Consider the following 72,089-nt stretch of genomic DNA (forward strand, 5'->3'; position numbering starts at 1 on the left):
GAGTTTATCAAATTGTTCGAAATGTAAGAAAATATTTAGATAAAATTTTAAAATTAAAGAGAGTAAAACTAATAGTAGTAAAAAAAGAAAGGTGAAGTTGTGGTAAAAATGGTGACATTGAAAGTGAGAAGCTTCAATGGAGATGACAATGAATTTTTGAAGAAGAAAGAAGAAAGAAAGAGAAAAAATAAAAAGGAAAAAAGTTAAAATAATAAGAAAAATAAGAAAATATATTTTATAATAAAATACTTGTAAAAATAAAATTATATTAGTAATTTTAGGTTGCTCACTCTCTTTGAGAGAGTGCATACTCTCTATGTCAGGTGGACAAAAAATGATGTAATAATATTAGTTCAAAATTGTTTAGTGGGGTAATAGGATGCCCGCATAGTTAATGTGTCTTTTTGAAAATTCGGGACAAATTCAGGTGTCACTTTATGTCTTTTCTCTAAAAAGAGTTAAAAATTAAAGACATATAAAAAATTAAATTGATTCCACATAAATTGAGACAAGGGGAGTAACATATATTATTTAAAAATTACTTACAAAAGTACTATAAATTACAATAATTAACAACTTAAAATATCTAAAATCATATTAAAATTTAATTGACTCTCTAAATTCTAGCTATGTCACATAATTGAGACAAAAAATAACATATATTGAATCAGTGCTAGCACAGAAACTTGTGTTTAGTATAAATATATAAGTTTTTGTTTTTCTTTAAGGAGTAAATGTTGAAGAAGCCTAAATTAATTTCTATTTTTATTTTTTTCTAATATTTTTTTTTCTTACATAGAAGGGAATCGAGGAGCTTATGGGTAGTTCAATTGATCGATTTGTCTTTCTATTTTAATTTCTATAATTATGTTTAGTATTTTCTTTGTTTGCGTCTTACTTTCCTTTTTAATATGTTATGTACTTAAAATAAAAATTACAAAAAAGTAGTATATCAATTTCCTCTATTTATATTTAGTACTTTTTCTGTCTCAATTTGTTTGTCTTACTTTTTTTTAGTATGTTATGTATTTAAAAATTATAAATCACAATAATTAGCAACTGAAGAAATATGAGTAACTCGAGTCATTTGGTGAATTGACCAATTTGTCCTTCTACTTTAACTTCCTCTATTTATATTTAGTACTTTTTTCCATTTCAATTTATTTGTCTTACTTTGCTTTTTAGTATGTGAAATTACAAAAAAATAATACTATAAATTACAATAATTAACAAGTTAAAATATTTAAAAAACATATTAAAAATTTGATTAATTCTTGAAATTTCACCTATACTACGTACATTAAAACAAAGAAAATAAAAAATAGACAAAAATTATACAAAATTATTATATATTATAAATTACAATAATAATAACTTAAAATATTCTAATTTTAAAATCATAATTTTTTTTTATTTTTATAACATATATTGGGCACTTCTTGTATCTACTAGTAGAGTCTATAGACTTTGAAAACTGAAGGACAATATCGGTAATTTGTTTAGCTTGGAGGGTTTATTGAGGGTTTTAGCTGTGAGTCGCAGAAAACGGCTTCCTCCGCTAAGCTCGTCAATGGCGGTTCTCAGTCCCTACTTGAACTAGCATGCGAATAGTCAACGCCCATTTTCCCATCAACATCCTCAATTCATTCTAGTTTTTCCCATTATTGGCACCCATGTTGAAGGTTTTGACATCCTCATGTCTGCAAAATCGTTTCCACGCCGTCACAACGTCGTTTACCCCTCAAGTTCGGCGTGGAACTGAGTCGAATACGCCATTGCTTCAGGTTTTAGGTTCCCTAAGAAGTTCAAACAGTAGAGGCCCCTATTTGTATCGGCGATTCTTTTGTTCAGATTCTACTGATGGGTCCGAACCGAATTCCGAAGCTAAACAGGTCGAGGACGAAATTGAAGTTGGAGATGCTGATTCAAAGGCTTCCGCAGCAATTGTTCCTACTGTATTTAGGCCTGAAGATTGCCTAACGGTTAGTTTACATTTCCAGCCGATAAAAATACTATACTTACTTTGCACTAGCTCTTGGCTCCGAACCAATTAGATTTACATGTGTCTTTGCACTACTTACTTCAATTTACACTTCTAACATGTTTGGTGCAAATACCAGTGTGTTAAGTATTTTCCTGGTTCATCATTTGCAAATTCACAATATTCTAATATTTGGTGGCTGGTAATTTGACCCCCTAAACAAAAGACACCGTCACCATGTCAGCTTGTGCCCAAAAGAAGATGTAAAATGACTGTTGGTTTTATGTTTGCGTTGGGTAGTTGTGGTGTGATTTTAGTCATTTTTATGACCACAAATGATGAAATTTCAATTCTTTGTGGTTGGCATTGACGAAAAATTGGAATAAATTTCATATAAAATAATTTTGACTTTGGTTGCAACACTATGTCAAGATTAGGGCAATAGCAAGGGATGGTTGGTTAATAAGTTAGCTTTTAAAATAAAAAAGGTGGATCACAAAGATCATATTTTCTAGTTTACTCGAATACTCATTATTTTTTAGTAAAGGGCCTTCCCTACCTTGAACTGTCCTCATACAATGTTGTGAAGGTCTTCAACATTTTTGTTTTCAGGAACAACTCTTGATGCTCTTTCCATCTCAAAAGAATGTTTTTATTATTAGATGCTTTGATCCTCATACTTCGAACCCTGCCATTCCGTTTGGGGCAAAAAGAATAGTATTGTTGACTTTTTTTAATCATGCTGTAGTATTAAGGAACCTTCATTTTTCTCTTAGGATCTTCAAACTATATCACATCGATTGAGCAACTCTTTTGATGCTATTGGAGCTTCAATTAGCATTATCATTTTAGTGAAATGAGAATTGAAGATTTTTTTTAATGCAAGCCTTCGTTGTAAAGAATCTCGATTTGAATTTTCTTAGGACATCAGAAAACCTCACATGAGCAACCTTTTTAATGCTATTGTAGCTTCAATTAGGATTACCCTTTTAGTTAAACTCAGATTGGGTCAACTTACTTCTAAGCTCACAACATTGGATCGAGGGGTCTCTCATTTTATTAAGCCTAATTCAAGGTCTATTAAGGAGTCAGAAGTGAGCCACAAAATCCACACCACAAATAGGTTTGCAGCCTTAGATAATGATCCATTGATGGAGAAAAAATGCACTACACAAGGACCCAAGAGAGTTCTTATTATCCTCTTCTTTTTGAAAGAATTCCCATTGTCAACACCAATTTTGAAATTTAGGAGACTTCTCTACATGGTGGAGGTGTCCTCGATATGGTTGATGATACAATGACAACTTCAGTGGGGAGTATTATTCCTTTCCCTCGCTTCAGATGCCCTTTAGCTGACAGAGATCAAAGTTCATGAGAATTGGTTTGCTGATGAAGCTGAACCTTTGGATACCCAACTCCTTGACCCAGAGATGGATGCATTATATGTGTCCATTAGAATATTTTTTAATGATGAATAAGGCCAATGGGGTCTCTCACTTATTATGAAAATAGACAGAAGAAGAAAGAAAAGAAAATGGAGATTGCTTTAAAGTCGGTTACTACACCAAAACAAAAGGGAGTCTGGAGGTGCAGAATTTAGTATTCGACATGATTTTTCTAGAAATTGATACCAAGAGAGGGGGAAATCAATTAATCATTGTTATGAAATAAAGGTTGACCCCATTCACAACTCCAGGTTGAGGATCGGCCTATGCCCTAGTTTGAGCCTAATCTGATGAGCCACAACTTTACTATCACAAGGGGTAGTACCATGTCCAACAGCACGTCCCGCGGATGCATTAGTTCGACCAACAGCGGAAGAAGCATGTTTTTTAGCCATTTGCGAAATAACATTTCAAGGTTAGACTTGATTCAACTCAACACACGAACAAGGGATGAAAAAGGGAAAACATCCTTGATATTCAGTAGCCTTAAGGTCATAAATATGGACACATACATATAAAACTCTACTAAATACTACTCTAGGGATTTAAGGCCTAAGCTCTGATACCAACTTTGTCACATCCCAGAATATCCCCTAGACGCGACTGACACTTGCTAACACCACTTGTTGGGTGAACCAATTTTCCATACATTTAACCATTTCTATAAGCACTCGAATAAAATATGTGCTACTCCAAACACATTAACAGTCATTAAAAGCGAATTAGTTATCCAACCAAAATTATATATCAATTATGAAACAAACAAATAATACATCTCTAGCCCAAATATTTTGACATCTTTTGGGCCACATTTTTTTTTCGATACAGGAAAGTAAATTTTATCGAAAGAGTACCAAGGCGGTGCTATAAAATTCAATAAAAAAAAGTCTACAGGATAGCTATTACATCTTAGACTTCCATTAAGTTTCTGCCGCTGTTCTAATTATGTTCTATTTTTTTTTTTGATAAGGTAACTTTATATTCACATCAAAACTCATCAGCAAAGCCTGATGAGGTGGGATTTACAGCCCCCAGGGGGTAATTTCAAAAGCCAAAAACTGGGCAAAACTTTACAATTGAGCTTTAAAATCCACTAAGCTATCTACCTCCCCCACCAAATCCTGTTTACACCAAAAATACAGCAGGCCCAAGCTATTCATCTTGATTTTCTGAGTGCTGTTAAGTTTCCCATCATGTGATCTTTCATTTCTTTCCTTCCACAATGTCCACCAGATGCAGGCTGGGATGCATTTCCACCAGTCCTCTTTGGATCTTCTTCTTCTGCCCACTCCTTCCCACTGTCTCAACAACTCTAAAGTAGTTTTGGGCATTACCCAGTTAATTCCAAGTATACATAAGAACATGTCCCACAGATTTGCAGCTGTTCTGCAGTGTAAGAATAAGTGACTATTAACTTCTGCCTCTTCCCCACACATGAAACACCTTGAGCAAATCTGTATACCTCTTCTTTGTAACACTTCATGAGTTAGACATGCTTTCCTAATTGCCAACCAAATAAAACCTGAGACCTTGTGAGGAACCTTGATTTTCCAGATTAGTTTCCAAGGCCATTCCATTTCCATAGCCTGGTTAGAGTTTATACTCCAGTAACAAGACTTCACAGAAAAAATCCCTTTCTTGTGCATTTTCCAGATTGGAGTATCAGGACTTTCAGTGACACCTGGAAAAGCATTTAGTGTGTGTAATAATCCTGCTACTCTATCAACCTCCCAGTCATTTAAAGCCCTCCTAAAGATCAAATCCCAACCTTGAGGGCTCCACACTTGTGCCACAGTGTCCATCTGTTGTAGGCTCAATACATAAAGATCTGGGAACATGATCTTCAAATTCTCTTCCCCTAGCCAAAGTTCATTCCAGAAACTGGTTTTCACCCCATTCCCAATCCTAAAGGATAGATTGAGGATAAAGGATGGCCACAGTCTTCTGATTGTCTTCCAGACAGAGCAACCAACGGTACCATTTGCTTCTTCAGTGATCCAATTGTTTTGGAGACCATATTTTTGTGATATGAATCTCCTCCACAAAGCCATATCTTCACTACAGAACCTCCATAGCCATTTTTTCAACAAGCTGATATTTTGCATATTCAACTTCTTTATACCCAAACCACCCTGCATTTTGTTGAGTGTCACTACATCCCATTTAACCAGATTATACCCAAGCTTCTCTTTATTTCCTTGCCACAGGAAGACTCTTCTTGATTTGTTGATTTTCTTCTCTATACTTCTTGGTATTGGGAATAGGCTCATCATATAAGTAGGAAGTGCATCCATCACAGATTTGATAAGAGTTATTCTGCCTCCCAAGGATAGATATTGGCTTTTCCACCTTGACAGCTTCTTCTCACATCTTTCCAGTACTTCATTCCAAACTTCCACCTCTTTGTTCTTAGCACCAAGGGGCATTCCAAGGTACTTTGTTGGGAGGGAGGCCACCTGACATCCTAGGTTCTCAGCTAGCACCTGCATATTAGCAACCTGATTAACTGGGTATAAACAACTTTTATGCCAATTGACATGGAGTCCTGATATTCCCTCAAAGATGGTTAAGATGGCCCTCAAGTGTCTTATATGATTTACTTCAGCTCCACAGAAGACCAAGGAGTCATCTGCATAAAGCAGGTGTGAGATCTCCATAGCATCTCCCCTATTTGCATTTGCGCTGAAACCTTGCAACCACCCATTTTCAACTGCTTTCCTGATCATGGAGTTGAGACCCTCCATAGCTAAGATAAATAGGAATGGTGACATGGGGTCACCTTGTCTCAAACCTCTTTGTGACTGAAAAAACCCTTCAGGATTGCCATTAATGATAAGGGAGAACTTCACAGTAGATATACAGACCTTAATCCAGTTGATCCATTTGTTTCCGAAGCCCATATCTCTCAGAATCTTCAAAAGGAAGGACCAATTTACATGGTCGTAGGCCTTCTCAATGTCCAGTTTGCATAAGACTCCTGGTAGATTCTGCTTCACCCTACTGTCCACTAGTTCATTTGCTAGCAATGATGCATCCATTATCTGCCTTCCTTTAAGAAAAGCCATTTGGTGCTCATCAACCAAAACTCCCATGACCTTCTTCATTCTTTCTGTGAGAAGCTTGGCTATGATTTTGTATACTCCACCAATCAAACTTATTGGTCTGAAATCCTTCAACTCTTCTGCTCCATGCTTTTTAGGAATTAAAGCTACAAATGTGGCATTGAATGATTTCTCAAAAGTTTCCTTCTGGTGGAAATTGTGAATTGTCTGCATCAAGTCCTCCTTCAAAGTCTCCCAACACACTTTGAAGAAACTCATGGTGAATCCATCAGGTCCAGGTGCCTTGTCACCATCACATTGTTTGATTATATTTAACACTTCATCTTCGCTGAAAGGCCTTTGTAACCAGTCTTGTTCCTCTTGGGAGATTCTAGGGCAGTTTACATACTCGAAAGAGGGCCTCCATAACTCTGTTTCAGTATAGTGTTTTTTATAAAACTCAATCATATTTACCTTAATGACTTCTGGCTCTTTAACCTCCTCTCCTCTGATTATCAGTCTGTCTATATTATTATATCTTTTGTGAGCAGTAGCCATCCTCTGGAAAAATCTAGTATTGTTGTCTCCCTGTTTCAGCCATAAAATCCTGGATTTCTGTCTCCACCTAGACTCCTCAATTTTTGCCAGTTCTTCCAATTCTACCAAAATTGTAGCCCTCACCATTAGCTCATCCTCTGTCAGCTGTCTTGAGTCTTGTGCCTGATCAATATCAGTTAATTCAGATAACAACTTGTTTTTCTTAGTGACTAGGTCCCCACCCACTTGCTTACTCCATTCTCTGAGTTTAAGTTTCAGCAACTTCAGTTTCATACTGAGCTTGTAATCAGGGCAACCTTCCACTACAAACTCACTCCACCAACTATGCACCATCCCCTCAAACCCATCCAGTTTGAGCCACCAATTCTCGAACTTGAAATAGGACTTATTCTAACCCCAGTCCCCACAGTATAGCATAATAGGGCTATGATCAGATGTCACTCTAGGCATTATCGTCTGCCTTATATTTTTGAAGGTCTCTTCCCATTCCATTGAATATAAGAATCTATCTAACCTAGCTGCACTGTCATGGTTTGCCCCTCTGAACCATGTAAAGTTCCCACCAATTAGTTGAGGATCATGTAATTCCATATCCTCGATCCATTTGGCAAAATCTTTCATCACATTTGTGATCCTATTGCATCCTCTTCTTTCTGCCATGACTCTAACCGTGTTAAAGTCTCCACATGTGACCCATGGACCTTCACACAATTCTTTGATTGCTGCCACCTCTTCCCAACACTCCAACTTCTCATTCCTACTCTAAGGGGCATATACACCAGTGAGATACCAACTAAAAGTAGTTTGGACTGCATCAAATCTATAGGTGATTGAGAATTGCCCCGTCTCTACTAAGCTTCCTTTCCATTCTACAATCCCACATGATTAGGATTCCCCCTTTACTACCATCAGCTTCTAAGTAACCACACCTCACCCATCTGCTAGCCCATAATTGTTTTGCAATACTCTCTACCTCCCTACTTATCTTTGTTTCTTGAAAGCAATAAACATCTGCTTTCCACTTCAGCAAAGCACTCTTAACAATATTCCTAGTAGAACTATTGTTAATCCACCTTACATTCCATGAAAGTAATTTTATGATCATTTAAAGGCTAAGCTAAGGACTCTCCCTTTGGTTGTGGAACCCTCCACCTGCTGGTTTAAACTGGACTGCAAGTTTTTCAATTCATATTTTCCAATTCCTCGAGGTCTGGGTGTTGCAGTTGTACTTCCTACCTTCTTGATTTCCATAACAGTTTTTCTCTCATCCAACCTCTTCAGTAATGCAAAGGTTTCTTCTCTAAAGCCTTCAAAAGCCACTCCATAAGCGGCACTTAGTTCCAGGATATGCTGGTTAACCCAGTTGGATGCCCTTATCTCCTCTTCATTGTAGTTCCCAGGCATATTCGATGTTACTGGCTCAACATCAAGAATTTGTTGTATTTGCATGTTGTGTTCATCACTGTTACTTTCCCATCCCTTTGAACTCTCTCCTTTTTCCTGTGATTGCTTACCCTCGCTTTCATCTGACCTGACTTGCTCAGATTCTTTTAGATGCATATCTGCGACTTCTACCTGAGTGTTCTTTGCGTTGGGTTCACTGCTTTTTTCCATCGAAGAAATTTCCCAGGCATCGTAGGCTTTTAAAAATTGCATAGCCAATGTTTTAAGTCCACTTAGCCCTTTATTAATCCCCACATGCTCTTCATGTGCCACTTCTTTTTTCTTTGCTGAATTAATTGGGCTAGAAAGGCCATTCATTAAAAGACCCACATTAGGTTTTGGGCCTAGGTCTGTATTGCACAATACTTTCAAGCCCAAATTCGGATCTGGGATATTGGCAGCTACCCCACGTGTCTCAGCCCTAGCACGTGGCTGGGCAGCTTTATCTGTCCCCTCTATTACTAAAACAAAGTTCTCTACCAAATCCTCTGGTCCGCGACTGGTTGACTGCTGGGTAAAAACCATCTGAGGCTGAATTTGAATTCCATCTTCTCCGGGAACCACTCTCACTGGAGCTTCAGTCCATAATTGCATCGTGTACTGGAAAGAGCTGTCGTCAATCGTCACTTCCTTCGGCACGCAAGAGCCATCACCATTAATTTTGATTCTCGCCCATTTGAGATGGTTTCGGAGGTGAGTCTCCTCTTCCATTTCGACCCATCCTCCACAAAAATCACCGATGGCTTTGAATGTTTTTTGTGCCCAGAGATGCAACGGCAGGCCTACCACTCTAACCCAAGTGGATTTGGGACGGCCATAATCTGCCGATGTACCTATTGTCGGACTCCACCACTGCATTTTGACTGGAGAATTCTTCCACACCCAGTCACCTTCTACCACTTGTTCTGCAGTGGTTTTGGATGCAAATTCGAATAGGAAAATTCCCTCCCCCATTTCGTAAATATTGAGACCATGAATCTGCTTCCAGAGATTATTTGCCCATTTCCTGACCTCTGTAAGATTTGGAGTCTCACCTTTACTAACCATAAATTTTCCCACCAAACTCTTCTTTAATACATCACTCTGGGAATTTAAGTCCTCATAAATGCAGATTTTGTCCCCCCTTTTAACCATGTTCACTGTTTGCGTGTTTTTCCTCCCCTCATTCCCCCATTTAGTGCTCCTTAGCATATTCGCATAGGAAATGTTGTTGTCAACCAGTCTATGCTTCTCTAAGTTCCCCCCACGTTTGTGACTACTAATGAATCTCCCAACTTTCTCTGCAATTCCTGTCCAACCTGAGTTAAAATTTAGCTCCGGTATAATGATGACTGCCCTTCTTCTACCTCTGACGTTTATCAAGCTTATATATCTGCCAAACTTGTTAAAATTCTTGGCGCAATAGATTTCTGAAAATGCATCTTTTTTCTTCCATCTTCTAACTGAGTTCCCCTTCGATTTGGAAGCTTCTCGCAAGGTCCAAGAAATCCATTCCATATCTTTGCCATTGAATGTTGTTCTCGCCACGGACTTCCTGTTTCTTTCTGTCCAGTCATACCAATCTCCTGTTGAACCTAAGGTTCTTGCAATATCGTATGATTTGAATCCCACCGCGAAATAAATGATGTCATCCATCTAATGCTTGGCTGAGGATGAAAGAGAAGGGAAAGAAAGAGAGAGAAAGAGAAAGAGAAAGAGAAAAGAGAGAGAGAGAAGAAACGAGAAGGTGTTCCAATGATCGGAAGGGATCACCAGATATAGAGGAAGGAGAAGGTTAGGAAGGCAGTTCTCAGGTGACCTACCGGAAAGAGGGTTCTCTCTCTCCTAGGAAGTAGGAGAGAGAGTTTTTTGGACACTTCTGATTGCTATTGGCTCACTATTTAGCCACCAATTTGAGCCACATTAGCTGCCACCTTATGCCACACCAAGGATGGTCTTGAGATTTCTATTGTCGCCTTCTCTCTGATGATTGGGAATATTTTCCCTTAATCTGTGCTGCATGTCAGTGCTTTCTTCACCTCTGCAATTTTAGTGTTTCGACGAAAAAATCCATTATGATGTTCCACTGACAATTCACATTTTGACTTATTCTATTTATAGATACCCTTTACTATTACAACTACTGTCCCCTGGTATGTGGTTTTCGATAAAGTAAATTCAAGGTGTTCATCTTACCTTGAATTCAAGGATACATAATACGATGGCAATGTTAGTTAGTGGAATATTAGTGTTTAGTTAGTCTGACAAAAAAAATATCTTTGTGCTTTTCACACCTGAAAACTAGGTTTCATGTATTCAGTAATAATTTTTCAACTACTTACCTTTTCATCTACTTCCTTCTTTTATTGTCCGACAATTTTCAGATGTAAAGGAAGTTTCTATTTACTAGAGAATCCTACAAGCAAGAAGAATGTTGTGACTTGGGAATGTTCTCAGTTAAACCATCTGCATAATAGTTGAGGAACTTTCTTTGAAATCTCCTATTAATAGAAACCCATCAATCCCTGAGTACTCCCTGCCTTGTCTCCCTTTGGACCATTTGCAACTTTCCATGTTGCCTCTGTCAGCTCTATGTCAAGGCTGAAATTTCAGAAAGTTCCTACATGGATTATTCGATGATAGAGCTATTTGTCCTTTCTTGGATTCACACCAACTAAAGTCAACTCTCATTCGACTAGGCATATCCAACATGCCTTTACTGCATCTAACTCTATGTCGTTTCTAGATTTGATCGGCATATGTACCTGGAAGATACTCTAGTAATTAGCTTGAATAAGTTGAACAAGAGGATCTGAGTGCCTCCCCGTGAAATTGTCACATCTCAATTTTCTCTTCTCCCACATGACTATGATCCCATTTTATTTTTGTGTAGCATGCGTCGATGCCCATTCATCTATCTATTTCTTTACGTTTCTTTAGTTCCATCAACATCACCAAAACTATGTGTTGCATCCCATGAAACCCAGCATCTATTTCCCCACATTTCATTCATTCTCATCTAGGTCACAATAGCTAACTTGGTTTCTCGAAACACAGGACATTGGCCTTCCGGTGCCTCACATCATTTTTTCAAAATTTCTCTTTTGTTAATTTATTTGAACCCCTCGTATTCCAGCGAATGATTTTGATTTTCATTGATTAATAAGTCCAACATCCTTCTTGTTCAATTCTGAATGAAAATTTGAACAGGAAATACAGTCTGTAAGAGCAGTTATTGAGACTTGGGAAATGGGCCTGCTCTCTAAACTCTCTCTTTCGGTCCTTTCTCCGACGTATTTTCTGTTACCTCTTTAGCAATGGTGAAAAAAACACTCTTTATTTTGGTTGAATTTCCTTTTCGAGTTATTAGACATTAGTGATGATAGGTGGTTCTCATTAATAGAGCTCAATAGGAGACTTTCTAGCACTATCAAAGACGCTGTAGAAATTTAGCGGTGTGTGTGTGAAACTATAAAACAGGATCACAAGCGAGGGGAAACATATGCATGAGATGGGGGAGGAAAATTCAAGTGTGTACTTATAGTCCTCCAAAATTACAATAACATACATAAGGATTGAGGCATGGCTGGGGGAGAGGAAACCTGCCATGATTATTCCAGAGAAGAACTCCAATTGGAGATGGGGGGAAATAATATCAAAGCTTCTCTGGTTCTTGGGGAATAATACCAACTCCAAATTTTAATCTATATATCCAAGATATCAAACCTTTCATTGATGCTCAAAGTTTCCACTGTGTCAAAACATGGTGCCACAAGGAATGTAGTTGGGTACGAACAAAGCTAAGATTAGCAATGAGATGGGCAACAGTCAATTTCTATCCAAATGCTTGATAAGATGTTCCAACGTCTCATTCAACCTTGTCCCAATACTGAAACGATTGATAAATGGTTTGTCCAACAGGTGGCCAATCATTGCAGGTCTCAAAATTACAGCTTTAAAACATAACATGTTCCTTTTTTTTATCTCCCTTCTAGACAAGCAGCAGTAAGAGTTGAAGCAGGGGACTGGTTCTGGAATGGAAGAAGACTGTCACTATAATGGTGGTCGAGATAGAAGGTTCAAAGTTAGGTTTAAGCCGTTGGTATTCCACTGCATTTCTGGGCAGCAAAGACATATGGGATCGTAGGAGATTTATGTGAGGGATTTGTTGAAATTGATGAAGATACAAGGAACAAACTCTACCTTCAATGGACAAGGATTTGTGTGAAAATTCCGATATAGTGTCATTGTTGATCTTGATATTTGTGCCTGGTGCGACAAATCTAAACCAATCAGAAAAGTAGTTCATCTTGGCATGAAGGTTAGTGAGCTGCTGGTCAAGTCTATCCCTCGAACCAAGCAATTCACCCAAACACCCCATCTCTTGTAGACACTTGCCTAGCCACGTGGGGACTCAGGCCAATGTTTGGACAACAACTGTTACACCATTCCAAAGGCCCAAAGAGGAAGGTCCAAGGCAAGAGAAATAAAAAGAAGAATTAAGTGAAGAAAATTTAATGGAGAGTTGTTGGGCCGATTAGTGAAAATCGATTTTAAGGCCCTCAATATGATATCCACTACAGACCATCATGGGAAAGAACTAGAAACTATAGACAGTAGACACAACTTTGATTCACTCAACTGAGCAGTATTCTTCAGTTGTTCGGAATCAGATGATGAAGCAGAGCCATCATGGAATCTCAACATTCTTCTTTCATATCATATTCCGACCCCAGAGTCAAAGCATGCTCAGCAGGTTTGGTACTGAATTTTCATCAAACTGTCATCTCCCCCTTCCAAGGTAGGGTGAAGGTGCAAGCTCGCATGTGGTGCACAGTTCCACTGTTATAGAAACATCAAGGAAGTTAGTAATGGGGAAGGTATGCAAAGCTTTTGGATTAATCTGCTGGATTCCAACAATTCTTCCAACATGAATTGCTTGACACAATTCTGCAAATTGGAACATAAGAGGCAAATTCAGTTAAAACAACATAAGACAACATGCAAGATGAATAAGAAAAACAAAGATAAACAGAAAGTTGAATTGGATAAATTGTTTTGGTGTATCAGTTATGATGGTTAGAACATCTGAAACATGGCAAAGTTCCACAAATCCTTTTATGTATGAGGATTAAAATACTATCAGAAGCAGTGGTGGTCAATAGCACCAACTTGTATCTGGTGGACCATTTGGAAAGAGAGGAACAATAGATTTTTTTTTGGGCAATGGTAACAGTAGAGGAACATTAGCTTTTTCGAGAATAGAAGTAAATCTGTACAGATTATCAAGCTAAATTGTTTTTTTTTTTGGTCATTTCAATTCTGGTATAAAGAGAATTATGTAGTAGATACTACAGAATCACTTGTAGAATTTTTTGATTCCCTGTAAGATCCTAGGCCTTTGTAACTAGCCCAATTCAGTATCAGCTTGGTACTGGTGAATACATAGTTACATTTCTAAAAAAAAAAACTATCTTGGAATGTTAAGGGCCTGAACGACCGTAATAAAAGAGACACTATTAATCACTAGTGCAGATGCATTTTTGGAGAGTCCAAGTTACATGGCTCCAGGGGGGCTCAGGCACCTGATTCTGAGGAGAACATGATATTCAAGCCTCGAGAGTTGATATATTCCTCATCTTTCCTGAGTGGAACTAATGCTTTAATAAATGAAGCAGCTAACACTTTCTAAAGTCATTTCTGATCATAAGCCAATTCTTCTTGAAAGATTGGGAAGTTAATTCTTCCTATTTCAAGATTGAAAACATGTGGCTGAAATTAGAAGGCTTCCTAGATTGAGTCAAGGAATGATGACAGGGATACCTATTCAATGGGAGTCCAGATTTTGTCCTAATGCAAGAACTAAAAGTCTTAAGAAGGACATCACAACTTGGAACCAGGAAGTATTTGGGAAAGTGGAGGAGAGGAAATCCAGAGCACTGGATGAGCTGTTCACTCTTGAGCAAGCCAATGAGAATAGACAGTTGTCACAAGTTGAAAGGATGCGAATGTTCAACTTAAACATGGCGTTGCAACATATTGCCAAAGCTGAGGAAATCTCATGGAGACAAAAACTATAGACATCTTTGGCTCAAATAGGGGGACAGAAATACAAAGAATACAAAGTACTTCTGGAGAAAAACTGACACTCACACAAGGAATAACACATTGATTAGCTTAAGGGGGGTGCGGGGGGTGGGGGTGCAAATATAGTGATAAAGAAGGGATCAAAGGTGAAAATTTGGATTTTTACCAGAAAGAGGAAAGAGCTGGGTGAGAGAATATTTTTGAAAAAGAGAAGGTGCTATCTACCATCCAGTCTTTTGGTTCATTTCTGTATTCCAAATTTTGCTAGTTGAGATAATGCAAGATTCGTGTAAAGGTGGTACTTAACAACCTTCCCTAAAAAAGAGAAATACTAATGCAACGAAAACACCGTTTCTTGTAGGCTTCTTATTTGCTCATCATTCTATCTGTTTGAAGATTTAGCGGGTGCATGCCCTTTTCTTGCCTTCTTGTTTGGTTACCTTTGGATAAGATATATCAGTGAGACTTGCAGGGCTTTATAATTTATCATGCTAAAAATACATGAAGTGCGTACCTGCATTTTTTAATTCTTTTTAATGATGCATATTGTTTTCTTGTTGCAGGTTCTAGCGCTGCCACTTCCTCACAGACCATTATTTCCAGGGGTTTATATGCCTATTTATGTAAAGGTATGCTACCTTGTCTAGAACGGGTTAAACTATATCTTACTTTGTCTTTTAGATGTTCAAATAAAATACTTCAAGCATTCAGAGCATAATTTAATTACTGATTGTAGCAATTGTGTTACTCTATTACATCTTATCATGTCATATTGCCTTTGTATTGTGGTTACTTAAAGATTAATTCGCCTGACGGGTTGGGTTTGGTGCCATAATGGCTTAGTGAGATTTTTATTTAAGAGTAGAAGGATCTTAATGATTTCATCTACGAAGTTTCATCACCGTTGTGTGATTATTATTTTTGAATAAATTGGTTTCTTATCCAGAAAAAAAGCTTATACTAAATTATAGAGGTAATACCGGAAGGATCATTGTGATGTATCATCCTTTGGCCCATAGTTTTGATAGTTGTACTGTTTCAACTAGTGTTTGGGAGACTATTTTCCTCCTCTGACGTCTGTAAAACCAGTATTCAACTTTAAGAATGCTGCTTTGCTGATGAAAAATTCCTGTCTGAAGTTGTAAGATTGAAAAGCTAAAATCCTTCAGATTGGAGCAGTGAGCATCGTTTGCTCAGTTGTAATATTCTTTTGCATTTGTTAGTTTCCCGAAAAAGATAAACGATACTGTAATGACATGCAACAAATTGATCTGAGACTCCATATAATGTGTAAGTTTAAACTGCAGGATCCTAAGGTATTAGCAGCCTTGGTGGAAAGTCGAAAAAGGCAAGCACCTTATGCTGGTGCTTTCCTTATAAAAGATGAGCAAGGGACTGATCCTAATGTTGTGTCTGCATCAGATACAGAAAAAAACATCTATGAGCTCAAAGGAAAAGACTTATTTAGCCGTCTTCATGAAGTTGGTACACTTGCTCAGGTATATCTTGTTGTTCCTTATGTATGCTGGTGCTTTGTTTTTAGTGATTGAAGAAGTTTCTGATCAAGGTTGATGCAACTTATGATGAGCTAGATAACAAGTATTCAAGGAGACCAGGTTATTCTTATTGGTCACAGGCGGATACGTATGACAGAAGTGGTAAGTATGCTTTATGTTTTGCTGTTTTAAAGTACCTCCATATGTTTCTTTTTTGTCCTCTATGCTTCTGTTTTTAACCATATTTTCCTTCATCTCCTGATTGTGACGACTGTAGATTTAACATTTTGGGTTCATTTACTTGTATACTTTTCTCTCTTTCCTACCTTCTGTGTTTGAATGCACAGTCCTTTTCCTTTGGCTTCATAAAACTGAGAAGCTATGGAATAGAGGGTTCTTCTATTTTGCGGCTAAATGAGTTGTTTTTCTGCTGTTGTGTATAATGTCTTTCCAATAGAATGGGAAACTTATTTATTCTTGGTTGCTTTTTGCTAGAGAAAGTAGCACTGATATTGTATTTATTTTTGGACAGCTGGTTTCCTGTAAAGTCATATGAATGTATTTCTTATCCAATTTCGGGTTTGTAGAAGAGAAAGGCAATTGAGTTAATTCTTTGATGTCTTTGACTGTCGATGCATTTGATCTGAATGCAATCCTAGACTTTTCCAATATCAATATTTTTAAATGAAATCCCCGAGGGCAAGTGGTGTGCAGTGGGGATAATGGGCCCGCCCTTCTTTCCTTCTCCACCTAAATGCCAAGCTTTTATCTGCAGCAAGGCTCGAATCCGTGACGTATGCCTAATCCACATATCATGCTGCGCTCTTACCACTAGACCAAAGCCCTTCCTTAAGGCCATAGCAGTTGGCTCTGGAGTCTGCAAATCTGAATTGTGACAGCAAGAGATGCAATTGAATAGTTGGTCCCGCTGGGCGTACCAGAAATTCGTTCTTGACAGATTTGAATGTACAAAATAAATAACTGCAATAGACACTTAAGATATAGTAAAACACACAGAAGTTTGAACAGAATCCTAAATGTTTGCTCTCTAATATGGTCAGAGTCGTCTTCTTGGTTGTAGGTGTAAAGGTCTCCTAATTTTTCCTTATATTTTGTGGTTGAGGACCTCTTTCCCTCTTTTATTTGACTTAAGTCTCAATCCCTCAGGTCTCTCAATAATAATTCTCCTATTATATTAGACATACTGTTTTATGTTTGCAGTCAGATTTCCTTCTGCAGTTATTTCTTTTCTTTCAGTAAATAATATCTTCAGTGTACTAGTGAAACAATTTGTGGACTATGCAGTTAGATTTGACACACTGTTGAATGTTCACTGTCAGCATATTGTTGTTTCTTTCTTCTCAATAAACCATACTGTGAAATGTACAAGAGAATCACTTTGAGGACTGAAACAGTTACATTCATTTGCAGGTCAGCGAGGAACCCCTTACAGTGAAAGTTGATCATCTCAAGGTATGCGTCAATTGTTTGGCTTTCTTTCTACTCAACAATGATGAACTCATACAGCTTGATGTTTATTTTTTATTTTTTCAAATTTTGCTTCCTTAATTATGTTGCAGGAGAAGCCATACAACAAAGACGACGATGTTATTAAGGCAACATCTTTTGAAGTTCTATCAACCCTACGAGATGTTTTGAAGACAAGTTCTCTTTGGAAAGATCATGTTCAAACTTATATCCAGGTGTGAGTCATTTCTTCCTAAACGTTAAGCCCTAATTGTTTTATTTGGTGAGAACTCTGATATTTTTTATTTATTTCCTAATCTAATTTACTTTCTTACCCTCTCTAAATGCCTTGCCTTTTGATATTCTGAGCGACACTATTGTGAAGCTCCAAAATGATGGTGGATTCTGCTTAACTTCACCCCCTATGTTTGGCATTTCATGTTGTTCTTCTTGGAAGACGTTGTTTGTCTTGGTGTTACTCAAAGCCATGACTAGATTTTCTGCCTTATTTTGGTGCCCTACTGAAAGAGGAGACTAAGGCTTCATTTTTTTGCAAGTCATGAAGGTTTGAATTTGAATGGTTCAGATCTCAATTCATTAAGGGGTCGTTTGGTACAAAGATTAATAACGCAGGGATTAGCGATTGCTAGTAGTGCAGGGATTAGTAGTGCAAGGATTAGTAATGCAGGATTTATTTTTATCAAGTGTTTGGTTCATTGGTATCAAATTGTTGAGCCATACTATGAAGATTTGGGAGAGAGTGGTGGAGATGAGGGTGAGAAGAGGGGTGTCCATCTCGGAGAACCAGTTTGGATTCATGCCGGGACGTTCGACTATCGAAGCCATCCATCTTATGCGTAGACTGGTAGAAAAATATAGAGAAAGGAAGAGAGACCTACATATGGTGTTCATTGACCTTGAAAAGGCCTATGACAAAGTACCGAGGAATGTCCTCTGGAGGTGCTTGGAGTCTAAAGGGGTCCCGATGATTTATATTAGGGCGATAAAGGACATGTACGGTGGAGCCAAGACTTGGGTTAGAACAGTTGGAGGAGACTCAGAACACTTCCCAGTTGAGATGGGGCTGCACCAGGGATCAGTCCTAAGCCCTTTCCTTTTTGCTTTGGTGATGGATGAGCTGACGCGGTCTATTCAGGAGAAGGTCCCATGGTGTATGTTATTTGCGGATGACATAGTACTGATTGATGAAACGCGGGATAGAGTTAATGCGCGGTTGGAGGTGTGGAGACAAACGCTGGAGTCCAAAGGTTTCAGGTTGAGTAGGACCAAAACAGAATATTTGGGGTGCAAATTCAGTGATGTGTTGGATGAGACAGATGTGGAAGTGAGACTTGACGCACAGATCATTCCTAAGAAGGGAAGTTTTAAGTATCTTGGGGCTGTAATCCAAGGGAGTGGTGACATCGACGATGATGTCACACATTGCATTGGGGTTGCGTGGATGAAATGGAGGCTTGCCTCTGGAGTACTGTGTGATAAGAAAATTCCACCAAAACTTAAAGGTAAGTTCTATAGAGTGTTAGTTAGACCGGCATTGTTGTATGGAGCGGAGTGTTGGCCAGTCAAGAACGCACATGTCCAAAAAATGCATGTTGCGGAGATGAGGATGTTGAGATGGATGTGTGGGCACACTAGGAGCGACAAGATTAGGAATGAGGTTATCCGGGAGAAGGTGGGAGTGGCCTCTGTGGTGGACAAGCTGAGGGAAGCGAGACTGAGATGGTTTGGACATGTGAAGAGACGGAGCGCAGACGCCCCAGTGAGGAGGTGCGAGGAAATGGTGGTAGAGGGTACGCGGAGGGGTAGAGGTAGGCCCAAGAAGTATTGGGAAGAGGTGATTAGACAAGACTTGGCTAGGCTTCACTTTACTGAGGACATGACTCTAGATAGGAAGGAGTGGAGGTCGCATATTAAGGTGGAAGGTTAGTAGGGTTAGCGTGTTGCCGTCCCTCGCGAGGGTATGGGCTGTTAGCGTTTGGAGTAGTCCTAGCCGTATTGCTGTTTACTGCGTTTCACTCCTCACATTACTTTCTTGATGTTATTGTATTCATTTGTTGATTATACACTATCTTTTGGATTGGTTGTTATGTTTTATATATAGCTCTCCTGTCACTTAGATTTGATGTTCTTGAGCAGAGGGTCTCCCGGAAACAGCCTCTCTACCTCCACGAGGTAGTGGTAAGGTCTGCGTACACTCTACCCTCCCCAGACCCCACCTAGTGGGATTTTCACTGGGTATGTTGTTGTTGTTGTTGTTTTGGTTCATTGTTTACCACTTCATCTTGTGTTTGATTAAAACTCTATAAAGAACTTCTTTCCAATTATACCCTTGAATTATTATGTAATTGGGTCAAGGTAGATAATTGCCGGACAATATTATTTTTTTATGGCCTTCTAAATAGCTATGAGAAGAACAATTTTGTTGTCATGTCTGCTATTTTTTCACTTTAATTATTTGAGGATAAATAATTGTCATCTTAATAAATTGATCACCCACAAAATGTCAATTTTCAATTTAAAAAAGATAAACCATCTACTTTTAAAATCGAAAAGACGGTCAACAATGGTAAAATTAAATAAACCATCTACATTTACACATAAAAATTGTAAGTTGTAATTTTAATATGTATGTAATTTTTTAAATTGTTCAAAATACAAATAATTAGAAACATCATGTAGTGATATATTTGCCTATTTAATTAGTAAATGTTAAACAGCTCACATTTCAAATTTGTATTGATTTGTATTGGATTTATTTAAGTAACAAACAACTCTCTCTAAATAATTTGTAAGTTAATTTATTTAAATAAATTTACTAGTACAAATATAAAACATAAAATCAAGAAAATAATTAAAATGATTTGAGGAATATTTTTGTCATTACATTAACTTATCCCATGGTATTATATCCTATGTATTACTAATACCTCCAAATTGAAGGTATTAGTAATGCATCCTATAATACCATGTAAGATGTATAACTAATCCATGAATTAGTTATACATAGGCCCAAATTCCTACCAAACATAGAATTAAATAATACCATACATAATACATGGACTATTTCTTATAATGCGGCCTACCAAACGACTCCTGAGTGTGTTATTTTGAGATGATCTTCTTGCTCTGCCTTAAATCGGTTACAACAAACTTTGGAATCAATAGTCTTGTTTTTCCACCATAGGGTCTCAATAGAGTTAGAAGAAAGTACTCAGAAAGACTTCTTGTAATTTTTTGGTGTGACAAAAATAGAAGCTCTTTTATTATATTGCCTAATGCCTATATAATGACTCAACCAATAGTTCTCGGTCTTCAGCATTACTATGTTTATCACCATTCAATATTCTAACTTCTTGAAGCTGCAGCATATTGGTGATTTCAATTATGCAAGGTTAGCAGATTTTGGAGCAGCAATATCTGGAGCCAACCAGCTGCAATGCCAGCAAGTGCTTGAAGAGCTAGACGTAAGTTCCTGTGGTTCAAGAAGTTAGATACATACCGTTTTCTGTATGTGAGTTTGTTTCGATACATAGATTGATAGATGAATACCAAACGGTGGGTATGGAAGGTGGGGATGGACATAGATCCTTCTACCTATCAAGAGTGTTGAAAACATAGCAATGTTTCTTTTGTATTTTGATTCCATGATCATTGGTAGCAATCTTCACCTGTGTTGAAAATATAACAATGTTTTTTGTATTTTTGATTTCCTGATTATTGGAAGCAATCATCACTGGCAGAAGGATCTCCCTTTTGTCCGCTGAACAATCAAAATATACTGGCATACATAAGATTAAGTGAATGTCTCTTGTATGTTGTTTCATAGTTAACCTCATAATACCTGTATCAGGTGCATAAACGACTACAACTTACTCTGGAGATAGTGAAGAAAGAAATGGAGATCAGTAAGATTCAGGTAAATGCACGTCAAGATGCATACCAGAACTTTGAATAGTTATGCATGCATTTAGAAATTTACTTCTTTGTTTTCTGCAGGAATCAATAGCAAAAGCGATTGAAGAAAAAATAAGTGGAGAGCAACGCCGTTATTTGTTGAATGAGCAATTAAAGGCCATAAAGAAGGCATGTGGATTATGTGCAGTTTTCTTATAGTTAAACTTGCATATGTTTATTCCTATATATGTTGTGCTTCTGATTCAATGTTATGAATGAAAGAGTTGATTTTCAGTCCTCAAACAGGCATTTTCAATGACTCTGATTTTGATTGCCTTATTGCAGGAACTAGGTTTGGAGACGGATGACAAGACAGCTCTTTCTGGTTTGTTTTCTCTTAACTAGTTCTCGAACACTTGCGTTGCACGTGTATTGCATACTAAATAGTACTATAAATACTTTAAAAGTTCATGAATTTGAGCTATATTATTTAGCCCAAATAATAATACAATTTTTTATAGTAAATTAAATTAAAAAAGTCTTATAGAGAGAACACACACACACAAAATAACAAAGAAGAATTTTGTCAATAATTTACACGTACTCTAAAATGTGGTTTTCATTCTTTCATTTGTCAATAATTTACACAAAGATATAGTCAAGCCGCACTTTGCAACATTTTGGACGGACCTGGTTTTGGTTTTGAAGTCGAGATGAAATTACCTTATCATTAGATTTGCTTTAAGGGTTAGACATACAATTTGTTAATTCCTTTTTATTACATCTAATGGTGTGACAAAACCTTTGTTTATTACTGCAGCAAAGTTTAGGGAAAGACTGGAGCCTAACAAAGAAAAAATACCGGCTCATGTCATGCAAGTTATTGAAGAAGAACTTACAAAACTGCAACTACTGGAAGCTAGTTCAAGTGAATTCAATGTGACACGTAATTATCTTGATTGGTTGACTGCCTTGCCATGGGGTAGTTACAGGTTTGTTGCCTATCTTGACTGTCTATTGTACCTTATATTGTCCTGGTTCAGTTCAACTGATGCTATCTGTATCCTTGATTAGCTGTAATATTGGAATCTGTTTGAGAGAAGCTGACTTAATGGAATAACAAAAGTGTGATTATTTTTTGAGAAGGTAACATATTTGTATATATATAAACTGGACTATACAATTAGAAAGCAGTGTAATCTTCCATATTTAGAGAAAATAGTACAACTAGAGTTCCTAGCACTTTTGTCTTCTCACAAGTAATCTAAAACATCAAAAATAGACTCCACAGCTTCTAAATACTCTTGTTTACTCCAAAAATAGTAAAGGAATTGACAATTTATCTTCAGTTTCTGTATAGAACTCTTGCTGTCCTCAAAAATCTTTGGTATCTGTTCGTCCAAATTGTCCACCAAATGCTAGTTGGGACAATCCTCCATCTCTCTTTCTAACTGGATAGGTTGCCATCTCTATTCCAACATGCTATGACTTCATGAATTCTCCTTGGCATGACCCACCTAACTCTTCCGTAATTGATCTGTCATTCTACAGAGCAAAAAGATATCACCCAGAATCAAGATTTTGTTTCATTTTTTCTTTTTTGGCCAAAAGGCATGTGGAACAAGCAACTTGTATGGAATTTTCACTTTCCCTATCAATTTCCAAGGCCAGCGACCAATCTGATTATTTGGAAGGTCAAGTTCCTTGTAAAGTTGACTTAACAGAAAATTCACCTTGTCTATTCCCAAGCCAAGATTACCCTCTTCAGTAGTAGAAATCTCTTTGAATTGTTCTTGGGTGTAGTAAACATTGTTAGCATGCCAATCTCCCTGTCATTTAACGGTTTTTTGAAATTGTGATTCGATCATGAGTTTAACCAGACCCCACCCACAGTTGCTCCCTGCTGCTAATTCAAGATAAATATCAGGGGAGAGCTTCTTCAGTGATTTTTGGCCTAGCGAGTTGTCTTTCCGAAAGGATGTCTTCATTCCTTTCCTACTTTGAAGCTGGATTTGTTTATGAGTTAGGCCATAAGCTTCTGATGGATTTCCATAAGCTGACCCCATACGGGTTGTTCATGACTTTAGTTGTCCATTTCCATCCCATATTTATCTTGATAACATCCTTCCATAAATAATTCTTCGGCAGAAAACCTCTCGTAACCATTTCATCATCAGGCTTTGATCCTGGACTCTCAAGTTCCCGATCTTAAAGACCTCTTTCCTTCTTACTAGCTGTAACTTTGCAGCTGTGCTCCATCTCACCAGATGGATCATTTTCTTGTCTTTGTTTCCTTGCCAAAGAAAGTTCGTCTAAGTGCATCCAATCTCTTCACAACACTTGCAGGGATTAGAAATAAAGACATCGTATAGGTAGGCATGACATCAAGTACATTGTTATTAAAGACAATCATCTAGTGAGAAGTAAAAATATTATTCTTTTTTTTTGAACTTGGTAAGGTTGTATTATATCACAAAACAGTACGACCTTATATACAAAAGCCCCAAATTCTTACTGCTCTATGGCTAAATTGAGTCTAAAACATCAATTATAGAGACAATATCATTTGAGTACAACTGATTACACCAAAAACATAATAGCAAAATGCAGTTGAGCTTCACTTTCTGCACACTGTTTTCTATGCTCTCAAAACACCTAGAGTTCCTCCCTTTCCATATTGCCCACCATATTGAAGCAGGGATAAGTCTCCATCTGCCTCTGTCTTTTGCCAGTACTCCTGTTTCCTCCCAGCTCTTTAAAGCCTCTGAAACTTTCCCAGGCATAGTCCAGGAGATGCCTTTGTGACTCAAAAAAATCCTCCATAATTGTTGAGTGTACTTGCAGTGTAGAAACAGATGATTCACATTCTCTAAAGTCTCCCCACAGAGAAAGCATCTAGAGCATAAGGTTATCCCTCTCTTCATGACATTGTCTTGAGTAAGAGCTGCTTCCTTGGCCAACAACCAGACAAGTGATTTGACTTCCGAGTTAACCTTACTGCCTAGTGATTTGACTTGCGTATATTGAATCATCTTCCCACTTTTGTTTCTCCTTCTGTTCCTTATTTGGGTTCTCACATGCATGCTTCTGACTTTGATGGTGCTTCCTTGGCATCCCAATTTATGAGTTTATCTGGATTCCAGGGTCTATCATTAGAAAGAATGTTCACTCATGAGAGCAAGATTTGGATTGTACTGATGATGGGCTCCTTATGTAGGATAAGTTGGGAGCTTGATTTGTCATAGTCCATGTTTGTGGATGGTGCTGGGCCTGGCTTTATAGTTTTGTTCTATGCCATGGTTGTTAACATTGGTTCCTAAAATTTTTCTTCTTATGTGATCCAAAATGCAGTGATGAGAACTTTGATGTACTACGGGCAGAAACAATTCTTGATGAAGACCACTATGGGTTAAGCGATGTTAAGGAAAGGATTTTGGAATTTATAGCTGTGGGAAAACTCCGAGGAACCTCACAAGGTTGGTAGATGCCAGTCTTTTTTTGAAAATAGTTACCCTCATTTTCTTATTATCTTTAGTTTTACAAGGTTAGCCATAATCATATACTCCCTTTGTCCCAATTAATGTGACACTTTTGTTGGTTTTTTTAATAAAGAAATTAAGAAAATAATAGGGAAAGACTTCGTGAGAAAAAATACTGCAGTATTGTCGAAGGGAATTATATTATTAATAATTCAGAGACATTATAGATGTAATTCCTAACTAAAAATAGAAAAATATGCTATTAATTTATCAATAAAATTCAAATAAAGAACTAACTCCTAAATTCAAGTCACATAGGACTCCAATAAAATAATTTAAAAACCCTAAAAGTAGCTAACTGTTTTGTTTCTGCAGTATCCTGAGACATATTCTCAACACTCCTCCTTGGATCAAGAATTGTAGATTGTAGTCTCATCTAAAATTGACCTTGTGAACAAATCTGCCAATTCATCTTTTGTCTTGCAAGGCTTGTGTGCATCTTCTGTTGGATTAAATGAGAAGCTCTTACCTCTCATTTCAACTTGTAAAATCTCTTGCTCATTGGAATCAAAGATTTGACAATATTTGTCTCCAAATTATAATTTAAATCCTTTTTCTATTAACTAACCAACTCTAAACAAACTTTTATCAATATCAGGCACATAAAGAACATTTGAAATTATTTTTGTACCTGAATTTGTTTTAATTGCAACAGACCCTGCAAAATACAATCGCCATTCCCAATTCTGACTTTCTTATTTTTCATAGGAATGAACTCTTTAAAAAGATTTTTTCATATGTCATGTGGTTTGTACAATCACTATCAATCATCCAAAAATCAGTTATTTTGGTTGAAAAACAAGTTGCCACAAATAAGTGGTCTTCCCCTTCTTCGATAGTGACTTGGGCAACTGTTTCATCTTTTTGAACTTTGCTTTTGCAAATCACAGCTTCATGACCAAGTTGTTTTCCTTTGGATTATGCTTTTCTTACCTTGTTATCCTTTGGATTACTATCCGCCCGCATCTGCGCCTTCGTGCTTGGCACGACTATAATATAATGGTAATTCCAAATCTATCTATGGAATTTGAGGAGATAGCCAGATTTGAGGAAATTGCTTGGAGACCAGGATCCAGGGTGCTATGGTTGAACAAGGGGATACAAACTCAAAATTTTTCACAAGATGACCAATGTCCACAAAAGGTTTAAAAACATTGATGTCTGAAGTCTAGTAGGGAATTGATATATCTTTACATTTTACAACATTGAAGTTGAGATATGATTATTGTAGAGGACAGTCTTTGAGAACTATGAATTGTCGAGAAAAAACAGATACTTGTATGGGTATTAAAATATATGATCCAAAGACGAAGGGTAAATTAGACTCTAGAAAAAAGTCCTTCCACCTTAGCTAGGACAATATCAGATTCAAGTGATGATATAAGTCCCATATGCTGATATTATCTTTCACGTGTGCTGCACTTGTTTTATCTCATTTTAATCTATGAATGTGAGTCAGTAACTAGAAACAGACTCATTGCACTGTTTTTCTTGAACAGGGAAAATCATATGCCTCTCTGGCCCTCCTGGAGTAGGCAAAACCAGTATAGGTCGTTCAATTGCACGTGCATTGAACCGCAAGTTCTACCGATTTTCTGTTGGAGGGTTGTCTGATGTCGCTGAAATAAAGGTATGGAAAGATCTGACCAGCTCAAACAACATTTTTTTTGTGGTGCACAGAATCTTTAATATTCATGACTAACTTTCGGATACACATCAAGGGACATCGACGGACTTATATTGGTGCCATGCCAGGGAAGATGGTGCAATGTTTAAAAAGTGTGGGAACAGCTAATCCTCTTGTTTTGATAGATGAAATTGATAAGGTATTTTATGGTTTACAAAGTTACTACTTCAGTTGTATGTCTATGACTATGATAGACTTCTATGTTCTTTTTCACTATTTAATCTCTGTCTGATGACCACAAGGAAGATTTTTGAGCATGAGCTTATTGTGTTTTGCTTGGATTTCTTCTACAAACTTAATGATTGAAAAAATTGGATAATAATAGATTAATTTCAGTAATAGCCCTGTATTTTTGCTTCTATGGCAGCTGGGAAGGGGACATGCTGGTGATCCAGCTAGTGCTATGTTGGAGCTTCTTGATCCAGAACAGAATGCAAATTTCTTGGATCATTATCTTGATGTCCCTATTGATTTATCAAAGGTTAGTTCTTTCGGGTCCACTTATCAGATTATTGTGTCTGTTGATTGGCCCTTGTGGAATGCCTCTAAAACCACTTGATGAATGGGAGCTAATGTAATAGTAAAATCTTGCAAATATCTAGTATCATTATGCTCTTTCACTTTTGTTATTTTCCCTCCTTTTTTATATTTGTTTTGCCTCTTATCTTAGCTAAGTTTGGTAAAAGTTTCATGACAGAACCTTTCCTTTTATTGTCCATAATGGAAGCTAACTGGAAGTATGTTATTTCACGTCTCTGCTCTTTTTCTATCTTTCTGACTGTATTATTGTAAGTGTAAGTAGAATGTTGTTCTCTTGATACTTGAGAGAAAATGGGTTTCTATGGTATTTGGTTGTTGGTGACCGTTCAATAGGAAAAAGGTTGATGCATTGAGCTTTCCTGTTATCTGTTGGAGGTATCTTTGAGGGCTTTACTAATGAGGGATACAATTCTATACCCCTTGATGTTTTCGATAATTGGAGCAACATCCTTTGAGCATTTAACAATTAGTTTACCTCTAACACTCCAAATCTTTGGGTTCTAAACACTGGTATTGCAGTGCACCCCAATAGGCTACACGAGTGTTAGCTATTTAGGAGACATGTGCTAACGAGGGGATGAAGTAGGAGTATTAGGCAAAGGGGCATGTCAATAGGCAAATGTCAGCGCCACATGTTCTCGATCTAAAATTGGAATCTAGGGATTCCAATAGAAAACTTTGTTAGTAGAATGCTCTTATATATGCTTACCAAGTTTGGAGTCATTTAAAGTCCGCTTACCTATGGTCTTGACTTAGCCAAGGAGCAATGACATTGTCGTAATTTGCTAAAGCTTCTGAAGGCCTAACTCGTTCCACGAGTGTGACAATGGGATGAACTTCATTGAGGTGTGAAGGAAGTCAAGATGAGTTGTTTGTACCAAATGACATCTGATTTGGAATTCAGATAAGATATAAAGGCCTATTATAATTGCTGAGCAGAAACATGTCTAATCCTGACAATTGGGTTGAGTTATTTCTTAAAGATTATATGAGGGGAAGCAGGTGACAACCTACCAACCCTCCCTCGGTGTGTTGACAATGGTCCACCCCAATTGTGCTGCCTTGAGGGAACTGCAAGAGCCTACCTGGGTACCCATGAGGAGTGTCTATGCTATCTATATGAGTTTGGGAATTATATGGATGGCACGTGACCTAGGGCCAATGTTGGGCGCCTAACGAGTGCCAGAGGCTTGATATTTGGAAAGATTAGGCCCTGCGCATAGCCCTTGTGATGGAATAAGACCATTGTGACGATTGAGTAATCGAGGAAGACTCTCTAGAGCCTTTTTTAAAAAAAAAAGGTAACTTGTATTATGAACAAAAGGAATACTCAGAAAAGTATTCCAATAATACTTACAACAAAATTACAGCGGGAGGGGTGTCCCTACTAAGCTTCATAAATAATCTAAAATACTAGGAATATCGTCTTCTTTTTGAGGATATTCGTGTTTACACCAAAAAAAGAAAAGGACTAGACAATTCATCTTCAGTTTCTACAGAGAGCAACTCTTGTTTTCGAAACATCTCTGGTTCCTTTCCATCCATATAGTCCACCAAATGCTGGCTGGGACAATCTTCCATCTCTCCCTGTGTCCCGGGCTGATTCCCATCTCTAATCCAGCAAGCTAGAGCCTCTTTGATGCTCCTTGGCATAGTCCAACTTATGCCTCTTAAATTGATGAAAATCTGCCATAACTTCACAGTCTCTCTACAATGTAGAAAGAGATGATTTATTGTCTCAATCTCACATTCACAAAAAGAGCACCTAGAGCAAAACTGACGACCTCTTGTCATAAGGTTGTCCTGGGTGAGTGTGGCCTGTTTGGCTAGTAGCCAAGTGAAACATGCACCTTGAAGGGTACCTTGACTTTCCAGACTCTCTAGAGCCTTATGACCTGACTTGTGAGCTTGGCTTGGGTTCAGGGCAGCTAAGGGTTCGTTGGCCTAGATATACAGTTGTGGGGGTGATGTTGCAGCATGTGAGATGAATGTATGTTGCGTGGGCTTTGCTTGGCAATGCCATGAGACAATCGAAGGTATGATAAGGAAGACGCACATAACCAATCCCAAGGATTGGATGTTGCTCTACTCGGGCTAAGTGTAAGCTATGTGTGCATGCACAAGGAAAGTGTCAAGCTTAGGGATAGGACTGTGCATGTGAGAGCATTACTTAAGTCTAGCCCGAGGGACTAGTATGTGCATAGCCAACCCGAGAGCGTGCATGGACAAGATCCAACATATTAAGATGTGCCACAAAAGTTGATAGCATGTCAAGGATTGAGGCATTCGACACCAAATGGCCGGCACAGTTGAGGTGAGCCTCTGAGGTAAGCTTCACCATAGGCATCAGATTATGGCGAGAAACCTTGGAATTGGGATAGGTTGGTCGGTAGCAGGAGGGACTATGGGCTCCACACAAGTTATTTATGTGTCGCTTACGCAAAGAAAATATCGGCCCATAACATTAACTATTGATTAAACTAATAAAAGTCTACCTAGTGTTGACCAATCAAGAACTCACATGTGTTGAAGATGAAAGTAGTAGAAATGAGGATGTTGAGATGGATGTTTGGGCGCACATGGAGAGGTAGGATTAGGAGTTGTTGAAGTGTGTGACCATCTCATCTAAAAGCTTAAGTTGTTAGAGAGAGCACACTTTCGTTATTTGATTATATTCTTAACACGCGCCCTCACGTGTAAGCCTGATTCTTTTTCAGGGCCAAGCACGTGGAAATTCTTTTCTGATTTGGGTGGCGGTGAGATTCAATCTCAGGACCTTTGTCGGCTCTGATACCATGTTGAAGTGTGTGACCATCTCATCTAAAAGCTTAAGCTGTTAGGGAGAGTGTGGGAGAGCACACTGTTAGGGAGAGCACAACTTTATTAGTTAATTATAATTTCAACAGAAGTGAAGATATTTTGGACAAGTTGGGAGTGCCCTTCGTGGTGGACAAAATGAGGAAGACAAACCTGAGATAGTTCGGGTATGTGAAAAGAAGGTGTAGAGATGCCCCAATGATGAGGTTGGAGAGATTGACTATGGTGGATCTGAGGACTAGGGTAAAAGGTTAATAGGTAGTCGAGCGTTGTCTAGTATTCCTTATCAGTATTATTATTATTACCCTCATAATATTTTATTATTCAATTTTTTTATTACCTTGTACTTCCTTTTCGTTAGTTGTCGTATTGTTTGTTGTTGCTATTGTTCTTTTCTCCATTATTTTCTACATGACCTTCTTACTACTGTATTTCCTTTTCTTCCTGATTTTGATATGCTTTACTTGTGCGGAGGGTTATTGAAAACATAAGGTTGTGTACACACCACCCTGCCCAGAGCCCCCTTGTGGTGTTACACTGTGCATGTTGTTGTTTACCTATTGATTAAAGATTTTTCCCTTAATTTTAAAATGACAACTTTACACTTAGCAGTAGTATTTTATTTTATCTGAAAAAACATCAGAACAAACATCAGCAGATCAATGGCATGACTAGAGAGAGAAGTGGATGGGTATATTTGCGTACCATATCATTTGGATTTATCATTGACTCGGATATTTTACTATGTCTTTTCACGATGGTAAATATTTGTATAATATTTCCAAATGTCATAGTTAAAAGAAAAGCATCTTTCTATTATTTTGGTAGTATTGGGGAAGGTGACAAGACACGACATGACTCAACTTCATATTACCGATGACATGACTCTAGATAGGAAGGAGTGGAGGTCACGTATTAAGGTAGAAGGTTAGTATAGTGTTGTCTTGCCTCGGAAAATTTAGGCTTGTTAGTGCCTGTTGTAGTACTAGTCGTACCCATGTAGTTATGGACATATGTTGTTTTTTGTGTTTCAATTACCACACTATTTTGCTGTTGTTATTGTTCTTTCTTGTAGACTTTACACTGCTTTACTTATTAATTGCTATGCTTTCCTCATTGTTTTCTTCTTTTTTTACTTGGGTTTGATGCACTTGAGCCAAGGATCTCTTGGAAACAACCTCTCTACCTCCATTAGGTAGTGGTAAGGTCTGCATACACTCTACCTTCACCAGACCGCACTTAGTGGGATCTCACTTTGTATGTTGTTGTTGTGGATCTGACTTGGTTATGGGGAGGGAGGCAAGATCAAAACCTTGAATTATAGATGTTGAGATATATATGAACCTGAATGAACTTATAAAATTCAACCTCAAGGTTTAGTGTACTTGTCCAAAGGATAATTATGATTATAAAATCCCTTTTCATGCCAAAAATGGAAGACAAATTGGAGCTATCATCTTTGGTGCCTTCAGGTTCCTTCTAGCCTTGTTTACTATCATCTTTGTTTAATACAGTTACCTACTCAATTGTACTTTAAACAGGAAAAACAACCTACATGTACTGTTGATAATGATTTTTCCTTTTTTGTAACTGCAGGTTTTGTTTGTCTGCACAGCCAATGTCTTGGAAATGATACCTAATCCTCTTTTGGATAGAATGGAGGTAATTGCAATTGCTGGTTACATTACTGATGAGAAACTGCACATAGCCCGGGATTATTTGGAAAAAAGTACCCGTGAAACATGTGGGATCAAGCCTGAACAGGTATGTATCAAAGAAACGTCCCTAGTTGCATCTCATTTATTTCAGACTCATTTATCAGTTGAGTTTTGTGCATATTTTTCAGTTCCAATTTTTGAAATCTCTGAGCAGACATAGGTCTGTTGGTGCTAAGACGTGTATTCACTCCTCCACATGCTCTTTCTTTAAGAAAACAGTATCAAGCATCAAATATAGTTGGTAACCCGATATGTTAATTGTTAAAAAATGTTGCAGATGAATTTTTATGAGTATGAACAAGTGATTAAAAGTTTGGTATAAGAAAACTAGCTCCAGATAACATGGAACTACGTCTTTTCATATGAATCAGAAATGTAAAATGATTTCTAAACTTGATTGCTCTAGTTTAATCTTCATATATTTTGCAAAAATTGTTGTAATTTTTATTCTCTGTCCAAATAATTGTTTGTGTTTATAGTTATTTTTGGTTGTATTATATATATGTATATATATATTTTTTTTTCTTTTTTTGTTTTATTTTATATATAATGATAAAGAATATACAAAGGCAGTATAATTAAGCATAATTACAGAGCTTAATAAAGACAAGCTCCACTATCATCTACAGGGAGTCTAGAACATCAACAATAGATTCATGACTTTCTAAGCAGACTCATTGCACCAACAATATAACAGGACCCGGCACTTCATTTTTATCTTCTGGATATGACAAGGTTTACCTTCAAAACATCTATTGTCCACCATATGCAAGTTGGAACAACCTTTCATCTGTCCTTTTGGATTCAGTTGACACCTTCTCTATTCCAGCATGCTAGAAGATCCACTATGATCCTACGCATACTCCAACCAGTAACCTAGGCTGATAAACATCCTCCACAGTTGTGTAGTTAGTTTGCAATGTAAAAAAAGATGACTGATTGTCTCTGGCTCACTTCCACATAGGTAGCATATAGAGCACAACTGATAACCTCTCCTGCAGAGATTATCCTGAGCGAGAACTGCTTCTCTAGCTAGTAGCCAGATGAAGCATGCTACCTTGTAAGGTATTATTTTTTTATGAAGTAAGAGGTGATGCTACCTTGTATGGTATTTTCACCTTCCAAATCATCTTCCGTGGCCAGCATTCAATTAATTGTTGGAAGTGTTGAACTCCTTATATACTGTGTTCACAGTGAATTCCCTTGCTTCTCCGCACTCCACCTTAAGCTATCCTCTTAAGAAAGTTTTTGAACTGTTCAAGAGTCTTAAACAATTCAATCAACTTCATTTAATGGCCTTCTAAAAATGAGGTTCCATCCTTGATTGCTCCATGAAGCACCTACTATTGCCTCCTGCTGTAATAAAGGGTACATATCTGGAAACACCTATTTCAAAGGGTCTTGATTCAACCAAGTATCCTTCCGGAAAATAGTCTTCTTGCCATTCATTACCTATTTTGATTATTGTCTTCTCCTTGAACATAGGCCATAAATTTCTAATTGTCATTGACAGACTAGTACCAGATGGACCATTCACATTTTTAATTGTCCATCTGCTATATCTTGTCATATTTTTCTAGGATCACCTCCTTCCACAATGGTTGTTCATCAGTTGCAAATCTCCCTAACCACTTCATCAGTATCTTTGATTTTGAACCTTCAAGTTTGATGCCCACACCCCCTTTCCCTTGCTGTCCAGGAGATGGTCCCATTTCACCAGATGTATTCTTCTTCTTGTCACTGTTTCCTTCCCAAAGGGAATTTCTTTTGAGAGGATTTGATTTCTTGATCACATTTATTGGAAAGGGAAACATTGACATCAAATTGGTAGGCATAACATCAAAGACAACTGATTCAAATTGATTTTTCACCTAAGGAAAGATGTAGACTTTTCCAGCTGGCTAACATTTTTTCACATTTCTCTAAAATCTCATTCCATATTTCTTTTGACTTACTTTTGGCTCCCAAGGGAATTCCTAAATACACAGTTGGAAGAGTCCTTATTCTTCAACCAAGAATTGCAGCCAGAGATTGGATCTGGTCTACCCTGTTTACTGGATTTATAGAGCTTTTCGTCCAGTTTATGTCTAAACCATATGTAGCTTCAGAGTGAACAAAAATAATTCTTATCATTCTTAATTGATCATCTGCATATTGTAAATTTGACTCTTCGTACTCACCTTGAACCCCCTAATCCAATTTATTTCCTGAGCCTTCTTTAGCATATCATGAATTCCTTCCATGGCTAGTATGAATAAGAGTGGAGACAATTGATCACCCTGTCTTATACCCCTCTAGGAAGGAAAACCCTCAGCTGGATAACCATTAACAAGAATTAAAAACCTGACTGTGCTAATGCAATATCTTATCCAATTTATCCATCGATCACCAAAAGTCCAAAACCCACGTGCCTCATAATTTCTAGTACTCCCTCTCTTTAAAAAAGAATGACCTACTTTCCTTTTTAATCTGTTTAAAAAAGAATGACCTTTCCTTTTCTGGAAACATTTTAATTTCAGCTTTCCACGTGGCATGTTTAAGGCCACAAGATTAAAGGGAAATTTTGTACATTTGACATAACTTTAATTTAGGACCACAAGATTCAAAAGTCTTCTTTATTTTCTTAAACTTTGTGTCAAGTCAAACTAGACCACTCTTTTTGAAACGGAGGGAGTAAATAATTCCAATTTATATGATCATACGGATCCTGGCATAACCCAGGAAACTCCAAACCATCTAAAGCTTTCCTCTCATAACCTCAAACCTTATTTGCAATGTACTAAAATATGGTACACGTCCTCACTTGCCTCCTTACAAAGGAAACACCAACTCAAGCAGATGACCTTTCATTTCCTAAGATTCTCTGTCATCAAAATCGCCCCTCTAGAAGCTAACCACGCGAAGAAGCACACCTTCCTCGGTACCTTAGGAATCCAGACCAAGATATGTGGAAAACTAATCTCTTCCCTAACCAGAAGCTTTTCATTTACGGTGAACAACTTGTTATTTTCCAACTCCGAACTCAAAGCATCAAGATTGGCAATTGGCTCACATTGCTATTGAAGTAAAACTAGCAATCTTTGGACTCCCAACTCCCAACTCCCAACTCCGATCACCTTTTCTACTTTCTCCTTCATAAGTTTCTTGCTTCCTCAGACAGTTTTGCACCTGAAGTGAGCTTGCTGGAGGCATTTTTCGAGGGGGCAGCAGCTGCACACTCGTTCTGCTCCACATCGTCTGCCTTTTTTTCCTTAACCCTAACTTTTTCAAATTCAAACTGCCTGTCTTTTCTGAAGTATCTCCACCTTTTTCTGATACAGACTCCATATTTTCCGATGGATGACGCCTAAAATCACCCGTATACAGAGTATTCCAACCCTCTTTTTCTCTATCACCTTCTCCCCAGGCTTAACTCTTGTGTTAACCAGACCCTGAAACTTTCTCCACCACCATAGTCACCGGAACTCTTCCCCCTTTCCTCACCAAAATCATTACCCTTGAGACATCAGTCAAACTACAGTCTGCCCCCAAAACCCACCCTCACGAATCCCCAATGCTCCTAAACAAATCAATACACCAGAGGTGTAACGGCAACCCCACTATATTCACCACCCCGAGCCTTCTCTTCTTCTTTGGGACTCCATCGCTATTGTCTCTGACCATCTGTGGAGTCTAAGCAGATTATCCTCCATCCATCTCTCTCCCTCTCTGAAACCTCGATCAGCCTCCAACACGCAAGGAAATCTGAAAAGGAAGGTTGAATATCTCCCATAGAAGAGACTTTGATACATGGATTGACATTCAAAGTTTTAGCAGCCCAAGTAGAAACCAGGTCCGGTGAAGTTACCCTTTTCTAGAACTTCCTCACCAAACAAGTCGGGAGGAACTCTTTCCTCTCCGCTGTGTCCTAGAGACAATCTGAACCGAGGTTCTAACTGTCCCTTTAGCCTTCTACAGCCACCATCCAATGTCGGTGCCAGTGAAACAACCCTCCTTGAAAGGCTGCTTGTCCAACTTCCTAGCTTCTAGAGAGAAGTAGGAGTCTCTCTCTCTTTAGAACCCATGATTTTACTTTTTTCTCTGATCTTTTCTTCTCTATGTCCAATTTGCACAGAACGCCAGGCTCTTTATTTCTGATTCTAGTATCCACTACTTCATTAGCAATTAAGACAGCATCCATGATTTATATTCATTCAATGAAAGCGTCCTGTTGGTTGTCCACTAATTTGAGTATTATTTTCTTCAATCTCTCAGACAGAATCTTAGAATTAACTCATAGATACTGCCTATCAAACTGATGGGTCTGAAGTCTTTCAACTCCTAGGCTCCCATTTTTTTTAGAATCGAGGATACTAAAGTAGCATTAATGTTTTTTTCAAAATTACCTTAATCATAAAAATCCTGCACTGCAGCTACCACCTCTTTACTCATCACGTACCAGCACTGGTTGAAAATGCCATGGAGAAACCATTAGGCCCAGGAACTTTGTCTCCAGCACATGCTTTCATTCTATCCCATATCTCCTGGGTTTCAAAGGGACCTTTAAACATCACATTATCCTCATTATTGACCTTAGGGCAGTTTCCTATTAGACCTTGAGGTCTCCACATTTCAAAGTCAGAATATATCTGCTGATAAAAGGTAACAATTTTCTTGTTGGTATTTGCTGGATTGATCACCTCCTCTCCTTATTATCAACTTAGCAATGTTGTTAAATCTTCTATGAGCATTTGCAACCTGTGGATATATTTTGTATTCTATCCCCTTGATTCAACCATAGGGCTCTTGACCCCTTGTCTCCAAGCCACTTCTTCATTCCTTGCAATATCCTCAAACTTCATAGCCAGAGATGCTTTTGTGGCTTGTTCTTCCTCATTTATGTAGCTGTGATCATTATGGATCTCCTCCAATTCAGCTAACTGATTTAGAATACTTGCCTTTTGCAAACCCAAGTTTCCTTGGGTAGTCTTGCACTATTCCTTGAGTTTATATTTTATAGCCTTTAATTTGAAAGCTAAAATGTAGTCAGGTCTACCTTCACGGGAAAAATAATCCCACCATTCCTTCACCCTTTCTTTGAAGTCCTCCGTTTGTAGCCACCAATTCTCAAATTTGAAATAGTAATTGACTGGCTCCCAGCTACCACATTTTAACATAGTTACCTTTGACCTTTGAGGCCTCCTTCATGGACTCACAAAGCCATCTCATCATCTTCTTGCTGAAGGATGTTCTCCTGATAAAAATTTCTCGCTGTCCATTCGGATGGCTCAGCTCCTCTTCTGGAAATATCATATGATTTGAACCCTACTGCAAAATATATGATGTCGTCGTCCATCTAAATTAGAAGTTGTTAACAATTATCACAAAAACCAAGTTAAGTTCCTGCCATGTTGCCGGCTAGCATTCTTGGAAAAGATGCTACTTGGTTAGAATAACTTTGGAAAACGTGCATGGGAGCATTTTTTAAGGACCTAAGACTTAAGATTTGTGTGTTATTGTTTTCATTATTACTTCTCTTCGTTACGGCATAGGCCTTAGAGCCCCACCTAGCTTTTACTCTGGTTTTTGCTTTTGACTACTTTGACTGTGGACGTAAAATTATTTTATTGTGCTTGACTGGTTTCTGGGTGGATTTTAAATAATTAATAAGGTAATTGAAGGGATGCAAGTATCAATTCGAATAGTTGAGGTGCATGCAAGTTGGCGTAGACACCATTGTTATCCCAGGGAAAAAAGCAATTGAATTGGTGCCCTCATGGTAGTGCAATCTCTATTATACAATGACTGCAGTAGGTATTTTCTCCCATCGTCTTAAAGATGAGATTAATGTAATTTGGGGAACCTTATATTTAGCTTTTTCAAATTCTGTTTTAGTTGAGGTAAATGCCATATGAATCTTTGGTGGAAAAAAAAACAGAACATATTTTTCACCTTAAATATGGGTGTCAGAAGTTAATCAATTGATATCTGGGAGGGCTTGTGGATACCTTTGTTAGTCGTGGCCTTCTAGAGCGGATAAAATGAGTTCAGATTTTAAAGCAGCATTATAGGCTGCTGGTACTTTTTTCATGACACAGTAGTAGCTTTGTGCTTCCCCAGACCCCACCTGTGAATTTCACTGGGTTGGTTGTTGTAGTAGTAATAGCTTTATGCTTAGCTAATGGAAAACACAGCAGGATAGGTAATCACTTCGGGTACCATTTTACTGGAAATGCTAACTTCCGGATACTCCTGTAAATTGTTCGAGTTGATATGGTATCAAGTGGAAAAGATTCAGAGTTTGAGTTCGTGTATATGTCACCTCTCTCTCTCTCTCTCTCAGGATTTTCACGTGGTAACTGGCAGTCTCTCAGATGTAGAGAATTTGAACTCAAGTTGGGGAATTAAGTGTGCAAACATTATGTTAGTAATTGATTGCAAAATTTGAAGGGATGAATTGTTGATGTTTGGTTTAAATCTTTCAACATGTATAATTATTGTGACAGTTAGTGGATGTGATTTTAGTACTTCCGGAGTTCCGGTGGATGCCTTGATACTGGTTTTCATGTAAACAAGTTACACTGAAGTATTGCTTGCAAACAAGCTAATGATATTGGCTTCATGAATTCCTTATTTCAGGTTGAAGTGACTGATGCAGCTCTTCTCGCTTTAATAGAAAATTACTGTAGAGAAGCCGGTGTTCGCAATCTGCAGAAGCAAATTGAAAAGATTTATCGCAAGGTTCTGTTATCTGTACTCTTTTGTTTAAAACATCTTAGTTGCATTGTCTGAATTTGATGCATAGTGAACTTTTGAAGAAAAGTGGATGATTATTTAATGTAATGCAACAACACAAACACTTGGAAATCATTTTCATGCTCTGATACTTCTCAGTCCTCACATTCTATTCTTGGTTTTCCAGATAGCTCTAAAGCTTGTTAGGAAGGATGGCAAGATTGAGCCCCAGAATGCAGGGGTAAATGAGGTAAAAGCAGAATCTGTCCATATATCAGACGAAATCAAGTCTAAGGAAGAAACTCAGGCTGGAGCTAAGTCTGTAGAGGGTACCAATGATGACAAGCCCTCTGAAAATGTTGCTGAATCTCTGGAAGCACCAGTAAACCAAATGCAGAAGCCTATTGATGAAGATACTCATTTACAGGTAAATGGAAAATATTAAAAGGCATTATTTAATGCTCTAATTGTTCTACTACAGGTGATTCTTGCCAGTTGCAATTATGCATGCTACAATATATTTGACAGCTTTCATCTATGCTTAAGGTATAAATAGGTTAGTTTTGTATGCACAGAAGACGTGTCTTTTATACCTTGTCTTATTGTGCCATGTTTGATCAAATGTTGGTTAATAGATGCAATGTAAGAGGTCACTTGTCTGACAATTATATAAGACCAAACCAGCAAGGAAAGCATGTGGTATTCATTTGTACGACTACTTCTGACTTGTATCTGAAAAAGGTATCTATGCATGATTTGCATTTAGGGGGTGTTTGGATTGGCTTATTTCAAGTAGTTTTTGGCTTTTAAGCTCCTTTTTGTTTTTGGAGGTGTTTGGGAAAGACAAAAAGTGTTTTAAGCACCTACTTTTAGGTAAAAAAAGTACAAAAAAAAGTTATAAGGCAAAAGTTTCGTATGACCAACTTATGGCTTATAAGCTACTTAAAAAAAGCCAGTCCAAACACCCTCTTAATATCATACACTAAACAGATTAGTGGTTTAAAAGCAAATTCTTTGGGGATGGAGAGGTTACTTCAATCTGACTAATTATATTTGATAGTTACATTCATTTTAATAAGTTGGGCCAAAATGTTTGGATATCTTTGCTTAAAGTTGTTTGTTTCAATATAAAATAGGCCGCGCACACACATACTTTGTTGTGTTTGATGTTACATTTCTCCTCATATTTGTCTGTACTGAGAAAATTTTCTAGAATTCTGCAAATTAAGCTGCTAGTGAATAACGTCTTTTTTTTTCTTATGTTGCATGATTTATACTTGGGGTTTACATAATCTATGCTTTCAATTATTTAATGATCATTGTATTTGTGCAACTGACTTTTGGTTACGGTGGTTGTGATCTTAACTGGAAACTCAGGAAGTTGAGGAAGTTACAGAAAGTGAAGCAAGTAAAACAATAGAAAAAGTGGTTGTGGACTCACCAAACCTAGCTGATTATGTTGGCAAACCTATTTTCCATGCTGAGCGCATATATGATCAGACCCCAGTTGGAGTTGTGATGGGTCTTGCTTGGACTTCAATGGGTGGCTCAACACTCTATATAGAAACGTCTTTGGTGGAGCAAGGAGAAGGAAAAGGGGCTCTCAATGTAACAGGACAACTAGGCGACGTTATGAAAGAAAGTGCCCAAATTGCCCATACGGTTTCCAGGATCATTTTGCAGGAGAAGGAGCCTGATAACCACTTCTTTGCAAATAGTAAGCTTCATCTTCATGTTCCTGCGGGTTCTACCCCTAAGGATGGCCCTAGTGCTGGTTGTACTATGATAACATCCTTGTTGTCTCTTGCCATGAAAAAGCCTGTTAAACCTTACCTGGCAATGACCGGGGAAGTCACGCTAACTGGAAAAATTCTTCCCATCGGCGGGGTATGTTAACGATTCTTACTCTTTCTATTTTTCATTGATTTTTGTCTTTTATGGTCTTTTTGCTTGATTATTTTCCCGTGTCTATATGTTTACACAAGAGTGGTCTTTTCATTTTGACCATCATTAAGAGGATTCATGAGTGTTGGGTACATCTTATGAAGTGCGCTGGATTTACAAAAACTTTACCTTTTTGGTTCAATATTAGGTCAAGGAGAAAACCATAGCAGCACGGCGAAGTGATGTGAAAACTATAATATTCCCTTCAGCTAATCGAAGAGATTTTGACGAGCTTGCTCCTAATGTCAAGGAAGGCCTTGATGTACACTTTGTGGATGAGTACAAGCAAATATATGATTTGGCATTTTGACAGCTATAGTATAGAATATTTAAGTTGCTCTTGGAGACGAATTGTCCAGCAGTAGGCTGAGTTCGCCATCTCATTCATTCTGGTCCTTATTCCCGGAGATGTAGTTTTGTTTTGCTCCTTGTCACAACAAGCAACTTTGATTTTTTTCACACACCATCGTATCACATAATTCATATATCTCAAGGAGATAAATTTTACCTTTTGCCAAGAATAAAGGTAAGATTTGACGGAAGTCTCTAATTTATTAGACTCCACCCACTGTTAAAGTTTCTTGAATAAAGATTTATGACCTCTTCATCTTACAGGCAAAGATACAAAAGAAGGGAAGAGACAGAGAACACAAAAGAAACCTTTTCTTAGGTTTTGTTGACGTTGGGCAGTTGTTCTTTATGTTAGCTGTCTAATCAGCGACCAGTGTGCAAGCATGACACTGATGATTTCATCAATTAATTATCATCTGTTGTGCTCATGCTCAAATTTGTTAATCTTATATCTATCTATCTATCTATCCTATATTAAAAGCATAAAGGTCCACAGAAATCTTGTTTGAACTTTTTGCCATTCATTAAAAGACTTTGCTTTAGACAATAATCTTTTCACCATTTTTCTCAAATTATTATTTAATTTTATTTGGTTAATGTAATTTAATATTCCTTCCATATTTTAAGGATTAGTATTCCTGATATAAGGATTAGAATTTGTTTAGGTGTAGAATTAATGTTTTCGTTTCATATAGGTGTTGAATGCTGGGTATCCAAATATTATGGATACTAAAAATTCATACTTTCAGTAAGTTCGTATGAGTTACATTATTGTGATACATAATTAAGTAGTTTAATAAAGAAAGGATTAGTATAAAGAGAAAAGTACATAATTACTCCATTAAAGTAAGGTCTTTTTTTTTTAAAAAAAAAAAGATACTCAAATTTTGCGGGTCCTAATACACCCCTATTCTAGTTTAATGTGAAATTATTGAACCCTTTTTCAGCATTTAATACAGAGTATATCACTCACCTTAAGAGCGTGAAAATAAAAAAAATATAAGATTAAACTTTTTTTTTGCAATATTCTTTATTAAATAACATATGGATAATCTTTTATTTTATAGTTAAGTTTTTCTTCTTCTCCTTCCTAAGCTTCACCACCGAAGGATATGGCAATGGCTTCAAGTTTTTTTTTCTTTATTTCTCTCTTTTTGTTTTGCATTCGGATTGAATTTCGACGGAGACAGTCAGTTGTCACTGAATAACACAATCTCAGTTCATCAAAGAAAACACCTTTTTTGTTTTGTCACTGGTAAAAATTTCATTGACAATTAGTTAATTTCCTTTGCAATAGAGATGACAAATTTGTTGTTTTATCCTCAGATTTCTTCTCCTCCTTCTTGATTGGTGTGGGTGAGAAGCACCAAAAAGATGATGGCAACGTTGAAGAGAAAGATGATGGAGACGTTGAAGAAAGAACGATTTCAAGTGACCTCTAATCAATTACGGAATTGAAATTATGTTAAGACCAAGTAAAAATTATCTCATCTAATCCTGAAGAGAGAATTTCCGTTTTTTTCAAATACAACCTAGAATTGATGAAGACAAGGAAATTAAAGAATTAAAACTAAGAAAATAAGGAAAAAAATATAAACAAAAATAAAGATTAGGAAATTAGGTAAAATTGACACGTGGCAAGCAGTAATAAGTGCGTGTTTGCACCTTCTTTCTTATAATTGACTGTAAAATGAGATATTTTTATCACTTTAAATTGTTCAGTGGGGTACTAGGAACCTTATAATGTTTTAGTGTCTTTTTAAATAAAGTGTCATAGTCGAATGAGATAATTATGTATTTTCTCTAGTTCCCATTAAATTAGTACCTATCTTTTTAGAAGACACATAAACTTTGTCGGGTTCTATGACCCCATGAATGTTTTTAAAATAATACTATTGCCTCATTTTTTTATTTACCCCACTTTTAAGAAAGAAAGTGATGTCACACACCAATTCTTGATTGCCACGTGTTAAAATACCATAAATTTAAAAAATAAAAAAAGAAAAAGGCTAACCTTTTATAAAAAAAAAAAAAAATCCAAAATCCTCCCCGTCCCGCCCACCTGCTTCTTCCCTTTTCCTAATCCTCTCCAACACAAAAAGAAAAAGAAAAAGAAAAAAAGAAGAAGAGTAACAGACGATTAAGCAAGATGAGTGCCATTGTTATGAAATCTAATTTGCGATTATTTCAAGCTCACATCAATTAATACTGTTCTGGGTGGGACCATAGGAGGAAAAATGTCATTTTTTATCGTCGAAAAAATATTTTTCACCGGATGAAAGAAGATGACGACGTTGAAGAAAAGAATGATTTCAAGTGATCTCTAATCAATTACGGAACTGAAATTATGTTCAGACCAAGTAAAAATTATCTCATCTAAGCCTGAAGAGAGAATTTTGGATTTTACAAATACAACCCAAAATTGATGAAGAAAAGGAAAATAAATAATTAAAACTGAGGAAATAAGGAAAAAATATAAACAAAAACAAAGATTAGGAAATTAGGTAAATATTGACACATGGCAAGCAATAATTGGTGCGTGCTTGCACCTTCTTTCTTATAATTGACTAAAAATGAGATATTTATATATATTACTTTAAATTGTTCAGTGGGGTACTAGGAACCTTGTAAAGTTTAAGTGTCTTTTTTAAAAAAGTATCCTAGTTTAATGAGATAATTATGTATTTTCTCTAGTCCCCATTAAATTAGTACCTATTTTTTCTAAACGACACATAAACTTTGCGGGGTCCTATGACCCCCCTGAATAATTTTAAAATAATACTATTGCCTCATTTTTTATCTGCCCCACTTTTAAGAAAGGAAGTGATGTCACACACTAATCCTTGATTTCCACGTGTTAAAATACCATAAATTTAAAAAATAAAAAGAGAAAAAGACTAACTTTTTATAAAAGAAAAAAATAAATCCAAAATCCTCCCCTCCCCTCCCCACCTGCTTCTTCCCTTTCTCTAATCCTCTCCAACACAAAAAGAAAAAGAAAAGGAAAAGTGATAGATGCTTAAGCAAGATGGATATTGTTACGAAATCTAATTTGTGATTATTTCAAACTCACATCAATTAATACTGTTCTGGGTGGGACCATAGAAGTGGAGGAAATATGACATTTTTTATCGTCGAAAAAATATTTTTTCACTGGATAAAATGGTGACTAGCAGTCCTCACCATTTGTTCTCTGACTTTTATTATCTTTTCATCATCTTTATTAAAAAAATTAAACACCAACGATGAATTCTATTACCAATGCAGTCCACAAGCATATCTTTATCGTTGAAAAACACATTTTCACCCGAAAGAATGGTGGTCAAGAGCAACCATCTCCCTCTTTGTGTTTTCTTATTATTTGTATTACCTTCTTATCATTCCTATTTAAAAAAGTCAAAGAAGACAATGAAAATAACTATCAATGTCGTCGAACAAGACCGAAGAAACAAAAAATTGAAAAGAAAAGAAAATTTGAAAAACAGGAAAGGAATATAAAAATGAGAGTATAATAAAAAGAGAAGAAAATAAAAAATATCTTAGTTCATCTTTCCCACTCTCCTAACTTTCGCTTCCAGATGGCCATAAATGGTAGATTAATACCAATATAAAATTATTTAGACCCTCCCGCAAAGTTAAGGTATCTTCTTAAAAAATAGGTTCTAGTTTAATGGGGACTTTATGTATTTTTTTTTAATGTTTAATATTTCACCTAAAGTCATTAAAAGAAATTATGAAAAACTTACAAACTTCTTCATTTTTTTAATATAAAAGTATTTCATTATCCAGAGTCCAAGTCAAAATATAAATTATTGTCACCCTCATACTATGAATCATTCGAAATCATAATTGTGTCCAAGTGAACATAAAAGTCTTCCACTTTTAGATATCAAGAGATTGACCTAAATGTAAATTGTAAATCAATTCAAACAAATTCATGATTATTCAAATCAACTATAAATGGAAAAGAAGTAGGCTTGGAGCAAACTCTAATCAAATTAGGAGGTATGAACTTTTGATTATTGCCGAATTCTTTAAAAAATTGAAGGTGCGACTTGGATTTACTTTTAGAATTCAAAGTTTGAAATATTATTTGATTTCTTCATATTTGTTATATTGAAAAATTTTGGTTAATCTATTTTTAAGTTTTATCTGTATATATTTTGTTTGTTTTTGTGTCATGCATTGAACAAAATAAAGGCAACAAACAATTGTGTATATTTGATAATGAAAGATTTTTTGGTGGGTGATGATATTTCATACAAATTTATAATGAGTTTTAACTCCGTATGTGTTATGTAATTTTTATTTTTCTCGATGAATAGTTTCATTGCGCTTCAATAAATTTTCTATTTATAGTCCATGGGAATACCAATACTAACTATCGTACCTTCAAAGCAGATTAATTTATATCGATATACTCTTAAGACATTAGAATACATGACCCTGTACTATGTTTTATGAAATCATATGATCAGATTTATATTATGCTTATTTGGTCATTGTATTAAAATGTTTTCAGACTTACTGATTGTATAACCCAAATGGTTAGGTTTTAGTTTCCGAATGAACCATTCATATAGTGAAAAAGTAGTAATTTAGCACTTATAAGTCAGTTTATCTCACGCCTTAAGGCCAAAAATATGATTTCTAAGGGGTGCATCTATCATCAAGTTTGGGTTAGGGATACGAATTCTGAAACCCCTACTCTTGAGTCATTTTCTAATGTTGATAAGTTTTCAGAAGTATTTCTTGATGATCTTCCTAGAGTTCCTCCCAAAAGGTAAATCCACTTTGGAGTTGACCTTCTTCCATGTCACGACCCAAAGTACACTTAGATGTGACATGTCGAATAAGACCAAGAGAGGCCCTAAACAAGCCACTTGACATAAACATGATGTAAAATAAATACAACAAGAGAGAATAAGCAATAAAAGTCTCATATCATATAAGGAATTTGATCATAAGTGCGGAATACAAAACGGTGCCTTCCAAGCCTTTCTAACATCATAAGAGTGGTTGGGACGTAACCCATACACCACGTAGAAGTCTGAAAAAAAAGGCAACTAAAATACTAAAATATCAAAGGTGTGGTCCTCGAAGAATGGGAACTCACCAATCCAAGTGTCAAACTAAGCAATCCCGATCTAAGCACGTGTACGAGGAGAAGCGTCGGATCCTAAATTATAAAATATTATAGGCATAAGTATGTAGTAGTACATTGATGTACTAAGTATGGGAAGATGAATAAAAACATAGGCATGATTATATGAGAACTTTAAGCATGATATACATGATGTAACACCTCAGAAATTGGAAAGTAGAAAGGAAAGGGAAAATTCTGATTTTTGGCACTGAGATAGTGACTATGAGTCCTTTTTGCGAACCGTAGGAAATTGAACGGTCCATAGGAAGGAGTTGTGTTGAGTTTTTGAAATTTTAAATTTTTGAAGTTTGACCTACGAATGAACAAGGCAAGCCGTAGAAATTTGGATGAGTTGTAGATGGGTTCCATAGGGGTATTCCAGACTTAGTAAACATTTTCTAGTTCAAAGTGAGGTCTATGGACCATAGGAAGTTAGACGATTCGTAGAATTGTGTCATAGGAAGTTGGCCAATTTTAGGTACCAGTAACTCGACCTATGGTTGACCAGTACGGTCCGTAGGTATTTCTACTGCCCGTAGGTCCAAACAGTAGGCTCCTCCAACAGTTATTTCTTAAGGGTATTTGGGTATTTTCAATGCATTTGATACATATACTATGTCGTTTTGACCCTAGTTTTATGTCCTATAACTACTCTTCTACCCCTAAAACTACCCCAACTTTCTCATTCACTCAAATTCCCAAATCTCATCCACATTCATCTTCCCCAATTCTCTCTTCCCCCAATTCAGAATTCCTCAAATCCCATCTAAATTCATCTTCCCCAATTCATAATCAAGTAAAAAATATGGATTCATATGAAGTCAATTGAAAACCATGTAATTACATCAAATCATGCATAATAAGATTGAAAATAGACAATTGAATCATAATCAATAAGATCCATGGAGATTTCCATGAAACCCTAATGAAATTGGGTGAAGTCAATTTAGGAATTTGAGATTCTTTTGGGACCCAATGGATGAAAGTAATTCATTGGTGAATTCTCACATACCTTGATAATCAAAGCCCAAAAGCAATGGATAATAAAACCTTGAAGCTTGAAGTCCTAACTTCAACCTTGAGAGGTTGAGAGAGAATTTGGGGAAGAAGACTTGAGAGATTTTTTAGAATTAAGTGAATGAGATAATAAGGTTTGATTTTGATGGGTTAAAACGGTTATAGGTGTAGTTATAGGTCCAATATGACATAGTTTAGGAGTTAGTTGGGTAGAAAATACCAAAAAACCCTTATTTAAAATCTGCCAGAGTAACCTACGGTCCATAAGACTTCCTATGGATCGTACTTGTCAACCATAGAATTACTTATGGGGGCCTAAATATCCATTCAACTTCCATGGAATTATTTTATGGTCTGTCGACCATTCTACGGTCCATAGAACCCAAGTTCAAGCCCAAAATTATACTAAGTCTGGATCACTTCTACGTGTACCTCCTATAACCCATATAAAGCTCTACGACCCGTCAAACTCTTTTGTAGACATGAGGTCTCAAACCATTTCTCGGAATAGACTATACCTATCAGTCCTATGACCCATCAAATATCCTAGGATTTGTCTTGTTCACCCGTAGGTCAAACTTCAGAAACTTTAAATCCCCAAAATTCAACTCAAGTTCTACGAATGCCCTTCTACGACCCGTAGGACTTTCTATGATCCATAGATAGGACTCTTAGATCATAATACCAGATATCGAGCCTATCTCTATGTCTCCTTACAAAATGACTCTAACCGAACTTAAGGAGTTGAAAGATCAGTTAAATGACCTTTTGGATAAGGGTTTCACTAGACCGAGTATTTCTCCATATGGTGCTCCAGTTATCTTTATTCGTAAGAAAGATGGTTCCCTCATAATGTGTATTGGCTATCGACAATTGAAACAATTCACAACTCAAGAATAAGTATATCATCCAAAGGATTGATAATTTATTCGATCAGCTTCAGGGTGCTAGTTTCTTCTATAATATTGACCTCAGGTCGGGTTATCATCAACTTAAAATGAGAGAATATGACATTTCGAAGAAAGACTTTAGTACTCGGTATGGTCACTATGAATTCTTAGTTATGTCTTTTGGAGTTGGCGGCGGTGATGTTTGCCTTGAAGATATGGAAACATTATTTCTATGGTGTTCATGTAGATGTGTTTAACCAAAAGGATTTGAATCTTCAACAAATGATGTGACTTAAATTGTTTAAGTATTATTATATGAGCATTCTTTATAATCTGGGTAAGGCAAATGTGGTAGCCGATGCTTTTAGCAGATTATCCATGCACAATGTTGCTCACATTGAGGATGATAAGAAAAAGTTGGTTTGTGATGTTCATATATTGTCCTATTTGGGAGTTTGTATGGTTGATTTAGAGGATGGTGGTGTTATTGTGCAAAATGGTTCAGAATCGTCTCCTGTGTCAGATGTTAAGGAAAATCAAGATAATAATCCGAATTTAATTGAATTGAAGAATTCAGTTTCAGAAAAAGCTATTGAGACTTTCTCCCAAGAGGGAAAATGTGTTCTTTGATACCAAGCTCATTTGTGTGTTCCAAATATTGATGATTTTAGGCAACAATTATTATTATAAGCTCATATTTTTTGGTATTCTATTCACCAGGAAGCCAATAAGATGTATCGTAATCTACGGGAAGTCTATTGGTGGAATGGGATGAAAAGAATATTGCGGGATTTGTGGCTAAGTGTCCAAATTACCAACAAGTAAAAGTTGAGTATCAGAAATTGGAAGGTATGACTCAAGATATTAACATTCCTACTTGGAAGTGGGAAGATTTGAATGTGGACTTTATTATGGGTTCACCACGCACTTGTCGACAACATGATTCTATTTAGATTATTGTAGATGGAATGACTATGTCTGTGCATTTTCTTCCCATAAGTATGTCGTATTCAACTGAAGATTATGCTAGGTTCTATATTAGGGAGATGGTTAAGTTGCATAGAGTGCCTTTATCCATCATTTCAGACATAGGAACCCAGTTCACTTCTCAGTTTTGGAGATCTTTTTTCAGAAAGGACTTGGTACTCAAGTTAAACTTAGCACAACTTTTCACCTGCAGACTGATGGTCAAGCAGAATGAACTATTCAGACTTTGGAAGATATGTTGAGAGCTTGTGTGATTGACTTTAAAGGTAATTAGGATGATCACTTGCCTTTGATTGAGTTTGCCTATAATAATAGTTATTACTCAAGTATTCAGATGGCTTCTTTTGAGGCTCTCTATGGTAGGAAGTGTAGATCTCATATTGGTTGGTTTAAAGTTGGTGAGGTCTGTTTGATAGGGCCCAAGTTAGTTCATGTGGTGATGGAGAAAGTTTGACTTATAAGGGATAGATTGAGAACGACTCAGAGTCGATAGAAATCTTATGAGGATGTGAGAAGGAGAGATATATAATTCACTGATGATGATTGGGATATTTTATAAATCTCACCTATGAAAGGTTTGATGAGATTGAGAAAGAAAGGGAAACTCAGTCCCTGTTATATAGGCCCATATCAGATTTTGAGACGTTTCAATAATGTAGCTTATGAGTTAGATTTGCCTTCAGATTAAGCATCGGTGCATCCCGTATTTCATGTTTCCTTGTTGAAGAAGTGTCTTGGTGGTCCTACTTCACTAGTGTCATCAGAGAGTGTTGGCGGGAAAAAAAGTCTTTCATATGAAGAGGTTCTGGTTGAGATATTAGACTGCAAGTCCAGAAGTTGAGAAACAAAAAAGTTGCTTCTGTGAAAGTTCTTTGGAGTAATAAGTTAGTTGAGGGTCTACTTGGGAGGTCGAAGACGGTATGATATCCAAGTATCCCATCTCTTTCCCTTTGATCCAGTTTCAGTTTGAGGTATTAGTTCCTCCTATGTACTCTTTCAGATTCATGGGTTTAAGCTATTATCATGATTCCCTATGCATCTATGTTCATGAAATCAATTTTAAATTTCATGTTTTGGCCCAAAGTCGATTACTCTTCAGTTTTATAAATTTTGTGAATGAGTAGCATTGCTATTTATTAATGATCTGATTTGAGTATTTTGATCTTGTGGTAAGGATGAAATTGAGAATAAGAGTTCTTAAATTATTTAAATTAGCTGAATGTGTGATTGAAGATTCCCAATAATAGACGGGTTGACGTCATTCTTAAGAAATCATTAAAAGTTGTATGAAATTGCCTTGTGAATCCTTTGGGGAAGTCTAAGTACCCATTGGAATCGATTTATGAATTGTTGGGTTGAATTTGGACCAATTTTGGTCATGTTGGTGACTCTGAAGTACCTGCACTTCACAATGGTTGCCCTGTATTTTGCAGGTGCAACACTGGTGAGGCAAGAAACTTCACTATTCCTCAACCTTTGACCGATGTTTCACTTGAAAGCCATAGGTATCCATTGGTAAAATGTCAGTGTGACACATGTCTGCCCAAATAGTTGCCAGCTTTCTAAGTAGAGGTGCGATTAAATTAGCGGTTTACAATCTCACATTTGTGGAGCCGTCGATCAAACGCCAGCCTCATCTTGAACGTTAATACTAAATTCTTTTTTATACTCCTATTCTTTTTACAATTTCTTTTGCATAAAATGATTTCTTGAAAGAGGCAATCAAACTAGAAGGACTGTCAACCCTCTTTTTCCAATGGCAAAGGAAAAAGCTCATCGCAATACAATCAATGAAGTAGAGCGCATTTGATTCTGAGTTGAGGAGATGAAAGATAAGTATACTCTTTACAAAGGTAACCACACCTTCACTCTGGAGAAGAGTTTCTGCATAGCTGGGTTGGGGGAGGAATTCCCTAATATCATGCAACAGTTCACCGTAGAAAGTGGATTCCCCTTGCAGACACCCCGTGAGACTTCTTCCCAGAGTTTTTCATAGAATTTAATGCCTCATATCAGGCAAGGCAGGAGTCGATATGCCTTCATGGGCCAATGAAAATTTTTCCAAATTTTCCTTTAGTTCTTGTGAGGGTGTAGAGGTCGACATCACACTAGAGATGATCAACTCTCTCTTTTAGGATGAAAATATAAGGAAATGGTCTGCATTTGCTGAGAAAACTGCCACCAAAAGCAGTCAACTTCAATGGGTTGCCAGCACAATTGTTGTGGGCCAGCCAACTTGGGCTACCATGAAAGGTAAAATAACTCACCTAGACTTGTAATTTGAAGCCAAACTCTGGCTAGAATTTGTGTGTGCGCGACTCATGCCCTCCAAAAATGACCAAAGAGTCCATAATCAATATGCCATACTTATCACTTGCTTAATGGGAGGGTGCAATAGCAATTATGGGGAAATAGTTGTGACACAAATAGAAAGAAAGGCACGGCGAGAAACCCTCTCTATACCCTTTCTATTTCTAATAAAATAATTGTGTGCTCATGCCTATGTGAGGTACCTACACTTGGATGTTGTTTCCCCCACTATCGGGTGATTCTGGTGGATAACAAGAAAGATGTCGAGGCACCAAAGATCAAAAAACGTAAAATAAAGATGTTAGGAGACCAATATTCTCCTTATGATACTTTGGATGCACGAACTCCCAGAGAACCAGGACATGCAACAATGAGAGAAGACACTACTTCGGGAGGACCTCATCTCATCCATCATCCAACCAAAGTTCCTACCACACACTGATGAAAGTAACTTATTCTAATGACCACCACCTGAAAAGGCTTGCAAAATCTCTACCAGACATGCTCATGGCTGTGGCGAAGAGAGTAATAATGGGCTTGGCAACAATGTAGACAACTTTCGCAAACGGGTTGATGTGGTAGAAAGGGTTGTAACTATTTTGAAAACTGACATGAGAGACATAAAGGGGAAAACTCTGATACATGATAGTGAAATGGCTATGTTAGCTGAGGTAATGAATGCTCTGAAAAATATTCTTGGAAAAGTAGTTGCTTTGATGGTATACTGATCACAGATGAGGGAGATAATGAGGATACAACAGAGATGCAACAAGACATGAAGGCATCCCTGAGGACAACCCACTCGCAGGGAGATAAAACAGAGTCTAGTGTGCCGTTCAAGCATCGTGATGATGACACAAGTGATGAAATTGAGGCAGGTTATAAAGAAGAAGATATTGAATGATCCAGAAAATATTTACCCCTTCTTATTTTATTAAAAAAACATTGGGGACAATGCTAACTTTAAGTATGGGGGCCGTTTGAGGTTATTTGTGTGTTAATTTAGTTGTTATATGTTAATTTTTAATTTTTGTGAATATGTGACAATGATTTTACCTTTCCTTTAAGAATGTTAAATTATGCCTTCTTAGGCATGTATGAGATATTTTGCTTGATTGTTAGCCAGGTTGGTCTTACACGTCTATATTGTTTTACTATATGTGTTTGCTTAAAATTTGCACTTAGTGCCTTTTAGCAAGACCTTGTTCTATTAATGAATTGATGGCACATGATTCAAAATTAAATTCGCGTTTGTAATAGTAGTTAGTTGAATAAACTCCAAGGGGTTTCTTGATGTCGCGGTTATTTTCCAAGGACCAATTTTTTTTCTTTTTTCTTTTATTTAATGTATTTTGTTCTTGAGTCTTTTTGTATCAATTCGGATTGACATTTTTTATGATAGATTGAGAGGTGGCTTTCTTAAGGGAAAATACCAAATTTTAGTTTTAAGTATTGTCACACCTCTTACAAGAGGGACCCCCAATTTTATTTAATTTGCAAAGGAAGTTTTAAAATGATTTCAAAAATGGGACAAGTGAATTGGAAATTAATCTCTTGTATGGTTTGTACATTTTTTATTTGGCTTTATAATTTACAAGAGGGATCTCCTTGTTATTGTATGCCAAAAGTTATTCGATTTAATTGATTTTGAGACTAGGCTAAGATTTTGTTGGATCATAATGCCTTGTGCGAAAATGATTTGATTCTTCCTTGTATGTGCATGTTGTCTAGAACTTGCCCAGAATGTATTTCAAGGAGAAATCCTAAATTTGACTTGGCTTGAAAGATGAACCTATGGCCTTTTTAACCAGCCACTCTGTAATACCTCAAAAGTTGAAAAGTCGAGTTGGAAAGGAAAGTACAAAAAATTGGTTGTAATAGTGAACTACAAGTCCAACCTACGGACCGTTGAAAGTCCTACAGGCAGTAGAAAGTGAGTCATATAGAACCATGCATTGAGTCTTGGAAAAATCAGTCTCTGATGTTGGATCTACGGCTTGCCAGAACGACCCATAGGATGTTTAGCGAGTCATAGATGAGTCTCGTAGAAGGGTCCCAGACTTGGTGAAATTTTGGACTAAAAGCTAATGTCTATGGATGGGGTCTACAGACCGTAGAAATTTAGACGGTCTGTAAATGTGGGTCGTAGGAATTACCCAAGATTTTGGCCTAGTAGTTGATCATACTATTGACCAGGACGGTTCGTAGAAATTGTTACGGACTGCAAGTCAAAACCGTAAGAATAACTTTACAATTAATTTTAAGGGTATTTGGGTCTTTTTCTATGCTCCTACTACTTATACTACGTCTTATTGCCTATAAAAGAAACCTTATAACTGATTTTACTACTAAGAATCTACCCATTCCCTTTGGTTCCCTAAAATCTCCAAGATCCTCTTAAGTTTTTCTCTCTCAAGATCAAGGAAAAAGAACCTAGGGTTTCCCAATCAAGTCTCTTTTTCACTATTTTTGGGCTTCAAGGTCAAGATATGTGGGAGTTCATCAATGAGTTCCATTCACTCATTGAGTCCAAAAAATTTCTCAAATTCTCCAATTTAATCTCAATTTAATTGATTAGGTTTTCATCCAATTCCTCATGGGTTCTAATTGTATTGATCCAATTGTTTGATTTTGATCTTATTACGATTATATTAACTCAATTACATGCTTTCCAATTTATGTCACATGAACCCATGCATTGATCATGAATTTTACTATAAAACATAGAAAACATGAATGTATAAAGAAGTTCGAATTTATGAATGGTGTTTTCATGAGACTATGAATGATTTATGAAAAGCGAGGCTTTATGATTTTAGTTGCTTTGAGATGAGAATCAATAAAATTATGAAAGGATTTTCTCACATATTAAGGAATCATGGTTTGGTGAAAGGTTTTCTCACTTATGCTTGATTCAAGATTTAATGAACTACTCTATGATATTTAAGCTTGAATTGGTAACTATATAATGTTTTTCCATGGATGATGATAAGTTTATGAATATGACTATTCCGTTGGGATTTAACTTAGCACAGAGAGAATTTTGAGGTGGAAGCTCAAATAGGGTAGTCTCTACAACCTCTAGTTTCAAACTACGTGCTCTTGTAGGATTGTCTTGAATGGCCTCACTAGTGGATCAACATATAGCACCTGATATGCTATAGAGTTCTACCTTGGCATGTAGACTCTTCCATTTCGATGTGGGAGTTATATTGGATTTCGTGTTATAGCTCTCATGGTCTATTATCGGTTGAAGCTAATATCCCACAAAATGAACTAAGTTGTCCTCAAGATTTTATGAAGCTTTACTCATGATATTAAGATGCATTAACCATGTCATGATTTATGATGTTCCGTAAAGGTTTTACTATGTTTAGTTTGGTCATGCATAACATATTTTTGATTATGTCCTCTTATGATCATATTTTATGTTTTCATGCATATACCTCATACTTAGTACATTCCATGTACTAATTCATACTTGTTCCCACATTGGTTTACTAATTTAGGGCGTGACAATTCCTCTTTCTCCGCTCGTGGCCAGTTGGTGATCATTTGGAGTTCGTAGAGTTGGTGAGTCCTCATGTTCTAAGTAAAAAGGCATATTTGCTTTGGTTTCCTTATGCTTTAGCTTTTGGATGTTGTACGTGGTGTACGCGGTATGTCCCAACCACTTCTTTTAATGTACCAGATGGCTTGTCAAGACTGTGAGAGATTTTCGCTTCGTAAATGTAAAACTCTTTTATTTGTATGAGATTCTTTACTTTTGTCTATTATGACTTATATATATATGTCAAGTGTCTTTTGTAGGGCCTCTCGGGGTCTTATACACCATGTCACATCTAGGGTTTACTTTGGGTCGTGATTAACTTGGTGTTCATAACACATGGTGTAACACCCTGGAAATCTAATGACCTAAGCTAGAGCCTAACATGTAAACTAGTAGCCTTAATGGGGTTAAACGTAAAGATAAGAGTCGTAAAATAACCTCCCCTACTTAGTACTAATGTTTTAGGACCTAAACGTCAAGGCATGACCCCCAAGGACCCCCCTAAGGGTCCTTGAGGAGGACCCAAGAGAACAAAAACAACAGGACCTACAGATGGGCACCCACGAACCGTAGGTTGAGGCTTGGCCTCCCCTGGTCCTCCCACTCTCTGAAGCAAACGACGAATTACCAGCACGAGGCATGAACCCACCCACGGTCCGTGGGTGGGGGTTTCGTGAGTCAAACCTGAAGCTGCCTAGGTTCGGCCAAGTAAGGGGTAGGTTAGTAAATTCCTGATTAATTAGTTAGTGTTAGTGGACGGTTTTTATGGTTTTATTATACATATTTAGGGCTTTTAGGACTATTAACTACCCTTACAACTCATTAGTTCCCCAAACTCAAAAATTAGAAACTACCTGCCCTCTCCAAAAATTCTCTCTCTAAGACTCCATTGAAATGCAAGAACATGGTCAAGCTAGGGGTTCAATGAGTAGCCTTTCTTCTTCAATTTCGTGTGGAAATCTTCATAAGTTATGGATGTTTTCATCCTTGGGTAGCTATCACCCAATGAGTTCCTTCAAAAGCTTTTATCTCAAATCTAGAAATCTCCAAAAGCTAGGGTTTCAACTCAACCACATGGATTCCTTTCAAAGTTGATTTTAAAGGTTGAATTATGTTGGTTTATGAATGTATGACTGATTTTATATGATTTCAACTTTAATTCCTCAAGAATCCATGAGTTCCCCAATCTTGGCTATGTTTCTTCTTTACATTAAGAATGTTGTTGCAAGTTTGTCCAATTGATTGGATGTGAGTAGATTATGATGTGATTGCATGATTTTAGTATGATTCTATATGTATACTTGATTAACCTTAGATTATAGGGTGAAATTGATGTGGCCTAGGGTTATGTCATGAAAGAGGCAAATTGAGGGTTTAGATGTGACCTTCTAAGATTGATGAACTTCTTGATGAATTGCCTTATATTAGATCACCTAGACATGAATTGTTTATGAGAAAATCTTGTAGACATGAACTAAATTGATTAGGTCTTACATGATGAATCGTGGTTGAAATAGTATTGAGATTTAGTTTACTTGATGCTATATGTCTATGATTGAGAAGCATGCGGTTAGTTTACCTTGAGAGTTAGGTTTACATGATGACCATGTGAGGTGTTGCTTTAGAGTAATGCTCATAATATGAAGATGACTCCTTGGGATTTAATGGTAAAAGCTAATATGAATAAGTTAAGGAAGCTAAAGCTTAAAGAAGGAAGCTATTATGTATGTCAAATTGTATATGGCATTATTGTGAAAGGACTTCATCCACATGTTCTATAATATGAGTATATAAGTGTATACATGGAATGAATGTTGTAATTGAGTTATGACTATATCTATGTCTCATGTGGTGAATGCTACCTGTGTTGACTTAACATGATCCTTGAATGCAAGATATGAGGGGTATGCATGATTATGATGTTATGTGCATGTTTTATGAATACTTAGAAAGTGAAGTGTCTATGATGATAATGTTGTTGTTGTGTCATTGAAAAAACAATCTCTCTCACACACCCCCCATGCATGAACATGACTATGATGTGACTAAGGTGTTGTTGAAAGGCTAATTCTCATATACACCCTCATATATGACTATGCATGAAGTATGTATGATGATAAGTTTGTTGTGTGGATTGAAAGTCTATTCTCATGAACACACTATGAATATGACGTGAAAGGTTTACTCACATATTGATGATTCTAAGGTTGAAAGGACATTCTCACCTAATGAATCCATGAGCTATTATGATACTATGTTGGTTTGAGTGCCTAGTGCCTTCTTTCATGAACATGAACTTAAGTAAAGACTTAATATGAATTTAAAGGGAATTATGCTTAGCACCGAGTGGATATTAGTATGAGATGGGTTTATTTACGCTAGTAGTTGGGTTCCCAATATGGTTATCTCATGAGATGGAAGCCCCCACGTCAGTAGTTAGGGTTTCTAGTAGCAATCTGCATATCCCATTACTATGTGCCCACATAGGTATTTAGCTAGTGGATCCACCTAAAAGCTAAAATGAACGTTCTACCTTAGGCAAGTAGAACACCTCTTTTCGGTGTGGGGGTAGAACACCGGTTTCCATGTAGCTCACATGGTCTATGTTGGTTAAGGCTATTTCCCTATATGATAAGAATATGAATTATGATAAGAACATGAGTTATGTATTATGGTTCCTCAAGAGGTTCTACTTAGTGTGAGTGGGGGTATGGGACTTCATTCATGCATTGCACAAGTAGACTTTGAGAGTGGGCATGGTATGTCTCTCTTATGATATAATGAGTATGAGTTAAATGTATTCTTTATATGAATTATGAACATGAACTATACTTATGACTTCTTAATGAGCTTTACTTAGTGTGAGTGAGGGTATGTGACTTCACTTATACATTGCACAAGTAGACTTATAAAGGGGTTATGATGTGGTTTCCTTATGTTATGAAGATATATGAAATTATGTATGCATTGTTGCTATGAGTGACTTTACTTATTATAAGATATGAATATGAATGTCTCCTTGTCTATGAGTGTTGGCTATGGATAAGGTCAAGGTATGTTATGCATGATCAGGGTGGCCTAGAAGTGATACTTAGTGTAGATAGGATTATGGGATCCTATCTATGCATTGCACAAGTAGAGCTTAGGGTTGCTTATGTGATAGTTCAATTATGATGATATGATCTTTGTATGTAATTATGAATGTGAACTATGTCTTGTGAAGATTGGAGTATGCATTATGTTGTGTTGGAGACTATGCTTGTGATTATGATGAAATCCTTTATGTTATGATGAATTTTGTATGGTTTGTCTTATGAGCTACATTCTCCAACTATTTCAAAGATGATGTCCAAAAGTGGCATATAACATGGTTTCAAATAAAATGTCCCTTTTATGCATGTTTTAAGGATTTTTATGCATGGTTTCCATACTTAGTACATTTTGTGCTAACCCATATTTCTACATTTTCTCTAAGTATAGGGTTTGGTGATATCAGATTCTACCCTCGTGGCTAGGACTATAGTAGATCAAGAAGAAGAAGAGTGGTGAGTCCTCATAGTATTTCGAGGGCTTGACCATATGTCCTTAATGTCTTTCCTTTATGTTTTAGACTTTTTGTAAGGGCCGTGTCCCTAAGATTGTATTCAAGAGTTTTAATTCAAATGTTATAGATAGTTTGAGACATAGTGTTATAGACTCTCTCTCATTTTATAAAAGACTTCGATTGTAAAGAAAAGTTTTAAATTTCACACTATTTTTCCCTATGTTCTTATGTCATGATATGCCAAGGGCTTGTACGAGACCCCTTCGGGGTTAAGTACACAATGTTACGTCTAGGGGGTACCCCTGGATCGTGACACATGGTTTTAGAAAAAGTCCTAGGATATTTGACAAGCCTCGTTGAGTAGAGTCTTATTCATAACTGTGAAGTGCGCCACATTTATGAATAGGAGGCTACAAAAAAATTAGGAAACTTCACTTTTTTTCATTAGTCTAAAGTCGTGCCATAAAGTTGATATACCGTGATTTTACGGTATTTCTGATACATTTTACTTACAAGTTGTGTGTGTCTAGGGCCTTTTTATATTGGTTTTTATCATGTTTTGCAGGAAAGGTGTTCAGGCGCGGAAGTTTAGAGACAGCTGAAGGAAATGCAGAAACAGGGCATTCACAGAGGTGATCTACGGACTGTAGGTCCATTCACGGTCCGTAGGTTATGACCGTAGATCAGCAGGCATGGTATTGAGGACAAATCAGGGAAATCTGACCAAGTGTGGAATCACGGTGCCCATTGACGGTCCGTAGATTGATCTACGGACCGTACTGTTGATCCATAGAGTGATACTGCGAGGGTTCCAGTACCTGACTTTTGAAGATTCTAAGTATGGAGCTACGGAGGGGATTGACGGACCGTAGGTTGATCTATGGTCCGTACTGCTGGTTCGTCGTTTGCTTCAGAGAAGCTAATTTTTGGAAGCTGAAATATGAGAAGCTGAAATATTTTCTAAGTCCCGATTGACGGAAGGGACTTACGGACCGTAGATCCATTGACGGTCCGTAAGTTGGTCTCATGGATTGAAGACACATACCTAAACAAAGCTTTCCTTAATTTGTTTCCTTTTTTATTTAGGATTTGTTTTCTATAAATAGGACATGTAAACCTCGTTTTTGGGGGTTAGACATTATTATTCTAGTTTTACTTGGTAACTTTGGAGATTATTTTTGCAAATCTAGCAATTATTGATTTCCCAAGTTCGTTTTGAAGATTTTGGCTTTGCAATTCAAGTTAAATTTCTGGGTTTATTATTCTCTTTACATAAGTTCATGATTTCTTCATCTACAATTATGAATTGTGTTCTTGCCAATATGAGTAACTAAATCCACAACTAGGGTTGTGGGAACCATGATCGATTAACAAAGTATGAATAGTAAATAAGCAATTCTTGACTAGTATTTTGCATGCATTCATAATTCTTTCGTTTAGAAGTCTTTTTAACGGTGACCAATGTTAGAACTCGCCTTGTTACTACTTGCTGGACCAAGGAGGTAATTAACAAGAAAAGAATTATCAACATAGATTTAGTGTGATACTATCTAATAGGCTAGTGTCGATTGGTGCGAAGTAATAACTAAGCCAAACATCGATTATGATATCTAATATGAGGTAAAGGTAAGGGTTAGTAAATTATACACACGTAGCCTGACCAAGGTGCGGGGTGAAATTCTGTAGATGCCGGATCAAGTATTTAGAGATACCTAACTTATCACTTTTCATGTAATACACTAGAAAAATGATTGCTGTTACTAGGATTACTGCGGTATGAGATTGTGGGGAACACGTATACCCTAGTTATTTTTCTTACCTTGATAACAACTAAAGTTGAGTTTGATTATTGATTACTTATTAAGTTCTTACTATTTGTTTCACACAAGCATAACCCCTCTTTTATTACCTGTTTTCTGGAAATAATTTGACTTATTGAATATAATTATTGGTTAAAGTAAAGTCTAAACCATTTTCCTCGTGGGATCGATCCCAACCTACAAGTTGGGTTCTTTACTTGATAACGATCGCTTATACTTCTGTAAGGAGGTGTAATTTGAGCGTATCAAATTTTGGCGCCGCTGCCGGGGATTCTGGCTTTTAGATTTATTTTTAACTACATTATTGAACGTTAGTCAACTATTTCCTAATTTTACTTTTTTTCTTTGTTTTTGTCTCTCTCAGGTTCCGACTCTAGTGTATGCCAAGTACACGTAGCCAAGGCGAACCACTTACTCCGTACGATCCTGAGTTGAACCGAACTTTGCGAAGAATGAACAATCAAGGACTTCCAGTTAATCCTATTGGAGGAAATCTAGATGAAGCTGTTGAGTTACAACAACCAAGAGTAGTTGGTGGGGAAAACCGAGGTGTAGCTGAAAATCAATTGGGAGATGCAGTGAGAGTGCATGGTCCACCAGGCCCATAACAACATGACAACTATCGGGGCAACATCGACATAGCAGACTCTGATGGACCCATTGTCCTACCTCCTCTACCTCCAGGGCACACATTTGTGGTGACTAGTAGTTTGATGCAGATGCTTACAGCAAGAGGCTTTTTTTCAGGATCGCCATCGGAGGATCCACATGCTCACTTGGCCAAGCTAAGGGTGGTTTGCAAAAGTTGTGTAGGTAGACCAAACTTGGATATAAATGTCATTGGATTACGAGTGTTCCCTCTGTCACTGACAGGCGATGCTGCAGTATGGTTCACTGAGCTTCCTTATAACTCAATTTTCACATGGGACCAACTAGCAGAGGTGTTTAAAGCAAAGTACTATCCAGTGTCTAAGAAGCTCAATCACAAAGATAGGGTCAACAATTTTGTGGCATTACCTGGAGAGTCTGTGAATAGCTCGTGGGACAGATTCACTACTTTCGTAAGAAGTGTCCCAAACCACCGTATTGACGATGAGTCACTGAAGGAATATTTCTATCGAGGACAGGATGATAACAATAAAGCAGTACTTGACACTATTGCTGGAGGTTCATATGGTGATTGTACATATGCACAGATTGCTGAAAAATTGGAGAGGATCTCTCGCAACAATAAAATGTGGACCAATAGGAGGTCAGATACTGGGAGAAACACTTTTGCCGTTCATAATGCAACTGTTAACTCTGCAGATGATATTCGTGAGGAGATGGCTCAGATGAGGACAGAGTTGGGGTTGGTATTGAAGCATGTGAGTGGAGGAGCAGAAAAGGTAAATGCTGTAAACTACTTAACTAGAACTCCACCACCAGTTGAGGAGTGTTACTATGAAGAGGACACTTATGCAGTGAATGATCAGACGGGGGGTTTCCGACCAAATACCCAGGGATCCAACACGGAAAATTGGCGCCAGGGTCAAGAGAACCAAGGTCGAAACTATGGAAATTACAACCGAGAGGGCCACTATGTCCGAGATGGGAACTTCAATCGCGACAACAACTACAACATGAACGGGAATCTGGTGCTAGGGAAGCTGGAGGTAATATGACGCATATCAAAGATATGCTGCAGAAGATGATGAGAAGGTTTGATGCGACTGATGAGAATGTGAAGGAGATGAGAAACGACTTATCTGGTATTGGTCAAAAGGTTGATGCCCATGCAGTGTCAATAAAGCATCTAGAGCAGCAGATGACGCAATTGTCTACTACAGTGAACCCGCGTCAACCTGGCACTCTTCCTAGCAACACCATCCAGAATCCAAAGAATGATGGTCATTGTATGGCAATTACTACTCGAGGGGGTAAGCAAACCATAGATCCACCTATGCCGTCTGTGGTGGAAGTTGAGAGTAGAAAAGAAGATGATGTGATAGAGGGTAGACCAGATTCTGAGAAAGCAACAGAGCAAGAGGTGGAGATATCTCAGAAAGTGGTTCTCATACCTAGACCTCCACCACCTTTTCCACAGAGGTTAGTGAAGAAGACTGAAGATGGTAAATATCGCAGGTTTATCACCATGTTGAAGCAACTTTCTATCAATGTTCCTTTGATAGAAGCCTTGGAGCAAATGCCTTGGTATGCAAAGTTTATGAAAGATATGGTGACAAAGAAAAGGTCTGTGAGTTTTGAAGATGATGATAGATTGCACCATTGTAGTGCTATTGCTACAAGATCTCTGGTGCAGAAGAAGGAAGACCCTGATGCTTTCACGATCCCATGTACTATAGGGTTGTTACACTTTGCTAAGGCATTGTGTGATCTTGGTGCTAGCATCAACCTCATGCCTTTGTCTATTTACAAGAAGTTGGGTCTGAGGGACCCAAAGCCCACTGCAATGCGGTTACTAATGGCTGATCGGACTGTAAAGAGGTCCATAGGTGTGCTGCATGATGTGCTAGTGAAAGTAGAGTCTTTCATCTTTCCGGCGGATTTTGTGATTCTTGACTGTGAGGTTGATTTCGAGGTCCCCATCATCCTTGGGAGACCATTTCTTGCCACAGGGCGTGCGTTGGTTGATATGGAAAAGGGACAGATGAAGTTCAGACTGAACAATGAAGAAGCAACTTTCAATATCTGTAGGTCCATGAAGCAGAATGGTGAGCTACAAACAGTATCTGCTATAACTTACAGAATGGAGAGTGGGTCAGAAGTGCAAATTGAAGAGCGATTAGGTGTTGAGGCACTAGCAGCAGTCATGATGAATTTCGGTAGTGATGGTATTGAAGAGTATGATGAGTTGGTAGCCGCACTTGATAAGTGTGAATACCGGTCCAAACCAAAGAAGTATGAGCTAGACATGAAGAATCGCGAGTCCCCACCCACAAGACCATCTATTGTGGAGGCACCGAAATTGGAGCTTAAAGCTCTACCACCACACTTGAGGTATGTATATTTAGGCGAAGAGAATACTTTGCCGGTCATCATTGCAGCAGATTTGAATGCAAGGCAAGTAGAGTGCTTGGTGACTGTATTAAAGAGGTTCAAGCGAGCGATTGGGTGGACTATTGCAGATATTATTGGGATTCCCCCCGGTATCTGTTCTCACAAAATCCAACTCATGCCAGATCATAAGCCCAGTGTTGAGCACCAGAGAAGATTAAATCCACCTATGCAAGAGGTAGTCAAAAAGGAGATCATCAAGTGGCTGGATGCGGGAGTTATTTATCCCATCTCAGATAGTAATTGGGTATGTCCTGTGCAGTGTGTACCAAAGAAAGGTGGTATGACTGTGGTTCCAAATGAACGAAATGAGCTTGTTCCAATGAGGCCTGTCACTGGATGGAGAGTTTGCATGGATTATCGGAAGCTGAATGCGTGGACAGAGAAAGACCACTTTCCTATGCCATTCATGGACCAGATGTTAGATAGGCTTGCAGGCAAGGGTTGGTATTGTTTTCTTGATGGGTATTCGGGCTACAATCAAATTTCTATAGCTCCTGAAGACCAAGAGAAGACCACCTTCACTTGCCCATATGGGACTTTTGCTTTCAAACGGATGCCATTCGGATTGTGCAATGCTCCAGCGACCTTCCAGAGATGTATGATGTCGATATTTTCTGATATGGTGGAGGACACTATTGAAGTGTTCATGGATGATTTTTCAGTTGTAGGTGATTCGTTTGATCATTGTCTAGAACATCTGGCCGAGGTGCTCAAAAGATGTGAAGACTGCAACTTGGTGCTGAATTGGGAGAAATGTCATTTCATGGTAAAAGAAGGTATAGTGTTGGGTCATCGAATTTCAGAGAAAGGTATTGAGGTTGATAGAGCTAAAGTCGAGGTAATAGAAAAGCTTCCACCACCCATCTCTGTAAAAGGTGTTAGAAGTTTTCTTGGGCATGCAGGTTTTTATAGGAGATTCATCAAAGATTTCTCAAAAATTGCACATCCCTTGTGCAAACTGCTCGAGAAGGAGAATAAGTTCTGCTTTGATGATGCTTGTCTTAGAGCATTTGGAGAGTTGAAGGAAAAGTTGGTTACAGCACCTATCATTATTTCACCAGATTGGGAACAACCGTTTGAGGTAATGTGTGATGCGAGTGGAGTGGCGCTTGGTGTAGTATTGGGTCAAAGGCGTGAGAAAATTCTTCACCCCATTTACTATGCTAGCAAAGCTCTGAATGTGGCCCAGAAGAATTATACAGTGACCGAACAAGAACTTCTTGCAGTGGTTTTTGCATTCGAAAAATTTCGTTCCTACTTGCTTGGTACTAAGGTCATCGTGCATACTGACCATTCTGCATTGAGGTATTTGATGGCGAAAAAGGATGCAAAACCACGATTGATCAGATGGGTATTGTTGCTGCAAGAGTTTGATTTTGTGGTAAAAGATAGAAAGGGAACCGAAAATCAAGTTGCCGACCACTTGTCCAGATTAGAGGAAGAGGCCATGCTAAAGCTTGGAGATAGGGCTGAAATTAATGATGCGTTTCCAGATGAACAGGTATTGGCTGCTTCTAATGATTTGATTCCTTGGTTCGCAGACTTTGCTAATTATTTGGCAAGCGACATTGTGCCACCCGATTTGTCTTTTCACCAAAGAAAGAAATTTATGCATGATGTGAAGAAATTCTTTTGGGATGAACCTTATTTGTATCGTAGTTGTGCTGATGGGATTATTCGTCGCTGTGTGCCTGAGGTTGAAATGCTGAGTGTACTTGAAGCATGTCATTCATCACCCGTTGGTGGGCATCATAGTGGTATTCGGACTGCACATAAGATTTTGCAGTGTGGGTACTACTGGCCTACCATCCACCAAGACGCTCATGATTTCGCCAAGTCTTGTGATCGGTGCCAAAGAGATGGAGGAATTTCAAAGAGACAAGAGCTCCCTATGAATCCCATATTGGTGATCGAATTGTTTGATGTATGGGGCATTGATTTCATGGGCCCATTTGTGAGTTCATATGGGATGAAATATATTCTGGTCGCGGTTGATTATGTATCGAAGTGGGTGGAAGCAGTAGCACTCCCCAACAACGAAGGTAAAAGTGTCACCGCATTCCTGAAAAAGAATATCTTCTCCAGATTTGGTACACCAAGGGCTGTTATTAGCGATGGAGGCTCTCACTTTTGTAACAAGTTGTTCAAAACACTACTTGAGAAATATGGTGTCCGTCACAATGTAGCCACTCCTTATCATCCACAGACTAGCGGTCAAGTTGAAGTGTCCAATAGAGAAATCAAACAGATGTTGGCGAAGACTGTGAACGCCAATCGAGCGGATTGGTCAAGGAAGCTTGATGATGCTCTATGGACATATCGCACTGCATACAAGACCCTCATAGGTATGTCTCCTTACCAACTTGTATATGGGAAGTCTTGTCATTTACCAGTAGAGCTAGAGCACAAGGCTATGTGGGCAATGAAGAAGTTAAATTTGGATTGGGGCACTGTATCTAATCAAAGGATGAATGACTTAAATGTGCTTGATGAGTTTCGCCTAAAAGCTTATGAAAGTTCAGCCTTATACAAAGAGAAGATGAAGAGGTATCATGATCAAAGAATTGAAAAGCGAGAATTTGTGGTTGGTGATCTTGTGCTGCTATTCAACTCTAGGTTGCGCCATTTCCAGGCAAACTCAAGTCCAAGTGGACCGGGCCATTTTTGCTCGCAAAAGTGCTCTCGCATGGAGCAGTTGAGCTTGAAAATAAGGATGGAACAAGGTTTGTGGTGAACGGGCAAAGGATCAAGATCTATCTGGGAAATGCTGAAACTGTGCAAGAAGTGATTGAGGCCTGCAATCTTGATGAAGTCTGAGTAATCAAGACACATGCGTCGTGCCACAACGTTAAATCAAGCGCTGCTTGGGAGGCAACCCAAGATGTACAATCTGGCCAACGATAGGGTTTTGTTTTCCATTTAGTAGTTTTGCTTTCTTTGATTACTTGCGTCTTTGTATCAATGTAGGTAGGTGCTTCAGTGTTTTAGTTCTTAGTGTTGGCTAGAAGTAATATAGGGTCCGTGTCTAAAAAGTACCAAGAAAATGTAAAATAATAATAGCTTATTGGTTGCTACATGTGCAGGTACACCACGCAATAAATCTACAGAAAATGGTCTGGTGCAGAGGTGTACGAATCCCATCGACGGTCCGTCGATTGATCCATGGACCGTCAATGGTATCCGTAGATCCCAGGTAAGTCCTTAAATTTGTCCAAGTGTAATAGTGATCTACGGTCCCGATCTATTGACCGTAGATCGACTCACGGACCGTAGACGGGGTCTCGTGAGTCCAAACCCTAAGGTTGTCTGACTCGACCCGGACCCCCCTTACTTAAAAGCCCCCATGTTTCAAACCATTCCTCTTCCCTCCATAACTCCCAAAACCGTTTCTAACATTCCATAACCTCCCTAAATCACTCCATAACTCCCCCATAACATCATCCCTTCCATAATTCCCCAACTTCCCTTCCATTTCAAATACAACCCATCCCATAATCTCACACAAAAGGGTTCGGTGTTTGGTCAGTAACGAAGAGGTGACTCCTTGGTCTTGCTAAGCATAGTATCATCATGCAATCACCCCACTCCTTGTTGCTTGTAAGGTAATAGACTTTCCCTTCACTTTGAATTTCAATTCATAGATTGAATATAAGATAGTTGGGAGTTGGGTCTTGACCTTGGGTAAATGTTAGATGAAAGTGCATAATAAACTTGAATATTACAATGCCCTTGGAACGATAGATAGTGATTGTATAGCATTATTGTATGTGATCGTAAAAACAATATGCTAGTTTCGACTTAGGGTTCCACATCTAGTCTAAATTGTTGGGTATAATAATCGGTCGGAATCTTAAGAATGACGAACTAGCATAATTTAAATTTGTAAATGCATGATGAGGTTGTGTTAATGTTGAAAACTTAGGCCAAAAATGTATGATACCTGGCACTGATGACTTCCACGATACCTCGTCTATGGACCGTAGATGGGGTTCGTAATTGGATGCACCTGAAAAATTTCACCAAGTGTGAAACCACGGAGGTGGACTACGGTCCATAGGTCCATCTATGGACCGTTCTGCACTTCCGTGGTTTCAATCTGCAACCTATATGTCAGGTCCCCTGATCCACGGAGGATATCCACGGACCGTAGATTAGTCTACGGACCGTAGGTCTCCTCCGTGAATGACCACTGTAGCATCTGTCATTTTTTTTTTGTGGACTTAGTTGAGGGTCGTTACCAATTCTAAAAGTTTCTTTTGCTGCGTATAGTTAGTTTTGGCATTAATATCGTTCCTGCAGGTACGATGGCACCCAAGAAGATGGTCACCTACTCAAAACGGGGCAAGTCCAAATCTATTGCTCCTAGTTTTCGGTTAATTGATGAGGACACCGACAACGACTCTGACCCTGCATATGTGCCTCTCAACCCTAGGGCTTCTCGCGCTGCACCCAGAAGCACCCCCCGGAAGGTGCTCCCTGACGTAGTCACTGTCTCCCAGTCTGATGAGGAGCACACACTGATCGGGTCACCAACTGGGGCTGCTTCCAGTTTAGAGGGACCTATGTCCGGGTCCGAGTCTGCCCATGCCTCAGGCTCCCAGTCTGCCCACTTTTCACAATCAGAGTTTGTCCATGCTACAGGGTCTAATGCCAAATCATCCACAGGGTCTAGAGAGAATGATCAAGCAGCCTCGTCTGACGAGGCAACTAGCTCAGAGTCCATACCTGCACCACGGAATGATGAACCCACTCCTGTAGCCGGCGAGCTGAATAGGTGGTGTGTAGAAGGTCAATGGCAAATCTATCGGGATGCGAAGATGGTCAATGACAAACAAAAGATGGTCGGACTAATTACAGAGGAGCGCAGAGTCCTCACGGGGAGCTTGCATACTGTTCCAGCTATTCACCAGCTGTTCAAACTTCACAAGTGTGACTGGATGGCTCGATACCCAGGGACGTATAACGAGGAGATTGTTTGGGAGTTCTATGCTTCCTATGCTGCCACTCTCCGCGGGTCTATTTCCAAGCGGTCAAAGCCACTAGCTCAGGCTCCGCTCACGTCCACCTTGGTTCGAGGGTGTCCGATGGACATATCACCTACCACCATTAACCATTTTCTCTAAGGTCCTACCACGGGCCACTCTTGGTCTCCTAACACTTCAGAGTTTGATTACCGCTGGGACATCGTACGGAGTGACACTTTTTATAGGAATGCTGAGCAGCGAGAGGCTGTTATACTATGGCTGGCTAGGTACATTGCTGCAGATGGCGAGCATGCAGAATGGGTCGCTGCTCCACGGTTGGGCATCCAGAAGGCAACGTTGAATTTTGTGGCCAAGTTCTTCTGGCTGCTGGTGCGTAACAGAGTGTCGCCGAAAAAAGCTGACAATCAAGTCATGTGGGACAGAGCAGTCATGGTTGCAACATTAGTAGCAGAGTGGAGATAGACTTTGCCCGCATGTTGCTAGCAGAGATTCACGAGAGGGCATTCAGGACCTCCACCACTTGCCCCTTCCCCTGTCTAATTTTTCATTTGTGCAGGGTCTCTGGAGTGCCAATCTGGCATTGTGACAAGTTAGTCCACCCTACAGGGGCATTGGACATCAGCCTTATTCGGGATAACGCAAATGTGGCAGCACCTCGCAGAGAGCCTCATGTTGAGGTACCTCCTTTGGGTGCTGATCTTGCAGACACAGTGGGGCAGGCACAGGGTGATGACCTTAGCATCCCCGATCACACCGACACTGTTCCGGGCTCCTCATCTCAGGCAGCTAGTATGGCTCCTAGCTCTTCCCGGTCCACACCGCAGTTAGGAGCTACTGTGGTCCCTTTGGCCAGGGTACAAAAATTAGAAGCTCAGATGGCCACCCTGCTACATCACATCCAGCCGTGGATGCAAAAGTCTATCGCCGAGTCAGAGGCCAGAATAGAGTGCAGGATGGAGGGGATGATGGACCGTAAGGTCCTGGCTGTTAATAAGCGGCTTGACGCCTTTGAGTTGCGAGTCCTCGAGCGATCAGCTCCGGCCATTGACTTATCTACTTTGCAGGCTGACGTAGCCAGCCTCCGGACTGACGTTGACGCCATTCTTGCTGCACTTTCAGTTGAGACTCAGGCTGCTCCTACTACACTGGCTGATGATATAGTGCTAGATGCTCTATTCAGTGGAACCGCCGAGGAGGGGCCTGCACCGACACATGCCAAGGGCAAGAGGCACCGCTCTCATCGCACGGAGGAAGAGAAATCTCAGAAAAGACAGAGTCGGCAGGAGAAGGAGGCTAGGAGGGCTTCGATTACAGATGAAGAGTTACGCTAGCAGAGGGTGCGTGAGAGAGCTGCAGAGGCATCGAGCTCTGCCCCAGTCGCAGACGTTCAACCTATTTTGAGGGACTTTGTGAGCACCACTGATGGTGCGGTGAGATTGATAGAGAGCACTACTGAGAGTGCTATGATTGCAGATGTGGGCACTACTGAGGGTGCCACCACCACTGTTCCAGCGGGTTCCGAGAAATCGGACCCCCTGCTTGTTGATGATTCATCGGCGCTTTGTGCCACAGGTTTACTTCACCCAAATCCATTTTCTTTTACTGTTTCTGTATGCATTGTGGGCAATTGCATCTATTTTTGTTGGGGGTGGGGTAAATGGATTGTGAGTGATAGGGTGAAGTCTGAGTAGACCAACTCATGAGTCCTCTCTTGGGGTTTTCTTGCCTGTGTTCTTTTCCCCCAAAAGACTGTTTAATTTTGTTGAACCGGCATGTCTTAGGATTGTATGTGTAGAAGCATGATACAGAATGAAGCATGATGGCTTATGAAAAATGATACCCGTCAGATTCTGGGATGTATGCTAGAAGTAGGCTACGATTAGTTGATTGTGTTGGCTCTGAGTATGACATAGTAACAATCAACTTGATGGAATGACTAGACCTGAAACTTGAACTGGGTAATCTGATAATCTGATAATGAAACTATGTGCCATGAGTGGGTGAGAATCATTGACTGTTCAAACGGTTTTTGTGCAAAACTAGAACTTGTCCTGTTAGTCCTGCTAAGACAATTCAATCTAGAGGATAGGAAGTGATCATAGACCATTGTTCTGAAAAATCCACAAATTGGCTAAAAGAAGGATCCAACCAAATGAATTAAATGCTCCCTTTGATCCAAATACTTTGAGCCTAAAAATTAAAACCATTTCTTTCAAAACCTGAACTCACTTTCCCATAATCTACTATGCTGGCCCCGGTCCCTCCTTGGACATGTGCACTTTGACTTAGGCCAAAAACCTAAGTTGAGGGTGGCTAATGTAAAAAGGAACTTCAATCTTGGCCCTGACCTGACATCGGGTATTGTGCACCTCAACTAATGGAAAATCCATAAGTTGAGGGTGGCTATGAAAGAGGAAACTGAAAGAAAAAAAAACGTGAGGAATGGATGTGACTTGCTGAAAGCAAAAGGTGAAATAAAAGTAAAATGAACTACAAAGTCTAAAGTCACATCCGTGGTTGAAGAAAATTAAGGGAAAGAAGGTAAAGCGATAGTATGACAAAAATAGGGCAAAAAGAGGTTAAAAGCCTAGTGTAATGACAAGGAGGGCAGAAAGTCACTAAACAGTACCCAAATGTACCACACCTGACCTTGAACCTACGTTACAAGCCAATAAAGTCCTATAGTGATCCTAGAGTCTAGTTTGGAGAGTCTAAGCAGTGAAAATAAGGGCAAGCTTATGGAAGGAAGCACTAACTGTATATGAAATTACTTCTGAGCGTGAGTGTTGAATAAATCCTTGTACCATGAATGACATCAAATTTTTGCGAAAAGAGGATTTCGTTTGAAGTAAGGGCACTAGTTACATCGTTGGAAAGTTGGTACCTGGGTGACAGTGAGAAGGTATCTGTTGTGTGTCAGTTGGTTGGTCTGTGCCATGATGTGATCCATATGAGTTGGCTTGTTGAGTCTAAGAGAATGAATGTGCACCCGAACAATGAGGAGGTAGAGAGCCATGTGATTACTTGAGTTTAGAAATGCTTGCTTCTATACAAGTGTCGTTTAGAGTTGTAGTGTGTCGCTTAAGGACAAACAACGAATTTAAGTTGAGGGTGTTGATATACCGTGAGTTTACGGTATTTCTAATACATTTCACTTACAAGTTGTGTGTGTCTAGGGCCTTTTTATATTGGTTTTTATGTGTTTTTATCATGTTTTGTTGAAAAGGTGTTCAGGCGCGGAAGTTTAGAGACAACCGAAGGAAATGCAGAAACAGGGCATTCACGGAGGTGATCTACGGACCGTAGGTCCATTCACGGTCCGTAGGTTATGACCGTAGATCAGCAGGCATGGTATTGAGGACAAATCAGGGAAATCTGACCAAGTGTGGAACCGCGGTGCCCATTGACGGTCCGTAGATTGATCTACGGACCGTACTGTTGATCCATAGAGTGATACTGCGAGGGTTCCAGTACCTGACTTTTGAAGATTCTAAGTATGGAGCTACGGAGGGGATTTACGGACCGTAGGTCGATGTACGGTCCATACTGCTGGTCCGTCGTTTGCTTCAGAGAAGCTGATTTTTGGAAGCTGAAATATTTTCTAAGTCCCGATTGACGGAAGGGACTTACGGACCGTAGATCCATCGACGGTCCGTAAGTTGGTCTTGTGGATTGAAAACGTGTACCTGAACAAAACTTTCCTTAATTTTTTTCCTTTTTTATTTAGGATTTGTTTTCTATAAATAGGACATGTAAACCTCGTTTTTGGGGGTTAGACATTATTATTCTAGTTTTACTTGGTAACTTTGGAGATTAATTTTGCAACTCTAGCAATTATTGATTTCCCAAGTTCGTTTTGAAGATTTTGGCTTTGCAATTCAAGTTAAGTTTCTGGGTTTATTATTCTCTTTACATAAGTTCATGATTCCTTCATCTACAATTATTAATTGTGTTCTTGCCAATATGAGTTACTAAATTTACAACTAGGGTTGTGGGAACCATGAGCGATTAACAAAGTATGAATAGTAAATAAACAATTCTTGACTAGTATTTTGCAT

The 72,089-nt window shown here is 38.1% G+C and overlaps 1 protein-coding gene across 2 annotated transcripts; it reads left to right on the forward strand.

The window, feature by feature from the left end:
- The first annotated feature begins 1,525 nt into the window (after positions 1–1,525).
- On the forward strand, positions 1,526–41,312 carry LOC125864712 (lon protease homolog 1, mitochondrial-like). Of its 2 annotated transcripts, XR_007446263.1 has the most exons (21): positions 1,526–1,982; positions 15,098–15,163; positions 15,842–16,033; positions 16,127–16,192; positions 17,462–17,503; positions 17,611–17,733; positions 20,884–20,982; positions 21,369–21,434; positions 21,515–21,601; positions 21,758–21,797; positions 22,233–22,404; positions 24,764–24,888; positions 26,451–26,581; positions 26,673–26,777; positions 27,006–27,119; positions 31,592–31,759; positions 38,332–38,433; positions 38,615–38,854; positions 39,805–40,314; positions 40,520–40,897; positions 40,987–41,312. XR_007446263.1 is itself a non-coding variant. In XM_049544759.1 (20 exons), the coding sequence occupies exons 1-20, from the start codon at positions 1,674–1,676 to the stop codon at positions 40,679–40,681; spliced, it is 2,919 nt and encodes a 972-aa protein (XP_049400716.1). In that variant the 5' UTR covers positions 1,526–1,673; the 3' UTR covers positions 40,682–40,901. The 2 variants fall into 2 exon arrangements, 1 of the variants encoding a protein (XP_049400716.1); XM_049544759.1 differs by lacking the exon at positions 40,987–41,312 and having other exon boundaries at positions 40,520–40,901.
- Positions 41,313–72,089: the final 30,777 nt, after the last annotated feature.

Source organism: Solanum stenotomum, chromosome 5 (assembly GCF_019186545.1).
Source record: "Solanum stenotomum isolate F172 chromosome 5, ASM1918654v1, whole genome shotgun sequence".
In the NCBI taxonomy this organism is placed as follows: Eukaryota; Viridiplantae; Streptophyta; class Magnoliopsida; order Solanales; family Solanaceae; genus Solanum; species Solanum stenotomum.

Coding starts and splice junctions, on each gene's coding strand:
- LOC125864712 (XM_049544759.1), top strand. CDS start 1,674: ATGTTGAAGGTTTTGACATCCTCATGTCTGCAAAATCGTTTCCACGCC. Junction 16,193..17,461: donor GGATACGTATGACAGAAGTG/GTAAGTATGCTT, acceptor ATTCATTTGCAG/GTCAGCGAGGAACCCCTTAC. Junction 27,120..31,591: donor TCCCTATTGATTTATCAAAG/GTTAGTTCTTTC, acceptor TTGTAACTGCAG/GTTTTGTTTGTCTGCACAGC.